The following is a 72089-nucleotide window of genomic DNA, read 5'->3' on the forward strand; positions in this document are numbered from 1 at the left end:
AGCCTGAATTAAGAAGGATTCAAATTTAGAGAAATAATAACCTTCATATTTGAATATTTAATAATTATATGAGTATCTATGGATTGCATTTTACTTCAGTTTCAGTAGGTTTCTGTTTTCTTTGACTTTGTCTTAACCAATTTAGGGCTTTAAGCTCTTCATTTTCTTGTAACAACTCATTGATACGATTTTATGAGCGAGTCACATCGACTAAGAATTGTTGAGGCCAATACAAGTTGAGCAAAGCAGGGTCAAAGACTGAATGTATATGAGGAGTCTTCTCTGTGTTGCTATTACCATTGAGCTCAAGTTTTTCAGAAAAACCATAACATTATTTGGCTTGAGGTTTAGTCTTTTTCGGCGAAGGCTTGGGTGGAGTTTCTAATTTGATGAAGACCTCCTTTATAGGGGTGTTCCTTCGCCTATTTTGCTGAGAAGTGGAAATATTTTTTTCCATTCGTTTAGCCTTCACTTTAAATTGTAAATCACCCCCTGACTAAATGACCGGTTCTTATTTTGTAGGTTTGGACTGAGGGCTACAAGGCGAGGGTTTTCACTCCTATTTTTTGATAAATTCAGGTTTTAATTCCTCATGGTGGAATTCAACATTTTTTTCCATACCTTGAGTAACACAGATTGATATAATTTCAGGGTTTACCACTTCATTACTATTAGATTCATCTTCTCGAGCTGCATGGGATGATTCTTAAAGATCATCCTAAATATGAGAATAAAAAAAAAGTAGCTTGGATAACGAAGTATTAGGCAAAACCTTAACCGTAGAATCTGATTGTTCAGAAAGTTGGGGTTTCTAGAACCCATTCCGAAGGAGAAATGAATTCCATTCATCACTGCACTTAACTAGGTAATGATTAACCAACATACAAATGAAATCGTGGTGAAATAAGGACTTATTGGGGTTCTTTTGTTGGGCTTGGTAAGCTTTGGCCATTTTGGCCAAGCTTTTATATAGAAAATATGGAAGATTCAATTCATGCCCAAAAAACACCATAAGGATATGTATATGATAGATGAAAACTAATCCATAACACCCCTCGCACATAATATAATTATGCAAAAAAAAGCAACATGTACTTCCACTACCTTTTACATCATATGTGTAGTCCTTGTTAACCAGAAATTTCTTATAGGGTATGTCATGGACCACATAGTTTTTTTACCATTGTTCTCCCTTTGTGGGAAGATCATTTTCCTTAGTGATGAAAATGACATCGATAGGAATTTCCAGGTCACCAACTCTCTCTTTCTTACCATCAAATGAGGAAACAAATGCTCAGACAACTCCCTCATTATAACCTTGAAATAGTTGGAGAAATTTCCACCACCCATCCTATTGGAATAATGAAAAATAATCATCATATGTCTCAATAAGATCAGTTCCAACGGGTTTGGTCTTGATTACCAGAGGCGTGGTTGAATTCCTAGTAAGAATTCGACAAGGGTTCAACTCAAAAGGGTGTAAAGAAACAATTAAAGTTTTGGAACCCTAAGAGCTCACAAAGTAGCATGAGGGGGTCAAGCAGTGAAATGAAACACATCATAAGTAAAACAAAACCCTAAAGTGTGAACTTGTGGACTGACGGAACCAATCATACTAAGAAATAACAATGCTAGCTTGAGCAGTACTATGGCCCAAAAAATGGAGTTAAGATAAAAGTGAGTGAAAATAACAGGTGGAAAAAAACCATAGTTGAGAGTTTAGACATGTTCCACCAAGTCATAAAACAATGTTAATATTTTACCCGAAATAAACCTCACTAGATCCACTTACACTCGTCGCATATCGCTTCATTACAAGATAGATCGAGAAATTTTAGTACCACTCGATGCACAGAGTGATAGGTTACAATGGGAATCAAATCATAGTTATAATTTGTCACATTAATCAAAATATTTGATAATAATCAATGGTATGACAAGGTTCATAACATATAAAGATATAAACCTTTTTCCAAAGCAATACAGGCCCATATTAATATATAATGCATAATCAATAAAACCTATGGAATTCCAACACCATCGTATATAAGAATAACACCATTAACATATTCGTGATAAACCAATGTTGTGAAAAGGTCGAAATCTAGTAAAATTCATAAAACCTATTGAAATGCAAACTACACAAACCATAATAAAGACTTTTGTATCAACATATTAGCTAGGTTCTTTAGACTTGTAACTACATAGGGTGGTTTAAGAAACCATGTTACATTATTGCTACAAAATCAAGATAAATAACCAAAATAAATATATTAAAGACAATTATCATATTCTGGTTAGAGAAATGTGATAATAAAAAACATAAGGTCGTATTAAGATCCATATTAGAATCCATACTTCAAACTATAATTAATACTAATTATGAAAATCCAAAGCAAAAATCCAAATGAAAAGAGAGGGGCCCCTATCATTTTGAAAATGAGAGGGGAGTTGGTTGGGTAGCCAACAATCATGTATTCAAGTAACTAGGTAGAGCGAAACTTGGATGTAGATGAATAGATCATCTGCACTATAATTTATAAGGAGGTGAATCTAAGTAGCTTCCATACCATGGGAGATAAGGAGATGTTTAAAGTCTTCCATGCCAAAATCTAGGTCAAGAAGAAAAACGACAATGATCTATTTGATTCTAGTTCATATGCCATCCTCATAGCAGAATATTTGGTGAAGAAACTTGGATTGGAAGTTCATGATCATCTTCCGTATATCCATTAGGATGGGTAAATAAAGATGCAATGCTTAAGGTCTCTAAAATGTGTAAGATACATTAGATACATTTTTTTATAAGTGAAAATTATATTGATGAAGTGGAGGTAGACGTAGTACCATTTGATGTGTCTAGTCTATTGTTTAAAAGCCCCTACATGTATTTGAGGGATGGAATCTTCATGAGGAGATAAAAAAAACACCACCCGATCAAGGATGGGAAGTCCATCATAATCAATGCACATAAAGGTAAATATAAGATCTCTTTGGTAAGTTCTAACCAAGCCAAGAAATTGATCAACTCTAGTTGGAAGTTTATATTACTTATTGTTAGAGTGAATCAACAAGGAGAAGAATTGGTAAAAATAAAGGAATCCATGGAGGGATGCAATAAACAAAACAAAAAAACAATTGGTTGAGATTTTTCAAGCATATAAATAAGTGTTCTATATGCCTAAGGAGTTGTGACCTAAGAGGGAAGTGGAGCAACACATATAGTGGTTTATTTCCTCCCTATTTCCAAATATTTGGCTATATAGAAAGTCCATGTTGGAAGCAAATGAACTAAAGAAAAATTTGCAACTATTATTTGAGTAGGGAGTTATTTGACCAAGAACCTCATATTATGGGTCACCTATCATCACAATACCCAATAAGGATGGGGCTTGAAGAATGTGTATTGACTACAAAGATTTGAATATGGTCATCCTCAAGAATTGATATACACTGCCTAGGATCAATGACTTACTAGATTAGTGGCAACATGCCAAATACTTCACCAAGTTAGATCTCAAATTGAGATACCACTAGGTATGAGTTACATAAGAAAACAAGTAGAATATCACCTTCAAGGCAAGGAAAGGTCTCTATGAATAGTTGGTGACTTTTGGTTTATGTGTGCATCGACTACATTTATGTGTTTGATGAATGAGATGCATCCCTTTTTAACATCATTTGTAATTGTGTACTTAGATGATATATTGGTTTATATCTCTACTTGGGAAGAGTATATATGGAATCTCATGTAGGAATTAAGAGACACTAAAAAATAATCAATTGTTGGAAAATATTAAATTATGAATTTCCCAGCAATCATTGATGTATCTTAGGGTATGTTATTGGTGGAGGAGAACTCTAAATAAACAATACCAAGATGGAGGCCATCATCAAGTGGCAAACTCCTACAAATTCCATTGAAGTTAGGAGAATTTTTGGGTTAGCGCAATGCATACAGAGGTTTATAGCATCCTTTTAGCTATAGTTGCACCACTCCATGCCACAACAATCAATGGTAAGAGTTTCCGATGGGAAGGAATCAACATAAATATTTTGATGAGATAAAATAAAATATTAGTCAAGCACTGGTTGTTACATTTCCCAATTTGTAAATTCCTTTTGAAGTGGAGATAGATGCAAGTGGTTACATAGTAGGTGTGGTCTTAATGTGGGGAGGTAATTCAATAGGTTATCATTTTGAAATGTTTCATGGTGGAGTCTTGATCTATCCTACATTTAAAAATGAAATTTATGACTTGGTTCAAGATGTTAAAAAGTGGAAGTAGTATCTAATAGGTAAGGAGACCATCAGTCACATTGATCACTACCCACTACAATGTTTTCAAGCCTAGCATAAGGTTTAACAAACTAGAAACTATAAGTGGATGGGGTTTTTACAACAATTTAATCCGATGATAAGATATAAGAAGGGAAACACTAATATATTGTTAGACTTCTTTTCAAGGCCAACCACATCCAAGCTCACAATTTTAGGAACTCTTTGAAGATGAATCTTTTTCCCATGATGCATACAAAGAGGTATACATCGAATATGGGGACTTTAAAGAGGTGTTTAAGTAGTTGTAGGGCCAAGTGTGTGTAGAAGAATGTGATGATAAGGTTGACTATCAACTCTACGATGGGTTTCTCTACAAGCTAGACAAACTTTGTGTTCCTAAAGGTGAAATATTGTATTTTATCATATACACTTCCAATTTTAAAGTTGTATGGAATTTTGGTTCAACTCCTTAAGGAGGTGGAGGAATGGAAGGTAAATCATTAGGAGACCTCAGCCAAAATATGAATTTCCCAAAACCTAGCTTATATAAGAAAAGAAGATCTGAAGGAACAAGGGCAGGAGATGTTAGGAAGATAGTTTCCAACTTATAAAGGTATGTGTATTGGCCTACGATACAAGAAGATGTAGCTTAATTTATTAGAGAAAGCATACTTTGTTGTACCAATGAGCTTGATAATAGAAATAACGGTTTATACCATCCCTTAGCTATATCTACTAAACCTTATGAGAACATCTTTGTGGATTTTGTGGGTGGTTTGCCAAGAACCATGATGGACATGACCATATTTTTTTGGTAGTCAACAAGTTTAATAATATGTGCATTATTATTCCTTGTAAAAAAGACCATCAAGGGAAAATCCACAACAAACATGTTATTTAAAAAGGTCTTGGTGCACTTTGAGATGCCAAGCAACCTTTTCTCCGATAGATATATCATATTTCCTGGCACCTTTTGGAATACACTTTGGGAGAAGATGAACACCAAGTTGAATACACCAACTACTTTCTATCCACAAACAAATGGGTAGATAGAAATAATGAGCAAGACTTTAGCCCTTATTTTGAAGAGTTACAATTAGAGGCATCTAAGGGACTGGGATGAAATTTTTGGCTTCTATTCAAAACTTTGATAATAGAGAAATTCATACTTCTACCAATAAGTCCCCTTTTGGAACATGCTTTGGTATTTGTCACCTTCAACCTTAGATGTTGTATATGGACAACAAGGTGTGAGGGAAGACACTACAATAGAAACATTGAAGGATGAAAAGTTTGTTGATGAGATCACACAAATCCCTTTATGAGTGCATCAAACACTGAAGAAACCACATGAGAAGTACAAGGACCGCCTTAATTTGTACAAGATTGAGAAAACATTCAAGGTGGGAGACAAAGTTTAGTTGTAAGACAAAAAAGCTACAGGGTCTTGTTAAGAAAATAAATCTTACATGGTATGGTCCTTTTGAAGTGTTGGAGAAGGTGGGTGATAATCCCTATAGATTCAATCTACCCCCATATATGCAGATTTACTTAGTAGTGAATGTGGAGAATTCAAAACTCTATGATCCTTCCATGTTGGATTAGGAAATTGTTGAGCAAGTCTAACCTACCATGGAGGACTTAGTACTAGAAGCTTAAGCAATGTTAACATAAGATACAAGTTTACAAAAGAATTTAAGAATAATCAGATGGGAGTAGTATGAACTTTGGTGAGTTGGGATGAAAGGACAATTTCTAAGCAAGGCCAAATGATACTATAGGGAGAAGGTAAAGGAAAAGTTTCCTCACCTCCTTTACTAAAATATTTTGGGGACCAAAGACCTCTTTAAATGGGGAGGTGTGGTCTAGAATGGTCTTCACATAATTTGTCATCCTTCTTGGTATTTTATGGCTGGAATAATTGAAGTCGTTGACTTGCAGGGCCCATTTGAGGGGCAGGTTTGACTTTCAAGATTTGGGGACCAAAACCTCCTAAAGCCCATGTAAGGCTTCAAATGACTTTGTTGGGGTACAAAACTTTGCGATCATGCCTCATAACCTCTCAATGGTTTTCTATACTTTGAGAGCTTTCCCATGGTGCAAAAATCACCTCAATTGGAGTTTGTATGTGGAATTTATGCCTCATGTAAGTTGACCTATCTTTTTGACCACCATGGTATCAAGTGGATGCCATGTCAACTTCCATTACTCACACATGTGGAGCTAGCCACATGTGAACTTTTAGACTATTCTAGAAGGTCCAAGACCCCAACATTAATGGGGGGTTAAGGCATGCAAAAACTCTAGCCCTAACTCTAGATGATTATCATGCTATCTTAAATAATGGATTGCTAGGAAAATGAAGGGTTCCATTCTTATTATATTGAGTATTATTGCATGAGAGACAAGATCACTAAGAAAAACATATTAGAGAGATAGAAAAAAGAGGATACCTTATAGAAATCATATTTACTATAATATCACATAGAGAGATAGAAGAAAGAGAATACCTTGTAGAAATCATATTTACCATAATATCCATAGCATCTTGATAGTGAATACAATTTCTTTATACTTTCATTTTGTAATTAAAAAAAGCTAATAAATTGAAAAAAATAATCAAACATAAACTTTACCTTCTAATCAAATTTTAAATTAAAATTTTCAAAATAAATTTTATATTCATTATATAAATAGTGCGTTATTACTTATCTATTTTATTACATTTCTGATTTTTATTTATTTAAATAATTTATAAATTAGAACCAGAAATATAAAATTTGTAATTTACAATAAAACTTTATATAATAAAAAATTATAAACCATTACATAATTGGTTATAACAAACTATTCAAATAAAATATCATGTTAAAATAAAGATAAAATGAAATTCTTCACCCTAAACGGTATGCAGAAGTGAACCATGGTCCAAAATCACTTTACCTAAATCAAACATTTAGGTATAATTGTGCAACCAAAACACCCACGAATTCTATCATCCATGTGTATGAACACACATGAAGTTCGTTATTCTTGAATTCGATGAAGTTAAAAGGACAAAATAATACCTTTTTGAGAATGGACGCAATGAAAGTAATTCATAGAGAATATAAGATTATATATGATTAAAAATTATAACTATTTATATAAATTATATGGTTAGTAAATATAGATAGATATTAAAATATTTATATTATAATTTTTTATTGTTTAAAAGAAAAATGAATTAAATTAAATCATAATTTTATTTTAAATTATTTTTATATATATTTCAAAAAAATATGTAATAAGATGTTTGATTATGAAAATTTATGGAAATTTTTAACCAAATAGATTTTATTACAATACTATGGTTTATTAATATCAAATCTCTAAAAAACCATATTCCATGTTCATATGACATTTTTTTTATAATCCATTTAATTAAATTGACATAAAATACATAACTACTTTTGCGATAAATCTCAAACTTTGATTTGTGACTACTATTAAGAATATTCTATCATATTATGTGGAGGTTAAATCTTACTATCCACCTAATAACTAGCATTTGCACCAAAATGATGCAAAGACACGTCGACAGAAGTGTAGATGAATGTAGAGTGATGCAGAGGTAGCACTATAGGAAACAAGTATGTGGACGTGGAAGGCACGAGGAATCAGGAGGCTAAATGATTGGTAAAGTAGAGCTTTCCAAGTGGGTAAAAGTGCATTATAGAATCTGCAATATATGATATTTCTATCATCGAACTCATAACTAAACTAGAATCAATCTTCGAGGAGACATCACTGTGATATTCTACCATCTTCTCTGAACAACATCCTAAAGATTATGATGATAATTTGTTTGGATGGGGGAGAAAAAAAAACAATTGAGAGACACACATTTCATGGGGTGCTCAAAAGCCTAAATAAATTTAAATGGTGTCCTTTGCTGCAATTTAAGGAATCCATGAGTATTTTTATCATGTTGTGATTTTGGATGGGCAACAAGTGGATTACATGCTCCCATTCTTGTTTCAAAGTTTAGAAAATGAAGCTTGGAGGACTAGACAGGTTGAAAAGGACAACAATTTGTTTTCAAACAAAACATGGAAATTTTGAAAACTTGATGCCTATTGGAATTTGGGAGCATGTGGAATAAATATTTCCTCAAGGATGAAGTTGTAGATTATGTAATTCCTTTTACATGTATCAAGGATTTCATATTTGCTTTTCCAATAGTTTTTGTTTCATAAGTTTTTTGAACTATAATGTACATAAATGTAGCAGTGAACGTAGTTCTCTTCACTTTGGAACCATTTGGAAGAGGAGATCAATTCCACTATAACGCAAAGGGATACACAAATTAGCAAAGTTGAGCATTATGAAATTGCTTTTGATTATGACCTGTGTGCTGCCAGTGTGTTACCAAAATGTCTTGATGGAGGTAATGTGTGTTTTCAAAATAAAAAGGCATAGTTCCAAAAACACTCGACCTTCTACTTCAGCTCTAAAACAAAATTTGCAATAGAAACTCTGTGAACAACATTATGTAATATGAAGTGGCAAAAATGAATTATTATTATAGAGTTGGAAAATATTTCATGGATTGGAAAAAATACTCATAGTTCAAGTTGTTTACTTGGGTTTGGATCTCCTTCTTTAGTTCATAAGTGATGAATGAGAGGAAAGCTTCAATAAATGACTTGAGCATCCATTTTTTTGTGGTTTCTTGCTTGAGGAAAAGTTGTGGACTTGTGAAATTATTTATGCATTCAACCAAGCCATGGAGAACATCAATGAGGCAATGGTGAAGATGAGCTTGAATGAAAACAACCAAAAGAAGAACATGATTCAAATTTCCAATACAAAGCAACCCCCCACATATTCTATGTGAATCTTGTTAAGAGATACTTCAAAAAGTGATGAAGTGGAGATTTTGGGTCTATACGATGACATAGAGGTGGTTGTGCCAGTAGCTGAAATATTGAAGAACAATGGACTGGCATTAGAAAAGAGAATCTTGACTTCTACTGTTGACATGAAAGATGATGCAAATAGATGGCTATTGGAGACATTATTGTCTATCTTTGAAGGTAATGATTGGAAGGAATTGGTATACCTGCAGGATATGTGGAAACACTGGTCACAACGATCAAATTTGTCAAAAAAACAAAGAGAACATCAAATGTATAACTTACAATAAACGAAAATGTTGTGGAATTTGCAAAGAAGTTGGTCACAACAGTAGGACATGTCCCCAGAATAACCTAACCAAAAGTTACAATGGTCAGTAAAAGGAACAAAATCCTAGGAGTCCGACCTCAAACACATGTGAGAGTAATGTAAATGTTCTTACACATCACACGATCAATGACAAAATTTGTTTCTATCCATCTCAAAATACCCTTCATGCATTATTTCATTGCTAACTTGAAATTCATCCGCAGAGAGCGAGAACAATGGCTACGAGCCAACAAATATCTAAAACACAGAAATATTTCTTCATTGATCTAGAAAGCTAGTTCAAGCATAACATCAATGTAAATTTTATAGTAAGCACCACGTCATCTGCGTTGAACAAGGGTCATTGCATTTTTTTTGGATTGTCCTCACATGGTTATCTCCTTTTGGTTCCGAGAATTTGAGTGAAAACAATGCAGAAAATGAAGAGGTAGTTGATTTGTGGTATCATCTTATGTGCTCTAAGCCTCAAAATTTGTAGGGAGGCTAGGACACATGTATTCCAAAATACCCAGAAGTCGTTTTGGGAAATTACACCAAGAGAAGGTTTTATTAAAATAATTAATTATTTTTAATGGATTCCTAAGTCTAAACTTAGGAAATTAAAATAATTAAAAGGTATTAATTAAACTAGTGGTGAAACTTCTAGAAGAAGACGAGGATCAAGCCAAAATGATCTGATCCATTGATTAGAATCTAATAAGGGTTGTTGATTGATCATCGAGAGGATTATAAGAAGAGGGTTGATGGACATTTGGAAGACACATCGGTTGAGAGATCAAAGATCAATTTTCTCAAGAGAGCAGCTCAGTAGTTGTCGAAGAAGTGATAGAGGTGATTTCTTGCAGTGAGGGGCATGGATAGTTTTCAGAGGAATACTTCCTAATCCGAGGATACATTGCAGAGGAGGCAGAAAGAGATCCAGAAGAGGCAACACAAATCCATGTTGGGTAGTGTAGAGCCACGCTGAGGTAGCACAAAACCTGAGAGGAGATTCAAAATTTGCTGGAGAGTTGAGTTCTAGAGCCAGAAGCTGGGGTGTGAGACCGGAAGGGTAGAAAGTCGAAATTCTAGAGGAAAATCAATCAGCCAAAGGAGTGACACAATCCGCAGAACCTATATTGTAGATCAGTGTAGTGATTGCGTAGAAACTGCGCAGAGGAAGCTAGGGGCTAGCCACTCAGTGGTTGGATCAGTATTGGATCGCCAGTGATAGTGTGAGGTATATCTCACTCATCTCTCTATCATTGAAATTCTCTGTATTGGATAGCCAGTAAGCCATCCAAACATTGTATTCTGAAACTATTTCATAATAATACAAACCCTCAGCTGCTGCACCAGTTTTCCCGCGTTGGGTTTTTCCTGGTACATTGGTCCAAAAACAACGGTGTCACTTGTGTGTGTTATTTATTTCTTGCTCAGATTCTTGTTTCCGCATATTATTTAATGTTGTGAAGGCTACAATTGTATTTACTTCGATATTTACAGTAGAACACAGTAAATAACTTGCATGGATTAACAAGTAGGAGAAGTAATATCAGTTTGATGTAGTAGTGATTCGGGGATTCTCAAATTTTCACATGGTATCAGAGTGCAGGTGAAGCAAGAGAGTAGACTGGAAGAGCCCAACGCTGAAGAGAAGGAGGGAGATCGAAGTGTTGCATAGGAAGTAAATCAAATCCCCAGAGGGATTGCATAGTCACACAGTGTCCTCTCAAGAAGAAGGAAAAGGATGAGAAACATGATCCGCAGGCTGCAACCGCAAAGATCGAGGAGGAGGAGTTTGCCATGATTGCCCAGATACCTCCAGGGGAGAGGTGGGGTGATCTAGTACTGTAGTTTGAAAGAACTCCATATGGGCGGGATCCTTGAGGAGTGCACCTCTTGGATCAATACCTTGCTACGGTTGCCCATATCAAAAGTAGCAGGATGGACCAGGTCAGTTGGTGCAGAGGAGTGTTAGAGTGATAGTTGTAGAGGCTAGGAGAGCCAAAATTTGAACAATGCAGAGCTAGTGTTGGCAGTAGTGTAGTTGGCACAAAGTAGAGTCAGAAGCAATGCAGTGGCTTCAGTGACAACGCATAGACTAGTAGTAGTCAGAACTCCAATAGAAGATGCATCACACTGAACACCTTTGGTTCAGTATTTTGGATGCTTTTCCGTTGTTGTTGCAGCAACAACAACAATTGGAGAGGGTTGCAGTGCAAATGCAGTGTTGGTAGTGGCAGGGCCAGCAACAACACATATTTAGCATTTGCGTAGTAGTTGGTGGGCAATGATGTCAGACATCAGTAGTGGAGAGGGAGATGTTACAGAGAAGGGTGATGCTTCAGCAGGTTGCATTACTAGAGCACATTCCTCGCTATGAGGGATTGTTTATTTCTGGTAGCATCGGATGTGCTCTAAACCTAAAAATATGCAGGGAGGCTAGGACACATCTATTCCAAAACACCCAAAAATCGCTTTGGGAAATTCCACCCGGAGAAGGTTTTATTAAAATAATTAATTATTTTTAATGGATGCCTAAGTCTAAACTTAGGAAAGTAAAATAATTAAAGGGTATTAATTAAACTAGGCGTGAAACTTCTAGAAGAAGATGAGGATCAAGCCAAAATGATCTGAGACATTGATTAGAATATAATTTGGGCCATTGATTAATCAACGAGAGGATTATAAGAAGAGTCTTGATGGGAATTTGAAATACACATCGGGTGAGAGATCAGAGATCGATTTTCTCAAGAGAGCAACTCAATAGTTGTGGGAGAAGTGATCGAGGTGATTTCTTGCTGTGAGGGGCTGGGATAGTTTCCGAAGGAATATTTCCTGATCCAGGGATACATTGTAGAGGAGGCAGAGAGAGATCCAGAAGAGGCAGTGCAGATCCACGCTGGGTGGCATAGAGCCACGCTGAGGCAGCGCTGAGCCTGAGAGGAGATTCAAAATTTGCTAGAGAGTCGAGTTCTAGAGCCAGAAGCCGGGGTGTGAGACCAGAAGGGCAGAAAGTGGAAGTTCCAGAGTCAAATCGATCAACTAAAGGAGTGACTTAGTCCCCATAAGTTGTGACGCAGAGAAGTGCAGTGATTGTGCAGAGGCAGCTAGGGGCTAGCCATTCAATGGTTGGATCAGTATTGGATCACCAATGATAGTGTGAGGTATATCTCACTCATCTCTCTGTCAGTGAGATTCTATGTATTGGATAGACAGTAAGGCATCCAAAGACTGTATTCAGAAACTATTTCATAATAATTAAAACCCTCGGCTGCTATACCGATTTTCCCACATTGGGTTTTTCTAGGGACATTGGTCCAAAAACAACGGTGTCACTTGTGTGTGTTATTTCTTTCTTGCTCAGATTCTTATTTCCGCATATTATTTAAATTTGTGAAAGTTGCAGTTGTATTTACTTCAATATTTACAGTAGAACATAGTAAATAACTTGCATGGATTAACAAGTAGAAGTAATATCAGTTTGCTGCAATAGTGATTCAGGGATTCTCGAATTTTCAGAGAGGCTCCGTTTGTGGGTCTAGATGTTGAACCCCCAAGGGCAGAGGAGGAAAATTTGGGGAATTTCAATGAATTGAGGAATTCAGGCATTACTGGAGAATGGAATCATGTTTCAAAAGCTAAGGAAAATGTGGAATTGAAGCATGAGAGTTTTGGGAACAAAGGTTGGGTGGATGAGAGTTTTGGGGACGAAGGTTTTAGGGGCAATGGTCGCTGGAAGCGTTAGGTGGTAGCATTGGGATAGTCCAATACTCAGTGGTTTATTGCGATGGCTACTACTTTGTTGGGAATTATGTTTTTTGGGTAGCGGTGGTAGCACAAATGCTAGAACAACAAGTATCTAAGGCTACAACTCTGTGTGAAGGATGAGAAAATAAGCGTTCTCTTGTACCAAGTAAGCAGATTGAAGGAAGTAGCTTATGGTCAGCGAAAAGTGACAGTAGTAAGGAATGGCTTTGTAGAACAACTCTATCAGTCATTATTAGGGATGCAATTTTCTTTCCACAAAATTACCAGGCAAATTTATATTTGGAAGTTGCAGACTTTGATTTTAGCATGGTTGAGCATTCACCTATTTCTACATGTAGGATTTTTTTTAATCAAGTTAATACTTAATTTAGGTTGAGGACACAACCTCTAAAGGTGCAGCGACATCCCCTTGGAAGTAGTTGGTGTTGAATGGATTGGTGGTTGCTCCTGCCACAACAATGGCCATGTTGATGATCATTCCATCCATACCCATGTCTTCATTTGGTGCCACTAGGGGAGGAGTCTGGGGTTTGTAAAATGGCCAGGCACACTGTCCAAGGCACTAACTCGCATAATTCCCAACTCACACATATGGAATTGGAAGATTATCCTCCTTACCCTGCATCATTCAATTTCTTGTGCTTGATACTACATTGGGATTGAGATTGGCATGGAATCTGCAAGAGCTGATGCAGAAACCCTCCATGGTGACATCCTCAAAGGTGAGCACCAAGTACATAACATTGGCATTTACAGGTGTTTTCCTCGAAGGTAGAGCCCCCGACTTGAGGGAAGCTTCAACTGGAGTAGCAATGTTAGTCCTTTTGAGTGACTTGTCGAGGGAGTATTGTTGTTCACCTTCTGCATTCCAAGCATTGCAACATTGGATGTCTTATTAGGCCTTTGCATTGCTAATTAGTGTTGTCGGTAATCGATGCCTAAGGTAGGTATTGGGAAACAACTAAAGAATCCTTGGTTGGGATAAGCTAAAGGGAATTGTTGTACCAACTTGTGATGAACTAAGGTATTGTTCTTTATCTTCATTTATGTAGTGTATTAAGTATACTATTATTTTTCTAAATTTATATGTTGCATATTTGAAAATAAAACTTTGGTTTCTCATTCTTATGAATAGTTTGATGGTTGCTTTAATGAAATGATTTGTTGGGACTACACTGAAATTTTATGTGTTTTAACATGTCCAGGTGAATTTAAGAAACAAATTTAGGACTACTCTAAATTTGTTGCTATAGAAATAATTATGAGATATATGTGTTGGTTAAGATTGTGCCCTAAGCGTCGTGATATTAATCTCTCCTTCAAATACGTTTTTGTTATCTATATCCTTGAGCATGCCTAGTGAAAAGGGTGAACATAATTGAAGTATTTTCTATTGTAACAAATATTTTAGATTCAACCTTAAGTCCAAAAGTCATATGAAATAGATCTAGAGAACCTCAAGTAAATGAGGTGAAAATGCAAAAGTGTTTTAAAGTGCAGATTTCCAAAATTTCCACGAGGACTAGGTATCATCCTTGGTATTGTGGTTTTTTTTCCAAACACCTATATGCATGGGGTCAATACCAAGTATGGACCCCTTTGAACAATTGATAATTGGTATCAACCCTATTGAGGGGTGCACCATAGCCATCAAGCCAACAGTAAAGACCCATGATATCAAGGGATGATATTAAGTATCATCCATGATATTGTGGTCATTACTAAAACCCCAAGATGGGAAGTCTTGATATTGGGTATTGATCCCCACAAGTTTGATAGCTAGGATTTACCCAATACAATGTATTTACCCTTGGGGTGGTAAAAGCTTGAAAGGATCTTCACCAAACCCCTTGCACAAGCTGTACATACCTTTAATACTGAGGTCAAAATCTAGTATCAACCATAAGGGGGACATACCTTGTGGTACAAAGTATCAACCTCACCATAGGGTTGATGCTTGGTTATAGATATGCGACAAACACGAAAAGGACCTGTTTAATTAGATATAATATTGGTTCAAGCAAATCATTGAGCTTGTAACAAAAAAGAGGATAAATTCTCTCATCTCTGTGAAGAGTAATAATGTATATTGAAAATATAATCTACTTGACATTACAAGTGACCACTATCCAGACCCAAAATTTGGCTCTATTACTTCATGAATAATAAGTATAAATGCTAAAATTCTACCATTTATGGTATGGATCCCACTTGACAAGGTTTGTACTCATAAATTCATAGGTATGCCCTAAGATGTTTCTACCTAGACTGCCTTCAACTATTTATTGTTTATCTCTTCTTCATATTAAGAGAATTGCATGGTATAAATAGGAATCATTTAAACGACTAACTCCCAAACATACAAACACCAAACCTGAAAATAATATTACCACTGTCATATGTCTATATAATGCCAACACAAGCATAATTGAATAATTACCACACATGTTAAACCGGAGGCTATAGGTCTATATAACAAGAATAAAGTACCATTCAAAAGAGACATACAACCACAACTTTAGTTGTTTCTAATACAATCAGAGTCTGCAAGATATGAATAGATGACTAAAACAAGACCTCCCATGCATTGGTTATCAATGTGGCTGAAGAATACCTCCTCTGGAAACAAGAATTTTCCAAATACAGAGCTCTCCAAAAAGTTTGATGTAGAGTAGGATTTGTCTCTGTCAAAAGGGTACAAGGGAATCTTCAACACCATAGTGTGGAGTGAGAAGAATCCATGTCATTTGACCAATGATCTGCCCACACTATTCGAGTTTCCTCATCAAGAACTCTCCTCTCACATCCCACTCCTCTTAAATCACTACCAATTTCATGCTACAAGATGTCTACATACTAGATACCCAAACAATACAGTGTACTAGAAACCAAAATACTTGCTATTAAAAGAAAGTCGAAAAGCAAGAAGCAAGCATATACTTGCAATCATGAAAGTAAACAATCGTTTCCTATTGCAACAAGATTTACTAATTATCCACAAATAATGTAGGTGTGATCAACATTAAAATGATGGATAGAGTTCCTGAACCAGACAATTTCCACAGAACGATCTTTACCATGAACTATTAATGTGACATTCTATATTTGTACATGGGTTTACAAATAGTGCCTTGTTCATGAGAACATTGTGATTTTTAACTGTTACTTGGCTCAATGTATAACGCTCATAAATGGAAGCTCATAATGATTGCATCTTCAGATGCTGAATCAGTAGCTGCTGGGGCTACCAAGAGATGCTTTCAGCAGACTGAATCTGCTACTGCGTCATCTTTCCTTTCCATACAAATCAAGTAATGACAACAATATTGCTCTCAGTGTAGAATATGCATTCCTTCACCTATTCCTCCACATCATGCAACTCAAATTTTGTGGTAGGAACATAGAATTCCTCCTCTGAATGCCCCAACAAGGACTCTAGTGTTGTGCAAACTTTCACAGATTCAGGGTCTGATCAGTCTCGTGAAAGGAATGCATAAACCTTGTTATTTACCTCTATCAAGTTGCATCCTGGTGGCTTTTCCACCCCCTTTCCTTTCATCTTTGCTCTAACCTTTTCTCCCTCATCCCATCTTCCAGATGCAGTGTAGATATTCGACAATAGTACATAGATTCCAACTTTATCAAGTTACAAATAAAAAAGTACTCTGCTACATGTTTTCCTAGCTCAATATCACAGTGAACTCTGCAGGCCCCCAACAAGGCTCCCCACACAGTAGCACCAGGGCCTAATGGAATTTTTGCCATGAACTCATGTGCCTCATTGAGATGACCAACACGACCAAGGAGGTCCACCATGCATGCATAATGCTCCATTCTGGGTGTAATTTTGTAATCTTGAATCATAGGCATGAAAAAATGTCGCCCCTTATCCAACAAGCTTGCATGACTACAAGAAGATAAAATACAAACAAAGGTGATATGGTTTTCATGTCTGTTTCCTTCATTTGGGCAAAAAGTGCAAGTGCTTCCTCTCCGTGGCCATGCATTCTGTATCCAACAATCATTGCACTCCATGAGATGACATTCCTTTTAGGCATTTGGTCAAACTGGTGGTGTGAAATCTGCAAATTACCACATTTAGAATCAATGTCTATAAGGGAAGTTCCCATGGCCACGTTTGATTCAAATCCAATTTTTATTATGTAACCATGAATGCACTTACCTTATTTCAAAGTTGCCAGATGAGAACATGCAGGAACCACACACACCATGGTGACCGAATTCGGTTTCACATTTGCTAGCTGCATTTGCCGAAACAGAGCCAAAGCCTCAGTTGGATGTCCATCCTGGACATACCCAACAATCGTGGCACTCCCTGAGACCACGTTTCTGTTAGGAATTTCATCAAATATTTTCCATGCAACTTCTGCTCTCGCAAACTCAACATACATAGCAACCAGAGAATTCCCCACAGAAACATCAGACTCGAGCCCGCATTTAAGCACATCTACATGGGTACACATACCTTGTTTCAAAAATCATAAATCTGCACATGATTGAAGCACACTGGACATGGTAACTAAAGTAGGTATCAAACCCACTAGTCACATCTGACTAAGGAGAGCCAAAGCCTCGCGATCATGTCCATTTTGGGCATATCCATGTTGTACGAATAATGAAATAATGAAGAAAAACAAAGAAACTCAACAGAATAACCAAGACAAGAAACTGAATTGGATTGGAATTTGTTATTCAACAATGATTCTCCGCACATTACATTTCATGGGCATTTGTTAGTTTTATATCATCGACCATCGTTACATAACTAATATTTCGGTATAAAACTGCAACTGTCTAGTTACATTTTACACAAAGTTACTAATTCGTTGTCAAACTAACAAACTCCACCTTGACAACAATTTTCCTAATTTCTTGCCCATGCCCATTCATCATCTTTTCTGCAAGCCAAGAGAAGCTAAACACCACTGCAGCTTCTCTATTGTAATTGGCTTTGTGAACATGTCTGCACAATTCTCATGCGTATGGACCTTTTGAAGAGCTACTTTTCTGCCAGCGATCACTTGTCTCAGAAAATGATACCTTACATCAATGTGCTTGGTTCTGCTGTGATAAGCAGGATTTGTAGCCAAGTGAATAGCTCTTTGACTGTCACAAAGTACATTCACTTTCTCTTGCGTCCTTCCAATCTCATCGAGCAGACCCTTTAACCAGATTGCTTCTTTACTGGCATCTGAAGCAGCTATATATTCAGCTTCGGTAGTGGACAACGCAACTGTTTCTTGAAGCTTTGACATCCAACTAATTGCTCCACCTGCAAGAGTAAAGACATAACCTGTAGTAGATCTTCTTTTCTCCAAATCACCTGCATAGTCAGCATCTACATATCCACAGACTGATCCTTCACTACCATTAAAGACGATGCAATGGTCACTTGTGCCTCGTAGATATCGAAGCACCCATTTCACTGCTTGCCAATGTTCTTTCCCTGGATTTGCCATGAACCTGCTGACAACTCCAACTGCATGTGAAATGTCAGGTCTTGTAGATACCATCGCATACATTAAGTTGCCTACAGCATTTGCATATGGTACATGAGACATATACTGCTTTTCTTCATCAGCTCTAGGACTCAAAACCGAAGAAATCTTAAAATGGGAAGCTAGAGGAACATTAACAGGTTTCACATTATTCATAGAGAACTTTTCAAGTACCTTCTCCACATACTTCTGCTGTGATAACCAAAGCTTACCATTTTTCCTATCTCTGTGTATCTCCATGTCCAAGATATGTTTTGCTGCTCCAAGATCCTTCATATCAAACGTCCTAGAGAGTTGAGCCTTTAACCTGTTGATCTCTTCCATGCTTTTGCTTGCAATAAGCATATCGTCAACATACCAAGCTAGATAATGAATATGCCATTGAAACTTTTGAAGTACACACAATGATCATACTCACTTCTTATAAAGTTCTGGCTCACCATGAAGGAATCAAACTTCTTGTACCATTGTCTGGGAGACTGCCTCAGACCATACAATGATTTCCTGAGCTTGCAAACTAATCTTCTGCTGCGACCTTGTACAAAACCTTCTGGTTGTTCCATATATATCTCTTCGTTCAAATCACCATGTAGAAAAGCTGTTTTAACATCTAACTGTTCTAACTCAAGATTAAGCAACGCAGTTAGTGCCAACACAGTACGTATAGAAACAAGTTTTACAACTGGAGAAAAAATCTCATGAAAGTCTATACCTTCAAACTGAGAATACCCTTTTGCTACCAGTCGTGCCTTATACCTTTCAATACTACCATCAACTTTCCGTTTCAGCTTGAAGACCCATTTACATCCAACAACACTTCTCCCTTCAGGAAGCTCTACAAGATCCCAGGTATTGTTCTTGGCTAAGGAGTCCATTTCTTCTTCCATAGCCATTTTCCATTTCTCACTATCTGTATCATCTACTGCTTCCTGATAACAAGAAGGTTCCCCATCTTCAGTAATTAAAGCAAAAGATGAAGCAGAATCTTCATACCTTTTGGGAGTTTTCCTTTCCCTTGTAGACCTTCTCAGAGCGACTGGTTGCTGAACTGGTTCAGAAACTTGCACTGGTTCAGAAGCTTCAACGGCTTCCTTTGTGTCTTCAACACCTTTTTCTCCAGAAGTCTCTCCTTCCTTTTGACTGTCACCGAAAGGTCTAGCCTCCAACTGAACTCGTTGATTCGGCGATACCTGTTCCTGTTCAATTCTTTCAACATTTGATTTTAACAGAGAGGATTCATCAAATGTTACATCTCTACTAATGACTATCTTCCGCAATGTAGGATCCCACAACCTATATCCTTTCACTGCATAGTCATACCCAACAAAGACATAACATTTCGACTTTGGATCTAATTTTGAATGCTGATTTTTCGGAATGAGAGAATAAGCATCACAGCCAAATATCCTCAAATGTGAATAATCACAAGACTGACCTGTCCAAACTTCTTCAGGAATTTTACAATCAATTGCTACTGAAGGTGATTTGTTAACTAAATAACAAGCAGTAGATACTGCTTCTGCCCACAACTCCTTTTGCAAGTTAGCATTGCTGATCATGCTTCTGGCTCTTTCCATAAGAGTCTGATTCATACGCTCAGCAACACCATTTTGCTGAGGAGTATAAACAACAGTTTTGTGTCTAACAATTCCCTCATCCTTACAGTATTGTTCAAATTCAACAGAAGTGAACTCACCACCATTGTCAGTTCTTAGACATTTAATAGATTTGCCTGTTCTTTTCTCTACCATTACTTTAAATTGTTTAAAGACATTTAATACATCAGCTTTCCTTTTTAGCATATAGACCCAAACTTTACGAGAGTAATCATCAATCAACGTTAAAAAATACAATGCACCTCCATATGACACAACAGGGGAAGGCCCCCACAGATCAGAATGAATGTAGTCTAAAACATCTTTACTATTATGATTTCCAACTTTAAATCTCTGTTTACACTGTTTTCCATACACACAATGTTTACAGAAATCTAAATTCAAGGATTTCAGACCGGGAAGAGATTTACGTTTCATCAGTATATGAAGACCTTTCTCGCTCATATGACCCAATCGCTGATGCCACAGACGAGTACCTGCTTCTTCCTTTTCTGACGCAACCGTTGCTTCACTGACCTGAGTACTTCCTTTTAGCCTGTAAAGATTTCCGACCTTTTCTGCCTTCATAACCACAAGGGCTCCTTTAAAGACTTTAAAGACGCCATCCTGACCTGTAAACTTATAACCATCCGAATCCAACACTCCCAAAGAGATTAAATTTTTCTTCAAATCAGGTACATGTCTAACACTAGTTAATGTCCTAACTGTGTTATCATACATCTTAATCCTGATATCTCCCATCCCAACAGTCTGACATGACACATTGTTACCCATAAACACAGAACTACCGTTTACATTTTTATACGAAGTAAACTAATTTCTATGTGGGGACATGTGATGCTAAGCACCAGAGTCTAACAGCCAGCTATCAAAACTCTGAGAGACATTACATTCAGGTGAAGTTTCATCTATCATACATAATTCTTCAGCAGATAAAACTTCGTCTATCATACCTGAATCGACCTGATTCGCTTCGTTCTTCGGGTTTTCGGATTCCTTTCGTTTCCAACAGTCCTTCTTCAAGTGTCCAACTTTACCGCAGTTCCAACATTTTTCCTTACACTTCTTTCCCTTCGATTTTGATCTGGAAGACCCCCTTGGTTTTTCTCCTCTTTCCTTTGAGCGTCCTCTAGCGACCATGGCTTATGATGCAGTTGTTTCAGTGCTGGATTTCCTTCATACTTCTTCAGACAGGAGAGCTCCCACGACTGATTCAAACTTCAAAGAATCAGCAGAGCTGAAGCTGATTGAAGTTACGAAGTGATCCCACGATTCAGGCAGAGAACACAACAAGGTTATGGCTTTATCTTCTTCCTGTATTTTGACTTCCATATCTGTTAATTGACATATTAGTGTATTAAAAACATTCAAATGTTCTGCAACGTTTGAACCTTCTTTCATTCGAAGACTGTATAACTATCTTTTCAGATAAATTCTGTTGGTTAATGATTTTGTCATATAGAGATTTTCAAGTTTTTCCCACAATCCTGACGCCGTAGTCTCTTCAACAATATTGAAGAGAACTTCATCCGCTAGGCATAACCGGATGGTACTGAGAGCTCGGGCATCCAAGTCCTCCCAGTCTGAAGTAGTCATGGTTGCAGGTTTCTTAGTTGCCCCATCCAATGCCTTGTGCAACCCTTGTTGCACAAGCAGATCCCTAACCTTCAGTTTCCAAAGAGCAAAATTGCTCTTTCCGGTGAATTTCTCCACCTCGAATTTTGCATTCGACATCTTGGCCATTTTCTAAGACTCTCAATCTTCAGTCTAGGGTTTAAAAAAAAATATTTCCAATGCCACCAAAGGAGCCAACAAAGGATTTCCAAGTTTTAACTCTCCCTACTTCAATTTAAAAAAATAAAAATTTGCTGAATATTTTTCAGGGAAAAACCTTTGTTTTTTTTCAATTCAAAGAAAAACCCTTTTAAAAAAAAATTCTTTTCTCCTTTCCTTTTAGAAAAAAACTGTCTTCTTCTCCTCACTATCTCACATTCACCACTGTATTCAAAAAAAATTCTGAAACATTTTTTTTTTTTAAAATACCCGGATCCAGCACGCAGATCCTGCTGGCAGCAACTGGGAGCGAACAACGACTGCAGACCACCCTTCCTCCACGCAGGCATTCTGGACTTCACGCAGCATGCAGGAAGACACCCTTCCTCCACACAGGCGGTTTGGCAACGGAGGTAGTTCGACTGTTCACGCAGCACGTAGGCAGACCACCCACGCTCAGGCAGATCCAGCACGCAGATTCTGGCCTCTCGCAAGTAGATTCCAGTAGGATCTCACGCAGGTTTCAGATCTTCTTCTCACACAGACTTCAGATCTTCCCTCTCACGCAGGTTTCCCGGCCTTTTTTTTTTAAACTTCACGCAGACTTCAGAGCCACTTGCTCCAACGCAGATTCTGAACAGCTCACGCAAACTTCAGATCTTCCCTTGCTCCAACGCAGATTCTGAACGGTGCACACAGACTTCAGATCTTCCCTCTCACGCAGGCTGAAAGGACACGTTCTGGTCTTCACATGCAGGGGTTTGACTGAACAGTTCACGCAACGCACAGAGGTTCACGCATGGACAGCTCCTCAACTGCTCCAACCGTTCGACAGCCACCACGCCTTTTCTTCAAGGCACAGACGCTTTTCTTCAACGCCCAGGCTCACCGCACCAACTGCTCGGCCCTCGGAGCTCTGATACCACTTGTTGTACGAATAATGAAATAATGAAGAAAAACAAAGAAACTCAACAGAATAACCAAGACAAGAAACTGAATTGGATTGGAATTTGTTATTCAACAATGATTCTCCGCACATTACATTTCATGGGCATTTGTTAGTTTTATATCATCGACCGTCGTTACATAACTAATATTTCGGTATAAAACTGTAAAAAACTTTCTAGTTACATTTTACCCAAAGTTACTAATTCGTTGTCAAACTAACAATCCAACCATCATTGCATTCCATGAAACCACTTCTCTTTTAGAAATTTTGTTAAACATTTGGGATGCAATATCTATACTCCCACATTTAGCATACATGTCCAACAAATAATTCCCCACAAAACCATTCAATTCCAAACCACACTTAACCAGGTATCCATGGATTGATATACCTTGTTGCAGAGAGGTCGATTGCGAACATGCATGGATCACGGATATTGTGGTTATTGCATCTGGTTCCACATCTTCTAATTGCATTCGATTAAAAAGGCAGATTGCCTCATTGGCATAACCATACTGGACAAATCCAACAACTATTGTATTCCATGTGAACACATTTCTTTCAGACATTTTGTCAAATAAGTCTCGTGCAACTTCTATACTGTCGTATTTTGCATACATATCTATAAGTGCATTAACCATGAAAACATCAGATTTAGATTCAAGCCCAGTTTTGACCACATCATCATGGATCTCTTTTCCCTCTCACAGAAATGAAAGGATGCGCATGCCCTAAGCACAAAGGAAAAAGTAAGATTATCCATTTTCATACCTCTCTACTGCATTTCATAATGCAGTGCAATGGCTTCTTTAGGGAATCCTTTTTAGCATAACCTCTGATGATGGCATTCCTTAACAAAATATCAAGATTGCATATTTGTCAAAGACTAGGTGTGATCCATGCAAGTACTAGAGTGGAGCGATCCATGATTGATATTCTTCAATGCTTAGAAGTTAACCCAAATCGAGGGAGTGCAAGGTTCCTTCCCTATTAGATTTTAACGGGGGTGACACTATTGAGATTCGTGACACCTATTGGGTATGATGAATTTCAATAGTGTCACCAAAAACGACTTTATAATATAATACCTATCAACATAATTATTGATAGTTTAAAATTATAAAAATTTTATTTCAAAATAGACACGCCTATGGGTATAACTAGCATATTCAATGGAGGTTAAATCTCTACCATCCACCTAATAATTATTTATATATATTAAAGGAGAATATTCTCAAAAAGATTAATGGCCAAAACTATCTACCTTCACTTTGGTATTTGTCTAAAATAACAAATCGATGTTGGACAACCTCAAAGGGAAAAACGTTTAGTGCTTTTCGTGATGTGTTCTATGCAAAGAGACAAAGGATAATATGGATCATATCCTAATAAATTGTTTGTAAAACATGGCTAGAATATGCTATAAAGGGGAATGAGGAAATATATTAACTTCAAGTTTTAACAAATGATCTTAAAGAAATTGGCAAAAAAGAGCATACGAGCTTTATAATCTAAAGGTAAAATCATTTTAGTAATGTCCATGAGTGACCATAATAGGTCAACAAGGTTACTAAGTTCCAAATATATTAATGAATAATGAGAAATAATATCAAAGCAATAGAAGCTCATCCATGGGATGAAAAGATCCAAAAAAATAGTTAAAGAAATAATGAGAAATAATATCGAAGCAATATAGGCTCATCCATGGGATGAAGAGGGCCAAAAAAATTTAAAAAAATAGTTAAAGAAAAATAACGCATGTTCATGCTTTGGTAAATCAAATATGAAAATCCAAAAAGACATAACTATAGGAATTTTCTTGTTAATTAGAATATTGGATTCCTTGATATCCAATACTCTCATTAACAAGAAAATTCCTATAGTAAGGTATTACCACCATGGCAAGTGCTAAAGGTGTTATAGCTCACATCAACAATGACATGGTAGAATTGAGTTTGGCATCTCAAGCCCTTGCCAAGGTAACAATGATGAGTGATGACAAAATTTAGGATGAATTAAGAGGCTTGTTGTTGAGAAATCTATAGGGAGATAATTAGGATGACTTCTCTTTCTATGATAACTGCTTGTGATGTCTTTTTACCTTTTTCAAACTTATTAGCTTCTTCTCTTATTATTATGTTTGTTCTTATCATCAAACAACTACCAAAACAAGAACAATAGTACACAAGAACACATGATATAGGTTGCAAGCCAAGGCCAAAACCTCTCCACTTGAGAGGAAAACCCGTAAATCTCTTCTCTTCTTATAGATTTTTCAATTGAATAATTCCAAGACCTCTAAACCAATACTAACACCCTTCCAAGACTAAGTCCAACCATCTTGATGATGTGCTTTTTGTTGAAGAATGTAACTAGGTTCGGTCTTGATAAATTGGATTTGATTCATAATGAAATGTATTTATCAAAAGAAAGAAAAATAGTTTTTTTATTATTATTATGACTTATTAAAGCATGGGATTCATGCTTGGGTCATCATGTTTTAGGTCAAAGTCCCCATTGAGTACTTCTAGGTTTTGTATTGAGTCATTAGAGTCATTTTCCACTAAAAAAGACCCTTCTTGGGCTTTTAAATCATGCAAAAAGACTTATTATTGAGTAAAATAATCTATTTTTCACCTCCACACCAAGTCGGCCTCAAACAGGGTAATTCGACCTCACCAGAAGCCTATATATTGGAGTAGTTCAATTCGTTTGAAGGACACACTCTCACTCACAAGTTTGATATCCAAGAGAAGGAGCAGAAAAGTGTGAAGTTGCAGAAGTAGGAGAAGAATTGTTGGAAGGTCGAATTTCTGGAACATCTCTCTCACACGTGTGAATTTTATAGGTTACTTATGGAATATCGAAGTTTCTGTTGGGTTGAAGATTCTGTCGGGCTAACTGTTGGGTCGAATATTTTGCTAGGCTAATTGTTGGGTCGAAGATTTTGCTAGGCTACTACTGGGTCGAAGTTCTGCTAGATTGAAATTTTTTTGTTGCTGCAAGTTGTTGCTGCTAGGTCGAAGTTATTGTTGAAAGGGTTATCATCCACAGAAGGAAGAAAGGGCTGACTTGGTGTGGAGGAATTCTGTGTCTAGGTCAAGAGTCTTGGATTATCTCGTGAAACTATTAAGGAAGAGTTTTTGACTGGGTTTTCCCCTATATAGTGTTTTTTCCTTGGATGTCCTCCTACATCTGGTGTTTGTGATATTTGTGTTATTGTTTTGGTAATTACTTGATGAACTAAAGATAAAAGAAGAACATAAGAAAACATAATATTATCACAAGTAATTATCAACATAAAGAAAATGTTTCTTCCTTTCTGATTTTCTAACACGGTATCAGAGCTAAGGTGAAGGAGAAAGAAAAAGGCAGCTTGAAGATTTATTAAAAGGAAGATGAGGAGTTTTAAGAAGGGTCATCAAGAGGATAATATAAGAAGTCAAGCCTACCATTTTCAAGGATAATGTCTAACTCAATGAAAGGAGAAAACAAACTAGAAGGAGCATCTAACTATAGGGCATGGAAGAAGAGGATAAACCTCATCCTCAAAAAGAATAAAGTCTTGGATCTAGTCAAAGGAAAAGTAAAGAATCCTACAAATGAGTCAAGTGATTCAGAAAAGGCAAAGTTCAGAGAAACAAAGATATTGTCCATGACACTAATGGTGGATGGAATAAAAGATAACCTCATCCCTTATATATCCAACATAGATTATGCTCAAGAGATGTATGAGGCATTATCCAAATTATTCACAATCAAGAATCTTGGTTAAATTGCAAGTCTTAAGAATGAACTAAGATCTATAAAGATGACAAAGGAAGACAATGTGACATCCTTCTTTGTGAGAATAGCTAGAATCATATATGAACTCTAGGTAATCGATGAGATAGTACCTAAAAAAGAACTTGTAATCACTGCACTTCTAGGATTACCAACATCTTGGAGTGCCTTTTCATCAGGTCTCAACAGTTGGAAGGAAAATCCTACATTCAAACAATTATGGAATGCATGTAGTCAAGAAGAAGTTATAATTTCTCTAGTAAGAAACGAATAGAATGAAGAGGAGAAAGTTTCAAATGCCTATTCATCTCATCACAAGAACAAAGGAAACTTCAAGAAGTCTAAAGGGCCTAGAAGGAAGTTAGACCTATCCAAAATCGAATGCTACAATTGTCACAAGTTGGGTGAATATAGAAGCGATTGTCGTGAGAATCCAAGAAATAAGAAAAGAAAGGGAATATGCAAATGTTGTTGATGAAGGTCAACCAAAGAAGAACAATAAGGAAGAATATGAAGTCAAAAACTTATTTGCTAGCGACTCTTAGGGACTTTATCCTTCTACTCTAAAAGTTTTGAATTATTTTTCTTTATACTTTGATTTCTTGTACTTTTAGTTTTAAAATGCTTTGGAAAAACATTATTGAATTGTTTTGTTAAAGTTATAGGTATCCCTTGAGATTTGATTAAGAGGGAGTGCTCACCACTTTTCCAAAGATAAGTATCTTACTCCTTGTATTATCTTTTATATTTGGTTTTCCTTTTCCTATCCAGATGCATTTATATTAGATGCTAGTAACATTTCTTTTTTTATTTTCCTTGTTTAGGAAAATCTTGCTGATAAGCTCAAGGGCTATGGAGAAGACCTCACAAGACAAAGCATAAAAATTCTATGGAATTTATGTCCTATAAGGTTTGTCTAGAAAACAACTCAGAGTTATGTTTTAGATCATAAGTTGTGTTCTCTTCAAGATAAAGGTACATTCACTCATTCTAAATGAATCTGATTTACATTACTAACAAGTGTTTTGTCTAGGACCTTTGAATCATAGAGATTCTTGTTTGGGAAATTAATCATTAGATTGAATATACCCTCATTAACATCATCATGTTTCTGGAACCCTAATAGGTTCTCGGTAAAACCCTAACCTAAGTGTATGCTATTGTGAAATCCCTAGTCTACTTAGGGTTACCAATGAAATCTAGAAAATACTATTCTTTTGAAGTTTGGGGTTTTGATGATAATGTCATGTTTGGTGTCTTAGTATTGTTATGGAAACCCTAGGGCATTTAGGGTTGGATGGTAATGTGTTCTTATACCTTGAGGTTTTCGTAAATTAGGGTTTATGAGCAAAACCCTTATGTATCAAGAGCAAGCTCCTAGGAATGAAACCCTGGGTGTATGATTTGTCTGTATAATCAAAACCCTAGCCTAATCAAGATCATTATATGTCTAACTTTAAATGTATTGATATTTTTGTCTTGAGTTTTTCTATATGTGTTATGACATTCTTGTGCATGATTATATTAGATATGTGTTTGTGCTAACCTAATTGTTGATAAGTTCTAGGGTTTGTAACTAAGTCCTAGTAGAAGTTTGATATTCAAGGATATGGTGATATTGTTTCTATTATGGTGATAAAACCTACAGTTTACAAAAAACCCTAGTATAAGTTGGTCATTTAGTTGAAACCTTAGATTGTGTTGTGATTGATTTTGTTTTTTGACATCTAAGGCTTAGTATCTCAAAGATGGAAACTAGGGTTTGCATTAAATCTTAGTAGTCTAACATATGAAATCTAAAGTTGATAGATGCATTGTAAGTGTACTTGTTTCTAGGGTTTGAAATATTTTATAGTATATTATGTCATATATCTAGAAGAAATATTGAAACCCTAGATATAATGAAGATTGTTATCTTAATTGAGTTTCTCAAAGTTTTAATGATGAAGGCTAGGATTTATGACAAAACCCTAGCAAGAAGTTGAATTATAAAAGTATGTGTCTCTTGTTATTTGTGAACCTAACTAAGTTTGGGTATTTGATGTCTAAAGTCCAATGCTTCCATTATTATATGATTCTAATATAGTTAAGTTCATGCTTCTATATATGTATTTGGTTGTACTTACTATCTAAGTTGTGCAGGTACATAATCTTCAAGACGTTGAAGATATTTGGTGAATAAGAATGATAAAGGAATTTATATGAATGATGATGATCAAGATGTATCAGATAAGAAGAATGGAAGCCATGAAAGATTCTATGATGTTACAAAAAAGAAGTTGATCTCCTTAAGTTAATAGGGAGCATGGATAAAGGAAAGAGTATAACTCCCAAAGTTGAGTGGCATATTGTAGTCATGATGGATACCTTGAAGAAGAAAATTGGAGAATGCAAATTGAGGTGCTGATGAAAGAAGGAAAGGAGGATTTGGTTGATGCATGTGAAGTAGGAAAGGAAGTTGAATGATTGAGGAAACCTTCTGTCAAGATTTGTTTGGGAAGCCTCTAAGTCCTACTGTGATAAATTCTAAAGCAACATCAAGATGTATGAAGACCCTGAAGGTTTGTTTTCACTCATGAGTATTTGAAAGATTGTTACTAATTGGGGTTGTGACTGTTACAGTAAATCTTTTGAATTTTTTGAAAAAGCATGCTTGAGGTTAGAGAGATTTGGTGTGTTGATGCATTGTGTGTGTAAAATTCCTGGGAGGACATTTGGCCGACATATGTGTTGATGTCTAGTTCCCAAAGTAGTAGGGAGGGTGGCGTCAGTCATAGAGCTCTAACCTTGCATTACACACCTAGTTCCTTGGGTTGATGGTTAGTAAGTAAGACTAATGGTACTTAGAGAGGCTAAAACGTTTAGTCCATCTTATTCCCACCTGAATAGATTGCCCTGGTCAGAAATCTAATTTATGGCACCATAAGTACCTAAACTCTTCATGGTTCATGTGTTTTGAGATCTTTCGTGTACTTGTATATGTAAGTATGAATACCTCCCTAGTTAAGAGGGAGTGTTGAAGAATGTAACTAGGTTCAGTCTTCATAAATTGCATTTGAGTCATAATGAAATGTATTTATCAAAAGAAAGAAAAATAAATTTATTATTATTATGACTTATTAAAGCATGGGTTTCATGCTTGGGTCATCATGTTTTAGGTCAATGTCCCTATTGAGGGATTCTAGGTTTTGTCTTGAGTCATTAGATTCATTGTCCATTAAAAGAGACCCTTCTTAGGCTTTTGAATCATGTAAAGAGATTTATTATTGAGTAAAATCAGTTATTTTTCGCCTCCACACCAAGCTGGACTCAAGGAAATCAAGTTGGACCCAAACATGGTAATTCAACCTCAATAGAAGCCTATATATTGGAGCAGTTCGATTCATTTTAAGGACACAATCTCACTCACAAGTTCGATATCCAAGAGAAGGAGAAAAAAACGTGCGAAGTTGTAAAATAAGGAGAAGAATTGGTGGAAGGTTGAATTTCTGGAACATATCTCTCAAACATGTGAATTTTTTGGGTTACTTCTAGAAGATCGAAGTTTCTATTGGGTCGAAGATTTTGCTAGGCTAACTGCTCGGTGGAAGATTTTGTTGGGCTAATACTAGGTCAAAGTTATTCTAGATTGAAGTTTTGTTGCTGCTAGGTTGAAGTTATTGTTGAAAGGGTTATCATCCACAGAAGGAAGAAAGGGTTAACTTGGTGTGGAGGAAGTTTGTGTCTAGGTCAAGAGTCTTGGATTATCTAGTGAAACTATTAAAGAAATGTTGTTGACTAGGTTTTCCCCTAGATAGGGGTTTTTCCCAGGTTGTCCACCTACATCTGGTGTATGTGATCTTTGTGTTATTGTTTTGGTAATTTCTTGATGAACTAAAGATAAAAGAACATAAGAAAAATAAGATTATCACAAGTAATTATCAACATAAAGAAAATATTTCTACCTTTCTCATTTTCTAACACTTTCCTTGTCCAAGACAAACCCAATGAAATCTCTTCTAGGAACACATCTTTGACCCCCAACAACAGAATTTCGACCTTTATTGCAAGTCTGAAATTTTCAGCCCTCCTAGCAGCAACTGCTTCCACACGTGTGAGCTTATTTCGGCCTTCTCAGGCTTCTTCAGAACTTCACTTGACTTTATTTCTCTTCTAGGGATTGAGGATGAACTAATGAGCCCTTTTTCGATCTTCTTTCTGCACTTCTTCCAAGCTCAATCCTGCAGCAACAAAACCCTAACCCAATAGTAGAAACCCTAGCTTCCTTCCTTCACACATGTGAGGAGAGAGAGAGAAAATAACCCAAACACTTGATCTTTGTACTCCTTCCTTCACTAGCCTCTTTCTTCTTCTTCTTCACTCACTTGATGAGAGAATGAATTGTATCTCTAGGAAGTCAAGTTCCCTCCTATATATAGGCTTCCAGGGTGGACGAAGTTCCTCAAATTAGGCCGACTTCTTTTCTAGCCGGCCAACTTGGTCTTTGAGGGTTTCTTGACACTTTCAAATACAAAAATAATTATTTTTACAAGTTACAATGTGCTCGAAGGGGTCTTCAATATATGATAATGATTCTTTTGACATATTGACCTAGGACAAAACCTAGAAGCACCCTAGAAGCCCATACTCCAAAAATAACAATAATATTTTTTCTTTCATTTTACAATATACAAGAATCAAAAGCACATTTCATATTTATGAAGACCGAACCTAGTTACACATTTTTCAACACTCCCTCTTAACTAGGGAGATATTCATAAATGGTACATGGACATTCTTGATCTGAAGAGATCTCATAAGAAGATTAGGATTGGTAACCCGTCTGTTTAGCATCATAACAACTAACATTATCACATAGAAAGGCCTTGACTAACAACTCTATCTCTCCACAAGATCAGAGCACAATGCTGACGAAACCAAGGATTTATAGACAACATCCTCATTGTCTCTAAAGGCACATACCCCACAAGGGTGTTCATAGAGTATGTCCTTCTTGGACTATTCTTATCTTGGATAGATAGTCCTCAAAGAATATCGATCCTCGATTACTATTATCTTGGATGCCCTACCTCATCCTCAAAGCGTATCGAATACTAGATGTTTACCCAATCCTCCATTTTGTCTTCCCACGTCAAGATAATAATGATGTGCCTATCTCTCCATATCAACTAGGTAGGATATATTAACCAAACCAAGCTTGTCTCTCAAATACACAAGATTCTTATTAGGAAGATATTTTCTCAATATGTCATCTACTTGCTCATCGGTGGAGATATATTGTAGCTGCAACACACCATCATGTACTAGCTTCCGAATGTAGTGATACTTTTTGTTTATATGATTTTTCTTTCCCTGAAATACTGGGTATTCATACAATCTTATACAACTAGTGTTATCACAATGTATCATTGTAGGGTCCATTGGTCCCTCAAACAAGTCAGATAGCAATTTCCTCAACAAAACAACTTCTCTACTTACTTCACAGGCTGCAATATATTCAACCTCAACACTACTCAAAGCAACCAAATCTTGTTTTTTTTCTCATCCATGAGACCATGGGGGATCCAAAACTAAAACACCCTCCTATAGTGCTCCTTCCATCCTGCTCACTACCTCCCCAGTTGGAATCTATATATCCAATCAAGTGGAAATCATTCCTCCTTTCATATTTTAGGTAGTAGTGGATTGTACCTTGCATATATCTCAGAATGTTCTTGGTTGCTATCCAATGATCATGCTTCGGCTCAACTTGGAATTGAATGAGAACATTTACTGCAAAACATATGTTTGGTTGAGTATTGACCAAGTACATTAGTGAGCTAATCAATTGTCTATACCTGGTCGGATCCACTGGGCTCGATTCAGAACTCCTTAGCCTTCTCAAGTTTGTGATCATCGGGGTTGTCATTGGTTTGCAATCCATCATGTCAAACCTCTTCAACATCTTGATCAAATACTTCCCTTGACCTAGATAGGTCTCATCAGGTCCCTGCCTGAATTCTAGTCCCAAATAGTAGTGCATTAGCCCAAGATCCTTCATATCGAATTCTGCTGCTAGATGCTTCTTGCATTCTTGGATTCAATCTTCCACACTTTTCAAGAGAAGATCACCCACATGCAAAAGAATAATCACAGGCTCACTTTTTACAACGTTGATGTAAATATTTAGATCATCAGAACTCTTTTTGAAGCCCAATATTTGTAGGTATGCATCCATTCAAGCACACCATGCCCTTGGTGCTTGCTTAAGACCATATAATGCTTTTTTCATCCTGCAAACATAAGCCTCTCTATTTTTTACTTCAAATCCCAAGGGTTCCTCTATATAGACTTATTTGTCAATTGTGACATTCAAGAATGTAGTCTTGAAATCCATTTGATGTATATTCCATCCCATCGATCCTGCTAGAGAGACCAATGACGGTATAGTTGTATAACTTGTTGTTGGAGAAAATGTCTCTTCATAATCAATGCCTTCTTGTTGAGAGAAGCCCCTAGCCACAAATATTGCCTTATACTTGTCAATACTTCCATCTGCCGCATGTTTAATCTTGTAAAGCCACTTGGAAGTTACCACAGACTTGTCTTTAGGCCTAGGTACGATCTCCCATACCCCATTCTTCATTATCGATTGATATTATTCATTCATGGCATCTTTCCATTCTTGATGATTGACAACTTATTCAAAAGTGGATGGTTCTGCTTCTATTAAATTTGTCATATATGTTGCATACCCTAAATATCTTTTGGGCTTCTTACTTTCTCTAAATGTGCCTTTAGCTGCTCCATGACCCTCTGCATCTAATAGAGTATATTTCAACCAGTTAGGTCTCTTTCTAGTCTCAGGGATTACCATAGGTTGTATAGGTTCACTGGGACCTTCATCTTCATGATTTGATTCTTCTTCCTCCCTAGTAACTTCCTCTTCAAATGTTGGAAGTTCTTCATCATCAGAGTCCATAGGGAGATCCTTTGATTTCTTGAATGTAATACTTTCGTCAAATATCACATCTCGACTGACTTCTATTTGGTGTCCTTCTTTTATGTAGATCCTATAGGCCTTAGAAGAATTACTGTAGCCAAAAAATGTTCCCTTCATGCCTGATGGATCCAACTTCTTTCTCTTGTCCTTTGGTATATGAATATTGACTAGACAACCATAGATTTAGAGACGATCCACGCTTGGTTTCTTCCTAGTGAATGCTTCTTCAGGAGTCATGTTATCTAGTGACCTGTGGGGACTTCAATTTTGTATGTAACAGATGTCTTCATAGCTTCACCCCACAAAAAATTGACAAATCTTGATCCTGTAGCATAGCTTTTACACTTTCTTCAATGGACTGATTATTTCATTCTAACCCTCCATTTTGCTCGGGAGTATATGGGAGTATCAGATCCCTCTTAATCTCAGCCTCCTTACAGAAGGCTATAATTTCCTTGGATGTGTATTCTCCTCCATTATCAGACCTTAATATCTTGATTCTCCTTTCTGTAAGGTTCTCTACTTCAACTTTGAATTCTTGAAATTTGATAAACACTTCATCCTTGGATTTCATTAAATAAACCCAAGTTTTCCTTGAATGGTCATCTATGAATGAAACATAATATAGATGACGTACAAGTGACTTTGGAGTCATAGGACCACAAACATTTGAATGAATAAGATCCAAGATTTATTTTAACCTTGAATCGCTGCTTCCAAATGGTCTCTTGGTTTTCTTACCCAATGCACATCCCTTGAATCCTCCTTCATGATCTTCTTTTAGTTCGGGGATGCCATTCACTATTGAATTTAGGGTTGGTAAGACTTTGTGGTGAATATGACTAAATCTTCTATGCCAAAGCTCACATGGGATAACTTCAATATGTACCAAATCTTGAGCGAGGGGAGTTAACAATCTATAAAGTCTTCCATCACGGATCCCAATAATTATTGCATCTTCTAAGCTTGAGTTGTTACCCCATACTACCATATTTCCACCAATGAAAGCAACCCTATCACCCTTGTCTTGTAGACATTAAATGGAAAGTAAATTCTTGTGAAAACCTGGAACAAATAAGATATTGTTGAGATGAATGTTTCCTCCATTCTCCAACTCAAGTGAAGTTGATCCAATTTCTCTCACAAGGTAGCTTTTATTTTCACCAAGCTCTACAGAGTAAGAGGATTTTCATTTTTGATAGTCTTTAAATTCTTGTTCTGACCAGTCATATGTCTTGATGCTCCACTATTGATCACCCAAATATTATCATCTGCAAATGTGCCAGTGAGTGCTAAGAATAGTCCTTCATTCTTTGTAGATGTCTTCGTCACTTCCTTATTAGAAGAAAATAGGGATCCCATACTTCTTTGATGCCCTTCTTGAGTTGACTTGCCACCTTCGTACACTTCTTTAGGAACTTATTAAGTGTAGTAGAGATCTTCATTATGCCATTAGCCCCTTAGCTCTGATACCATGTTGATAAATTCTTGTGATGTCTTTTACCTTTTTCTTACTTATTAGCTTCTTCTCTTATTATTATGTTCGTTCTTATCGTCAAAAAAATACCAAAACAAGAAGAAAAATAGTGCACAAAAACGCAAAATATAGGCTGCAAGTCAGGGCCAAAACCTCTCCACTTGAGAGGAAAATTTGTAAATATCCTCTTCTTATAGATTCTTCAATTGACGAATTCCAAGACCTCTAGACCAAAACTAACACCCTTCCAAGACCAATTCTAGCCTTCTTGTTGATGTTATTTCCTTTTTCAAGACAAACCTATTCAAATCTCTTCCAGTAACACAACTTCAACCCCCATATGTTGAAGAATCTAGGGAAATAAGGTGTAGAGTGATTCTTTGTGACAAGATAACAATTTGTGAAGTCTTTTTACTTTTTCAAGTTAGCTTAATCTTATTCTTTGCTTATTAATGCATGTGTGTGTGCTTCATCAAATTGCTATCAAAACATAAAACAAGAACACATGATGTTAGCCCTCTGCGAGGACCAAAACCTCTCTTCTCCTGAGAAGAAAACCCTTCGGTAAGTTTTCTGTTATTGAAGCTTCTTTCTTGATCAATGTCAAACCCTAGACCCTTGACTAGAAGATCCTCCAAGAACAAGTCAAGTCCTTATTTTCTCTACACTATGTTTCCCCAACACTTTGTTCACCTCCTTTCGACACTTCGTTCTTCCTTAGTGTGATAGCACTGCAGCCCTAATTCTTGCACATGAGAGAGATACCCTAGAGAATTAGGGTCATTTTTCCTTCGATAGATAGAGAGTCTTATTCAATTTACTTGAGAGGCTTTGTAGGCCTAATTTCTAACCCAAACAATGATGAACATGTGATTGTGACCTTACTGCTGATATAACCACAAACTATCCTATATTTTCTCCCACATGTGACTATTTTAACCCTAGAAAACAATCCTTAAATCTTCAGTGGTGACTTCTCCTTCTTCGCTATCCTTGGAGACATTTCTTTCATCCTTTAGCTACCCTTTTCTTGTCTCCTTACTTCACATATTTCAGAGATATGAATTCGTTGTCTTTAGAGGAGTGGACAACCTCTATATATAGAGGACTGTCCCTCCTTTAGGCCGACTTGTAGGCCGACTTGTATTCCTTTGCTACAATAGGTGATTTTAATGGTGTCATTGCTTCTTTTGATGGAGTCTTTGCTATGGGATGACTTGACTTTTATTTGAGGTTACTTCTTTTACTCTTATACATAATGTAACATAGCCTTAAGGTCTTTAACATAATTCTTTTGACCTTTTGATTTACCTATAGCACTTTAACATGTGCTAGACCTACTTCAATGAGCAAGAAACTCATTGACATATATTATAAAAATAATATTTCTTTTCTTGAATAAGTACAAATATCAAAAGTACATTTATGAAGACTGAACCTAGTTACATTTCCTTCAACACCATCAATAGAATTTCGGCCTCTATTGCAGGTTTGAAATTTTCAGCCCTCCTAGAAGTAGTTTCTTCCACACGGGTGAGCTTATTCTGGCCTTCCAAGACTTCTTCAGAACTTCGCTTAACTTTCTTTATCTTCTAGGGCTTAAGGATAACCTAATGAACCATCCTTTGATCTTCTTTCTACACTTCTTCCAAGTTTGATCTTGCAGCAACAAAACCATAACCTAACAGAAGAAACCCTAGCTTCCTTCATTCGCACGTGTGAGGATAGAGAGAGAAAATAGCCCAAACAATTGATATTCATCCTCCATTCTTCCTTTGCTAGCCTCTTTCTTCTTCTTATTCGCTCACTTGATGAGAGAATGAATTGTGTCTCTAGGAGGTTGAGTTCCCTCCTATATATAAGCTTCCAAGGTGGATGAAGTTCCTCAAATTAGGTTGACTTCTTTGTTAGCAAGTTGACTTGGTCTTGGACGGCCTCTTTACACTTTAAAATACAAAAATAATTCTTTTTACAAGTTATAATGTGCCCAAACGGGTCTCGAATATATGACAATGACTCTTTTGACTTCTTAACCTAGGACAAACCCTAGAAGCACTCAATAGGTGCTTGACCTCTAAAATAAAAGACCTTGAGCATGAAACCCATGCTCGAACAAAATAATAATAATAATTTTTCTTTCATTTTACAATATACAAGAATTAAAAGTACATTTCATATTTATGAAGACCGAACCTAGTTACACATTTTTCAACACTTGTCAATTTGGAAAATTTTGGGTTTAAGTATGGGTGCCTTAAGATTTTTTAAACTAAAATAAATACGTAATATCAATCAACATGATTTAAAATGATGATATCAACCCCATAGATTGACAAAGGAAAAATAAAATAATAATTTCATTGCTCATATCTAAGTACGACCTTCTAATTAAGTATTAGTTAACTATAGTTAGGCCTTTCCCATTCTCTTAATGACAATATTTTATTTAAAAAAATAATAATTAGAATTACATGATAATATTTGTGTATATTTTGTGTCAATTGAGTTTAGCTTGGATGGTTGTGAGGAATGATTCTTATCCTCCACACCTAGGTTCAATTCCCACAAGTGACATGATGAGTTTTGTTGTTATGGGTTTGAGCCTTTTTGTTGAGTCTAAGCAGCCCTTATTCTAGATTTTGAGAGGGGAAACAATACCCACACTTGATAAAATCTCATTGGAAGCAGAATTAAACTTTGCATCTAGTGTGTACTCACACTCAATATTCTAAGTGCACTATAATTCTACAATCAATGAGTATTTGGACTCAATACTTACAATAAATCTATAGGGAGGTACATGAAAAAAAATGTGATAAAAAAATAAACACTTTTTCCTCCAAAAGACACAACTTGCATCTCTTTCATATAATTTCTATTCTATATTTTCATGTTTTTTATATTAATACATGTGAACAAGAATTCAAGGCGTTCTTGTTGGGAATCATGATTGTAGTTAGACCAAAATGCGCAAGTATTTGTCAATGATCACATTGCTAGAGATAAGAATCCATGGGATGTGGTCATTCCATGTCGCGAAACACACGTGGAGCATTGGTTTATCCAATGTCCAACAATCTTCCCCCCAATGCGAGGTGAGTGTGAATCGAACTTGTGACCTATGCTTTGATACCACTCGTTGGGAATCACAATTGTTTTCAGACCAAAAAGCACAGGTGTTAGTCAACAATCGCATCACCAGAGATAAGGATTCATGAGAGGCAGTTAGTCCATGTCACAAAACACACAGGGAATGCTGATTTATCCAATTTTCAACAATTTTATAGTTTTATATTATATAAACTCCATTTTTATGTGTGAACAATAAGTTAAACTCTTTATTATTAATGTACAGTAACATGCATTATTTATTAGTGTTTTAAACCCTAATCTCTTAACTCTACATTAGGGCCAAATTATCTGGAAATAATAAAAAACATCTCTAGAAATATAGTATGATGTGGCACATGCACTTCTTATTTTATTATTTTCTATAGGATGCCCATTTTAGGCCTTAGTTTTCTCTTGATATATAATGAGAGCTAGTACACCATATCAATATCATGGAAAGAATACCATCACCTTCAGACCAAGATACTTGCAACCCGGTGAAAATGGAATGATTAAGCAAAGGAGAGGGATGAGCATGATTCTAGGAGTGCATCACATATGGGAGGATACACAATTGTAATGCCCCATATTATCAAATTAATAATAATAATAATAATAATAATAAAGTGAAGTTTACAATAAATAAATAATGAAAACAATTTTATAAATAAAATAAAATAAAAGGGTAAGAATAAATTTATAGAAAAAAAACAAATTAACAAAAAATATAAAAAAGATGAGTAAATTATGGAAAAAGCTAAGTTAAGAAAAACTTAAGACAAAAAATAAAAATTGCATGATGACACATGGATTATGTGTATGAATAATTTCCTTCCATTTTTTAAACAAGTTGTTCTATTTAATGAATCTGGAGGAAGTGAGACATAATTTTCCTATGATCATTCTAGAAGAGGAGAGATTCATTGGCAAAGATAGTTGATTGAGGGTTTGGGGGTGACCAACTGTAGAAAGACATGGTGAAGCTGAATCTATGGTTGCGTGGAGAGTTGTGCCCAAAATGTTAGTTGTGGTTAGCGGGATCACAACTCAATCAATGTTCACCAACTGTAACTAAGTTGGATTTGTCAACTCACAAGTATATGTGAAGCTACAGAACAACTAGGAGAGATCATCCCACCCATTTCATAATATCCATCTTCTCCAATTTAGTTTTCAAGTTCATGGAGGTATATTATTCATGAGTGTCTTAATGTGCAATTCTTGGATTATTTTGCCATAACTTGAATTGAATCAATAACATGTGGAGGGTACTCTTTTATGTTTGGACACCTTTTCAAAAGTGGTTGGTGTGATTGTTAGTGAAGAGAAAAAACCAAGTATTATTTTTTTTCTTAGGATGTGTTGAGAAATGTAACTATGCGCAATGTTCATAATTGTTATTGTATTTGTATCATAATATATTTATTGTAAAAATGGAAAGGAGAAAAATAAAATTATTTTTGAAGCATGGGTTTCATGCTCCTTTTATTTTTCAACTAGGTCAAGCATGTTCTTCATTCTTATAGAGTTCATTGAGTCATTTGAGTCTTTGTCATATGTATAAGACCCTTACGGAATTTTTTTTCTTTAAACATGGTTGGTTATCTTATATTCATTCGAAAAAAAGAGAGAGGCTAAAATCTTAGATACAATAATTCTTTCCAGATGAGGAGGGAGACTAGAGCTTGTGATCTATATTTTCCTCCTTTTACATAAGACAGATTGAGACCTATTTTACCTATGACATTTACTTTGTAGACTCTAACATATTGCTGCAACAAAAATATGCATTTACTGTTCATAGTTCACTAAGATGAGAAACAAAACAACAGAAGACAAGGCAATCATTTTTCTTGAAGACATATTCTTATGGAGCCTTTTAAGTGGTTGAGCCTCCCTAATCCTTCTACTCTTGATTGATTGATTTCTTTCCCTTCTGTAGGTGAAATTTGCTTCGATCATTGTAGCTAGATTTCTCTGCAAGTTTCTTTTCAACCATATTTTGCAGAGAGTATAAGGCTTGTTTGACATGGGAGCAATGCTAGGAAATCTTGTCGAGTGTTTCTCTGAGGGAGGCATATTGGTGGAATAAAAATATCATTTCTAAAGAGAAATGATTCTTCCATTGTTTTTGCAGAGCTTTAACTTGGTCTAGCTCTGCTTTGAGGGAGATACAAGGGGGCATTCATTTTTCGAGGCCATTGGGAAGAGGGGCGATAGGGTCGAGGGAAGCATTGGGGACTTTGAAAAATCTGAGGGTGCTTGAGGGCGCTTGGTGGAACGCTCATTGAGACCACCACACACACTGATCCACACATGACGGAGAAGCACACACTGATAATGAGACTCATGATGATGAAACTATGGCAGAGAGTGCCATAGGGTAGGGGGAATCAAGAAGAGAGGAGGGGGAGAAGTGCAGAGGGTGGCTGCACAATGAAAGAGAGAGTGGTTATTGGGAGAATGCCATGAGGAGAATTTAAAGATGGAAAAGAAAAGAACATAGTCACGGGATCATTGTAGAGAAAAATGGAAATAATTGCAATACATTCAGTTTGCAGAGAGAGATATTTTGAATAGATATGCTTATCCACTTGGGAATAGGAGCTTTGAACTATGGTTATATGCTAAGGATTGTTGAAGTGAGGTTTGTCGACTTTTTGGGGAGGTCCTTTCTTGGGAATTATTATATCTAGAGTCCTTTCTTGCATGTGATCAGGTAAGGAATCAAGTTATATGCTCGAGGATAATATCTTCATTAATCTTGGCTTCTCCTTGGGGTCTACAAAATGCCTTGTTTTCCAATTCTTCTACGTTGCCATTATTTTATGTGAGAACGTGATAATAGGATTCCTTTCCCAAATTCCTCCTCTGATGTTGAATTCAAGAGACTATTTTCCCGAGATCAACATTTTTGGGAATCAAATTTTTTACCATTTGTTGTATGAGGATGGATGAATCTCCAATCACTATTGTATTTTTGAAATTTTACCACAAATGATTAGAGAACCCATAAGGATACCATAAATCTCAACCCTGTTGTTTGTTTCAGAAATCAATACCCCCTCATATGTCATTATTTCTATACCCTTGTGATTGAGGATGAGTCCTCCTGCACCAACTCGATCAAGATTGGATTTTGATGCCCCAGCGAAGAAGAGGCAGGGTCACCTCTGAGATTTTAGCCAATCCTTGAATTCCTGATCTTTCAAATGCTTCTTCCAATTGACTATGTTGAGACGATTTCTCAGGGGGAGGCAGACTATGTGGGGTGATCTACCCATGACTAAGTTGAACCATTGTCTATCTTCATTTTGCAAGAACTTAGAGTCTCTTTTACTGTTTCTTTTTGAGAGAATGGTTTTCGTGGAGAGACTCCAGGTTTTGGTCAAGACTTTCCTGCTTTCTATATTTTTGTTTTGGAATATATATTTATTCGTTGTTAACCACAGTTGCCAACATAAAAATGTAGGAAAACTAGTCTAAAAGCATTTAAGCATATTTTTGTTTTTGAAGGAATAAGGGTAGCTGGATTTCAAATTGACAAAGAATTTAGGTGTGCTAAGAGTGGAATGTACCTGGGTCTGAAGAGGGATTACCAAGGCTTGCCAATTTTTTTTGTAAATTCACATGAAATGAATAGATGTTGAATATATTCCTTAGATCTAGAGAAAAAAGGACATATTGATGGGCCATGGATGCCTTGTTTTCTAATATTGTCAGTTGTAAGGATCTTCCCCTTGAGCATTGTCCAAATAAAGACTTTTATTTTGGGAACGCTTTTAGTTTTCCAAACAATTTTCTAGAGGGGCCATATGGACTGCTGCTCATGCTCTTCTTGGAGTTTTCCATATCAAGTTTTGACTGGGTAGTCTCTTCCAGTTGGGTTCCATTTGAAACTGTCTTGCTTTTTGAAATAGATAGGGGTTTCTCCCTTAAGATGATGGAGAAGGAGGTTCTTTTGATGAAGGAGATCAAGTGGAACTACAGGAAATTTCCATCCACCCCATGTGTTGTCTTGTTGATTCCATGCTAATATTTGATCCAATTTTATAATGCGTTTACTTTGAATCCATATCTTGAGGTGTTGAATGTCTTGAAAGGAAGAGAGATTAGGATTGCCCATTATGCTATCGTTCTGATGTTTATATCATGTCCTCCCCTAGGGATTCTGGAAGTGTTGGCTTGAATGAGAGGCGAGGATTTTTTTGCATAGCTTCCAGATTTGTGGACATAGCCTATTAGGAATCTGGGTGGTAAGAAGCTAATGTTGAGAAGCGATGATGTATTTATGTTCTAATAATTTCTTCCACCGTGATGTTTCTCATGTTATTAGCCTCCATATGAGTTTCACTCTGAAAGTTAAATTCATAAAACCTGGTTGTCAAATAGATATTCGTCCTTTGTCATAAGTCATTGTTACTTGATTCCAGCTTACTAGATTGGACTTTTTTGTCTTTGTTTTACCTCCCTACTAGAGGAATTTCCTTATGATTAACTCAATTTACTTTTGGATCCCAACCATGGCTTGCATAATTGTGTATTCGTATGAGGGGAGGGAAAAGAGAATTGACTTAGTTGAGATGATCCTTCCTGCAAAATTAAGCCATTGCATTCCCTAGTGCTAGATTTTCCTTTTCATTTTGTCTATGGCTTTTGTCCACACCTCTTCTTTCACAGGGAATTTTGAAATTGGCATGCCTAGATACTTGAAGTGTGTCCAATTTGAAAGGGGTGCCAAAATTTTGAGAGATGCGCTAAAAGGTTCTTATAGGGGTATTCCAACCGAATATACTTATGTTTAAGTTGTTAAGAAATCCTCCCAAGGCTTCCAAAACTTGATCCAATATGGATTTAAATATTCTGGAAATAGTACAAGAAGCTCCTCTAATGAGTAATGTATCATCGGTGAATTGGTAATGGTTCATGCTTTTGATTCCTCTGTTGTACTGAATTCTGGTGATGAGCCCACTTTGCCCATCATGCTCTAGTTTTATATTGATAGATTCAACCATTACTATGTAAAGGAAAGGAGAGATGGGGTAGCCTTGCGTCAGACCCCTTAAGCTTTGGAAAAATTTCCTTGGTCTTCCATTGATTAAAGGAGCAATCTGGGGCTTATGAAAATTGGCTTTTATGAGGTCAATGAAGTCCCTTACAAAGCCTAATAGTGTAGGACAACAAAAAGGAATGAGTGTATAACCTTGTCAAAGGCATTAGTGATATTTAACTTCAGAATAAGTCCTTGCTCTTTTCTGGAAAGGCTAGAGGGGATGGGTTCTTAAACTAAGAGAATATTATCGACTATTTTCCGATTGCGAAAAAAGTCACCTTGGTTTTTAGAAATCAGGTGGGGAGGAAAATTTTGAGATGGTTAGACAAAATCTTGGTTATGATTTTGTAGGAGGGATTGAACAGGGATATTGGTCTGAAAGGATTAAAGGAGGCTGACCTTGATTCTTTTGGGATTAGAGCAAGGTAGGTCAAATTTGTATAGCCTCCAATTCTATTCTTACGTTGGACCCATAAGATAATTTTGAGAAGGTCTTTATTGATAACCTCCCAGAATGAGCGATAGAAGATGATGGAAAAGCCATTTAGCCCCAGCACTTTGTTTGGGTAAAGATTACATATTGCATTTTGCAACTCAACTTCCTCTACTGGTTTTGATAGAGCTACATTTGCCTCATCAGAAACCAAATTTGGATATCTCTTAAAACATCTTCATAATTGTTGGGATTTTCTTCTGCTGATAGTAATCTTTTAAAGTGTTGATATGCCTCCTCTTTGATTTCATCCCGCCCTTCAATGTGTACATTCCCTTCTCCCTTTATCACCTCTATGTGATTCTTAATTCTTCGCACTTTAGTTTGGTTATGGAAGAAGACAATTTTCTTATCGTCTGCTTGTATCCAAAAACTCCTTGATTTGATCCTCCAACTTTCTTCTTTTTTCCTATTTGTTTGATAAATCTTCCAATAGAGTTCCTTTCCTTTGGATTAAAATTCTTTGGTGCCTTCTCCATTTTCCAAATTTTCTTGAACTAGATCCAACTCTCTTTGGAGCTTGATTTTCCTTTGATTTGGCTCTTTGTAGTGGATTCTAACCCATTATTTGAGAGCGCTTATGACCATCTTGAGCTTGATTTCCCATATATACCCTGGCGATCCATTAATTCTCAATTTCCATGTTAAATGCACCAATTTCCTAGCTTCTTCAATGGAGGACTAATGGGGATTGTAGCGGAAGGGAAGAGGTCCCAAATTTGTGGATTCTTCAAAGGTTAGTGATATAGGATTGTGGTCTGAAGCCATTGATGAGAGGGTCCTAAAAGATACTGGATCAGATCCTGAAATAAGGTTGGCGTGAATTAGAAAGTGGTCTAGTCTTTCCTTTATATTTCCAGGGACTATTCTTCTGTTACTCCAAGTAAATTTACTATTCGTTGGGATAACATCCACTAAGTTTCGTTCCTCTTATGTTTTCAAGTTTGTCTCTGCTTGAATCTTGCAGGAAAGCACCTCCTTGTTTTTCCCTAGTGTTCATAACCAAGTTGAAGTCCCCTCAAACTATTATACTTCGATTCTCTTCTACTTCTAACCAGTCTACTATGGACTGCCAACATATTTCCTTGTCTTTGTAGTGAGATGGGGCATAGACATTGAATATAGTGATTTTTATTTTTTACTTTTATTTTGACCCAATGATGATCCTTGTGAACTTTGATTAGATGCCACATAGTGCAGATTCCTCCCGATGCTCCTCTTGTGCTTATTACTAATCCTTCAAAAAAACATTCTTTGGATTACTGACACCATTTCTTCCTCAATTAACTTGGTCTCCTAAAGTAATAGGATATCAAGACTTTCTGACTTAATGAGATATTTTATTGCATTTAATTTGGATAAGTTCGCGAGAAATCTGGGATTATAGGAGACCAGATTCATTATTTACTTTGAGATGAGGCGAAAGATCCTTACCTCTCCTCATCTGAGCTTGCATATCCTTGATTCCTACTCCTTTATCTATGTAAGTATCCATTGGTTTCCAAGTTCCCATTGCCATATTCTTTTGTGCTACTTCGTCTTGAATCTCCTTTTTTTTTTCTTCCATAGTTTTTGGGATTCTCTGGGGGGCTAGTGATTATTTGGATTTATTTATCATTAGAATCCTTGCAAAGGAAGGGGCTTGGGGGCTCAACAAGGGGTAGGGAGAGGCTGGGAGAGGGAGGAGAAGATTGGGAGGAGGGATATCTAGGGGGGATGAGGGGGAAGGGGAAGAGTTGAGTTGCCCTAGAACATCCAACAACTCACGATATTCACCAACGGGAGGAGGGCCAGAATCAGGGGAGGCTAAGGAAGAGAAAAGATTGATATGAGAGGAAGGAGGAGCTCTAGAGAGTTGGGAGAAAGAAGGGATAGAATGGGGAGATTCTGAAGAAGAAGGTCTAGGGTGAGAGGATGATACAAGTTTAGATCATTTGTTCCTTGTTTTTTTATGTCTAGTTGTTTCCCATTGTGTTTATTGAGTTTCTACTGGCTCCTCTGCTGCTCCTTTTGAACATTTGTCTGCAAAATGACCATATTCATGACATACCTTGCATTTAAACATGAGTTTTTTGTAGTTCAGTTGTTGAATGTGAGTCTATTTATCTACCTTTATCTTCACTACCTCTGGTAGTCCCCTTCCTAGATCTACTTCCATGCATATTCGAGCACAAGCATGCAGGTTTTCTCTTGGCTCACTTATGTCTATATATTTCTCGAATGCATTTTCGATTGCTATGGCCGAATCATCTCCCCAACAATGAAGAGGGAGCCGGGGAAGATGAAACCATACCGGGGCAACATTGGGGACATCAAGCTTAGGATCGAAGTTTGGCGTCCATCTGTTTAGGTATAGGCCTCTTGTATCCAAAAAATAAGGACTGAATCTGAAGATCAAATCACGGTCTTCCTTGGATTGAAAATAGAAGGTAAAATATCCCCTGCCATTGAAGCGAATCGAGATTGACCTTGGGTTTTGGCAACCCAGTTTCTTTCCATCCACTTCTAAACTTTTTTTAGGGATGACCAAAGACCTGTAAACTATCCAACCAGACCACACTCTGCGAGAGAAAGAGGCTTTGCGAGGGATAACCAAAGCTAGATCAATTTCTTGGATTGCATCAATCTTATTAACAAACTTGGAGATGGAGGGCCGATCTCAAGGAGGCCCGAGAGAGGAGATGAGGGTGGATAATGCTAGGGCAGCCACATCAGGAGGGTTTGCAAGAGAGGAGGGACGACCACCCTCCAGAGTAGACTCCGGAGGGGCCATCGGGGGAGAGCGAGCAGCAAAGGCTAGGGCATAGCGAACACAAAAGTGGGCACAATGCAGCGAATGGGAAAATTTGTGTCAAGAAAAAAATATTATTTTTGAGTTCAAAGTGTCATTTTTGGACTCCCAACACCAAGTCGACCCTGCTAGTGAAGTCAGGCTAGAATAGGCCCATTCAACCTTTGAAGAAGGTATAAAAAGGAAGACCATTCAACCTATTTGGCATTTAATCTCAACCAAGTTCGATCTACACCAAAAATAGAAGAAATGTTGGAAATACTGAGAGGGGGGGTGAATCAATATTTCTTTTCAATTATTATTTTTATCAGTTAAAAACATTTATATTTGGAACACAGAAATAGATAACAGGAATAGATGCTTTTATTAATGTGATCTTTGCAATAAATCAAGTACAATATATATATATATATATATATATATATATATATATATATATATATATATATATATATATATGGTTTCAATCAGTTGCCAAGCACCAACTTGGACTCTTTGTGAGGCTCCAACCTCCAGAGCACCAACTCCCAGGACACCAATCCTTTCAGTTCTGAGGCACCAACCTCAAGGGCTCCAACCCTCTGTTGTAAACTGTCTGGATCTGTTTGGTTGTAATTCTCTGCTCCCAACCTTGCTGGACCTATGACTTACTTCTGTCCTCCTATTCCTTCCACTTCTGCCAGAACTTCGGCTTCCTTTTTTTCTTACAGTTCGCCAGCCACAACCACTTTTTTTTCTCTGTTATATAAGCCTGATATGCTGACCTTTGGCTTCCTCCTTGCTCGCTTGAGCTTCGGCTTCCTCAATGCTCGCTCGACCTTCGGCTTCCTCAACGCTTTCTCGACCTTTTGGCTTCCCTCCTCCGGTTGCTTTAGCTTCCTCTATTCTCGCTCATCCATCTACACTCACTTGATTCTTCAGCTTCCCGGTCCATGGCTTCCTCTATCAACAGAGAGGTCCCACATTGACTTTTCGCTTTTTAATCAGCGCCTCGTTCTGCACCGTCGATTTCTTCTGTATTAGATCTGACGATCACCACTCAGTCCGATCAACACAATCCATTGGAAGCTTGCTGCACTGTAGATCTCTTCTCTCCAGATCTAACGGTCCCGACTTAACCCGATCAACCCAAAAACCGTCCGTTGATCCTTCGCCGTCGATCAACACTGCATTTGATCCAATGCTCGACAACGATATCGGGTGAGCTACATGCACGAGGATTACCCGCCCGATAAAGTGGTTTCCTCTCTCCTCCAACATGTGATGTGTCAATTTCTTAATGGAATCGGGTGACTCCCTCCTATTACCACTTACCGCTCATTCTCAACCCGATAAACAATTTCCGCTTATAAACCCGCCTTTCTCTTTGACTAACGCCCGAGCTATTTAGTGCCTGATGACTGTAGATCTTCTATCATCAACGGTTGTGACGACTCCTACGATTTCCTCATCTGTTAATACTTAAATTAATCTCCGTTGTTCATTTCTTTGACTTTATGCTGTGTGACTTAATCCTGGCCGCTCATTACAAACAATCTCGTCTGTTGATCTCCAAGATCCAATGGTTCCTGTGCGTTCAATCTTCATTTGTCTCCTCACTTTGACTTTGATTCATTTCTTCAGTGTTTTTCCTGTGGTTTCGGGTTTTCTTCAGGGTTTCAGCCTTTCACTTTTCCGCTGCTCAACTCTCTCTGAGCCTGCCTTCTGTGAATTCATACATCGCTGATTCTCTCTGAGCTTCACTCTGATTCTTCAACCAGATTCAAAGACCCATTATGATTCCTTTGTCTCTTCTTCTCCTCTCTGTGTTTTGCTAAATTCTGCCTGCACACAACAGCTAATGACCTCTTTGCTTCCAATGACCTCTTCCTCTTACGCTTTGGCTTCATGATGGCTTCCGATAACTTGTTTCTGATGAACTCTTCCGATATGCTTCTCTTGATAGCTCCTGTGACTTCCGATATTCTCTGCTCTGATATTCTGCAATACTCCTCTGATGTGTTCCTCTTCTGATGGCTTCCCTGATGGCTTTGCTCCTTGGCTTCTTGCTCCTGTTTCTTCATGGATCCGCTCTGCTTGGCTTCACATCATTGTTTACTCATCCAAAATATTGCCATATTGACATCAATGACAATCTAGGTCAACAATCTCCCCCTTTGTCATTGATGGCAATATTCTTCTTCTCTCCCCCTTTGACATCAGTGGCAAAGGAGTGCACAAGGACTCCCCCTGTCGAATTGCTCCCCCTGTCCTGCAACATCTTTATGAATCAACTTAATTGATGCTAAAGAGATAATCCCCATCTTTTGACGAAGATGTTCAAATGCTTCTCGAGGAAGAGGTTTTGTGAAAATACCAGCTATTTTCTCCTTAGTATTGATATATTCCAAGATGATGTTTTGTTCAGCTACTTGTTCACGAAGGAAATGATACTTGATTGGTATATAATTGGTCTTTGAGTGCATCACTGGATTTTTGCTGTGGCTGATCGCACTTGTGTTATCACAATAGATGGTAATTGGTTGATTTGTACCTGTGTTGACATCTTTTAGAGCTTCTTTCATCCATAGTATTTGAGTACAAAAATATGCGGTAGCTATATACTCGGCTTCAGTTGTAGATAGTGATATGGATGTCTATTTTTTGCTGAGCCAAGATACTAAACAGTCTCCCAGGAAGAATGCATTTCCACTAGTAATTTTCTGATCATCGACACTTCTGGCCCAATCAACATTAGTGTATGTAGTCAAAGTAAGAGTTGAGCTCTTAGGGTACCAGAGACCGAAATCAGGAGTTCCTTTCAGGTATCTGAGAATTCTTTTTACAGCCAACAAATGGGATTGTTTAGGAGCTGATTGAAATCTTCCCACCATTCCTACTGCTTGCATAATGTCGGGTCTCATAGCAGTTAAGTACAGAAGGGATCCAATTATTGACCTGTAATGAGTTGCATCTACCAGAGGGGAGTCATCATTTTTGCTCAATTTGCAACTTGTGGTCATAGGTGTGCTCATGGGTGCACAGTCTTCCATTCCATATCTTTTAAGCATGTCTTTAAGATATTTGGCTTGAGATATAAACATGTCTGTCGTGGTTTGAGATACTTGTAGTCCAAGGAAGTGAGATAACTCTCCTATCATTGACATCTCGAACTCTTTTGACATATTTTGAGAAAACTCATGGCTCATCTCATCATTATTACTAGCAAAAATCAGATCATCAACATAAACAAGTGTGACTAGTAACTTATTCTCATTCGTCTTTATGTAGAGATTATTTCCTACCACCCCCTTCTTGAAGCCTTGTTGTTGTAGATAGTGATCCAATCTTGCGTACCAAGCTCTAGGAGCTTGTTTCAACCCATATAATGCCTTTTTCAACTTACAAACAAAGTCTTTTCCTTCTATTAGATTAAACCCTTCTGGTTGCTCCATGTAGACTTCTTCCTTGAGTTCTCCATTCAGAAATGTTGATTACTTCCATTTGATAGATTTTGAATCCTTTTGAGCAAGAAAATGCCAAGAACACCCTGATAGCTTCCACATGAGCTACTGGTGCAAATGTTTCTTCAAAGTCAATTCCTTCAATTTGTGAATAGCCTTTACAAACAAGCCTTGCCTTGTTTCTGATGATTTTTCCATCTTCATTCATTTTGTTTTTGAATACCCATTTGGTTCCTATTATGTTTTTGTCCTTTGGACGAGGTACTAGCTCCCATGTCTCATTCTTCTCAATTTGAGACATTTCTTCTTCCATGGATTTTACCCAATGAGGATCCTTACTTGCTTGACTAAATGTTTCTGGTTCTATCATGGATAGAAGAGCAACATCATTCTTCTTTGGTGTACTAGTCATCCTTCTTCAGGTTTGCATCCCTTCATCCATATTGCCAATAATCTGCTCTTCTGGGTGATATTTTTGGAGAAGTTTCATCTTTTAAGGGGTTTGAGATGGTTCTTTTTCCTTGGTTTTTTATTGGTCTTTTTCTTCTTTTTCAGATTCTTCTTCTTCAATGAGAGGATCAACTTCATGTTCTTCAATTTATTTTCCTAGAAGGTCTTCATCAATTTTTACATCAATGCTTTCCACTATTTTCCGTAGTCAGTTATTGTAGCACTTGTAGGCTTTGCTTCTTATAGAATATCCAAGAAAGATCCCTTCGTCAACCCGTGAATCAAATTTTCCTGGTGAGCCATCATTGATTTTTATGAAGCACTTGCTTCCAAAAATCTTGAAGTATTTTACTGAAGCAAGTCTTCCTTTCCATAATTCATAAGGAGTCTTTTCATTATTTGGTCTTAATTGAGTTCGATTCAAGGTATAGACAGTTGTCCCGATTGCTTCTCTCCAGAATTTTGGCTGCAAGTCAGCTGCTATTAACATTGTTCTTGCCATTTCTTGAACTGTTCAATTTCTTCTTTCAACTACCCCATTTTTCTTGGGTGTTCTGGCAACAGAGAGTTCTCTTTTAATTCCATGTATTTTACAGAATTCATTAAATTCTTTTGATGTGAATTCTCCCCCTCTATCTGTTCTGAGGCACTTAATCTTTGAGTCCTTTTCATTTTCTACAAGAGCTTTAAGATTCTTAAAACACTCAAATGCTTCGGATTTATATTTTATAAAATATATCCACATCATTCTAGTATAGTCATCAACAAATAAAGCAAAGTACCTTTCTCCTTGGAGTGCCGGAGTTCTAGTTGGTCCACATAAATCAGCATGGATGATCTCCAAAGGCTTTGATGTAGAAAACTCCTTGGTCTTGTGGCTGGTTCTGGTTTTCTTTCCATGTTGACATGGACCACATATTCCTTGATTTGGTTTGAATAACTTTGGAATGTCTCGTACTGCTTTAATCTTGTTGATATTGATCAAGTTATCGAAGCTTGTATGTCCAAGTCGCTTGTGCCACAACCAACTTTCATCTGTTTGACTTAAGTAGCATTTATCTTCTTGAATCTTGTTCAGAATGTAGATGTTGTCTTGATTTGTCCTTGCCCTTTAGGTCCATATGGTTTTTTTATTTGATCCTTTAGTTTTGGTGTGTCATTCTTACGAGCCATGTAATGTCTAGCTTGATGACCAAAATTTTTACAATGGAAACAATGCCCAAAAAAGATAGTTTGTACCTATTGTAATAGCCATGATTTGAATCAACATTCTTCCTTAGAGTTACTTCCACTTCATTCTTTGGATTTGAGATGGGCCTTTGATGAAATACTATTTTGTATCTATTGTAATATCCATGATTCGAATCAACATTGTTCCTTGGAGTTACTCTCTCTTCATTCTTTGGATCTGGGATGAGCCTTTGATGAAATAATCTTTCTTCTTTTGGGTTGCTGGAAAGTACGTTGGCATAGTTTTTCACATTATTCTTAGTACTTGATGATTCTCCTTTAAAACCTATTCCAGATTTGTCATGTTGAGGTTTTTGATTATTTAGGATAGTGTCAAGTATTTGAGAGCTTTTCCAACCCTTTTTGACTGGTTCCAATTCCTTCCTCAGAGATACTATTTCGGCTTCACATTCTTCGCAAGCTTCTTCTTTTTCTTTTAGCTTATTTTTCAATAGATCTTCCCTTCTTTTTGTTTCCTTGATTTATTCCTTGAGAGAAATGATTTTATTCCATAATTTCTTATTTTCTTCAATGGCACTTATTAGCAATTCATCTACATGTCCATCTAGCCCTGAGTCATCATCATTTGTGAATGCCCTGAATAATACTTCTTGGCTTCCAACATGGTCATTTTCTTCATCTGATTCTTCATTACCTCCTTTGCGGTGAGGGAACTCATTAGTTGATTTCTTTTTGATGACTACAAATTCATCTTCATTAGACTCATCTTTCTTAGAGAGGAAATTCTTCTTATTGAACCCTTTCTTTTTGTATACCATCCTTTTAGAATTTTCTTCATCATCACTATCATGCTTATGAGGACATTTTGCAGCATAATGACCTATTTTTCCACATTTGAAACAAATAAGAGGGTATTTACCTTTTAGCTTAGATCCTTTCTTCAGCCTTCGTACAAATTGCGCCAATTCGGATTCAACATCGGAGTCATCACTACTGACATTCCTTTCTTTCCCCTTTTTTGATTTTGAGGCCTTGAATGCTGCATCTTTGGAACTTGGGCAACCTTTTCTCATCTCATAGGCAATGAGGATTCCATGGAGTTCATCCATCTTGAGAGTATCTAGATCCTTCATTTCTTCTATGGCACTTACTTTGGAGTCAAATCTGTCTGGGAGAGATCTTAAGACCTTTTGAACAATGGTGCTTTCTTCAATGTTTTCTTCCAATCCTTTAAGAGAGTTGACCACTTCAGCTACTCGGAGAAAGTATGATGCAATATCTTCTTCATCATCCATTTTCAGACTTTCAAATTGCCTTCTATGAGTTTGAAGCTTTGCCTTCTTGACTTTGGAGTCCCCGTCGTATAAGCCAATTAGCTTATCCCATACTTCTTTGGCAGAGTTACAATTCATGACTTTTGTAAATTTAGAATCAGTGATTCCACTAGTGATGGAGTTTAAGGCTTTTGCATTTGCAACGTAGACTTTCCTCTTGTCTTGATCTGTTGGAAGAGTGGAAGGAGCTATGTACTCATTTAAGACCGAATGCCAAACTTCAGGTCCAAGGGACATTAAGTAGTAGGACATTCTCTTTTTCCAGAAACCAAAATTTGTGCCATCGAACAGAGGAGGTCTTCCTGACACTTCTTGATTTCTCATCATGACTAAGAATCCTTCTTCAAGCTATTAGGCTGATATGAAGAAGCCCACTCTGATACCAATTGTTGGAAATACTAAGAGGGGGGTGAATCAGTATTTCTTTTCAATTATTATTTTTATCAGTTAAATTTTTTTATATTTGGAACACAAAAATAGATAACAAGAATAGATGCTTTTATTAATGTGATCTTTTCAATAAATCAAGTACAATATATATATATATATGGTTTCAATCAGTTGCCAAGCACCAACTTGGAATCTTTGTGAGGCTCCAACCTCCAAAGCACCAACTCTGTCTTGTCAAGGCACCAACCTCAAGGGCTCCAACCCCCTGTTGTAAACTGTCTGGATCTGTTTAGTTGTAACTCTCTGCTCCCAACCCTACTGGACCTATGACTTACTTTTGTCCTCCTGTTCCTTCCACTTCTGACAGAACTTCGGCTTCCTTTTTTTCTTACAGTTCGCTAGCCACAACCACTTTTTTTTCTCTGTTATATAAGCCTTATATGCTGACCTTTGGCTTCCTCCTTCCTCGCTTTAGCTTCAGCTTCCTCAATGCTCGCTCGACCTTTTGGCTTCCCTCCTCTGGTCGCTTTAGCTTCCTTTACACTTACTCGTCAATCTACGCTCGCTTGATTCTTTAGCTTCCCGGTCCATGGCTTCCTCTATCAACATAGAGGTCCCACATTGAATTTTCGCTTTTTAATCAGTGCCTCGTTCCGCACCATCGATTTCTTCTGTATTAGATCCGACGATCACCACTCGGTCCGATCAACACAATCCATCGGAAGCTTGCTACGCCGTAGATCACTTCTCTCCAAATCTAATGGTCCCGACTTAACCCAGTCAACCCAAAAACCGTCCATTGATCCTTCGCCGTCAATCAACACCGCATTTGATCCAGCGCTCGACAACAATATCAGGTGAGCTACATGCATGAGGATTACTTGCTTGATAAAGCGGTTTCCTCTCTCCTCCGACGTGCGACGTGTCAATTGCTTAATGGAATCAGGTGACTCCCTCCTATTACCACTTACCACTTATTCTCAACCCGATAAACCATTTCCGCTTATAAACCTGCCTTTCTCTTTGACTAACGCTCGAGCTATTTAGCGCCCGATGACTGTAGATCTTCTACCATCGATGGCTGTGACGGCTCCTCTGATTTCCTCATCTGCTAATACTTAAATTAATCTTCATCGTTCATTTCTTTGACTTTACGTTGCACGACTTAATCCTGGCCGCTCATTACAAAAAATCTCGTCTGTTGATCTCCAAGATCTAACGGTTCCTGTGCATTCAATCTCCATCTGTCTTCTCAATTTGACTTTGATTCATTTCTTTAGTGTTTTTCCTGTGGTTTCGGGTTTTGTTTAGGGTTTTTTCCTTTCACTTTTCCGCTACTCAACTCTCTCTGAGCCTGCCTTCTGCAAATTCATACATCGCTGATTCTCTCTGAGCTTCACTCCGATTCTTCAACTAGATTCAAGGACCCATTATGATTCCTCTGTCTCTTCTTCTCCTCTCTATGTTTCGCCAAATTCTGCCTGCACACAACAACTAATGACCTCTTTTCTTCCAATGACCTCTTCCTCTTACGCTTTGGCTTCATGATGGCTTCCGATAACCTGTTTCCGATGAACTCTTCCGATATGCTTCTCTTGATAGCTCCTATGACTTCTGATATTCTCTGCTCTGATATTCTGCAATACTCCTCTGATGTGTTCCTCTTCTGATGGCTTCCCTGATGGCTTTTCTCCTTGGCTTCTTCCTCCTGTTTCTTCATGGATCCGCTCCGCCATATTGACATCAATGACAATCTAGGTCAACAAGAAAAAGACAAGTGAAGTCAAGGCGAAAGGAAGAGAATCCAAGAAAAGAAGAAAAGACAATTTTTTGACCTAATTCAGCTCACACATGCGAGTTTTTCTAAGTTTTCTACTACTGCTACAGTCTAAAGTTGCAGGGATGAATTCATAGGTCGAGATCTTGAAAGTTGTCAAAAGAGGATAGTTTGACCATCGTTGACTTGGATAGACTTTCTCTTTTGGAGAAGATACTTTAGAGGGCTGACTTGGTGCTTGGTTGAAGTTCTTGGTCTTTTTTTTGGGTCTTGGTTGTCTCACTTTGACTTGGTTCTATATAGAGAAGAGTTTGATTGGGTTTTCCCCTAAGAGAGGGGTTTTTCCCTGATTGAGAACCTATATCTCATGTCTCATGTTCTTTTGATATTCATACATTTTGAATTGGTAATTGCTTGATGAAAGAATAAATAATAACAAATAGTTAAATGCCAACATATAATCACAAGTAATTATCAAGAAAAGAGGAATCAAAACCCTAATTTCTATTTACATTGATTTATCAAAATGGTATCAGAGTTAAGGTTAAGGAAGGACGCTTTGAAGATCACCTCGTTGGCCATCTCTTTGAAGAATCCTTTGAAGCATTTATCTACAATGGCTAGCTATATGAAGCAAGGCATCAAGACTATTGGAAACCTCTTGATATCTACCAAATATTGTGTGATCAAGTTCATCTCAAGACTATCTAAGGGTATCATGGATAAAGGATTATTTTCCGCTCTCACAGGTACTTTTGATGATGAATACATATGGATAATTGACAGTGGAGCCTCAAGACACATGACAGGAGAATGTATTCAACTATAAACTATATCAAAAGGAAACGCCTCTCATTCAATGGAGCTTGGAGATAAAAAGAGTTATTAAGTCAAGGGCGTTAGGTGATCTACATATTTGAAACTAGAAGATGGTGGAAATATTTATCTCAACAACATACTCTTCATTCCACATTTGAAGAAAAAATTATTTTCCATTTCTTGTCTAGAAGATAAAGGAGATAGAATTGTTTTCATAGATGGCAAGGTTCTTGTTTGGGGAAAGGATCCAGAAAAATCTAAGGTAATTGGGATTTGTGAGGGTAGGTTTTATAGGCTACTAACACCTCTTTCTCAAGCTCTTATACATTTGTATATTAGCCACTATGAACTTTGGCGTAGAATGTATGACCACCTTCACTATAAAATATTTCCCTCTTTAAGTAAGATGTTAAAAGGCATCCCCAATTTGGAATAAGACCATGGAGAAGTATGTAAGGGATGTGCTTTAGGAAAAAATGTGAAAACTCCATTTACAGGAAGTGATACTAGGTTTAAATATGTATTAGGCCTCATTCATTCTGATGTATATGGTTCGACTGTAGAAAAATCTCTTGGAGGTCATCAATATTATGTAACATTCATTGATGATCATTCAAGAAAAACATGGATTTATCTCCTCAAATATAAGGATGAAGTTTTTGAGAAATTCCAAGAATTCAAGGCAAAAGTGGAGATCTTGACAGAAAGAAAAATAAAGACTCTAAGATCTGATAATGGTGGGGAATACACTTCCAAGGAACTTATAGTTTTTTGCAAGGAAGTATGTATTAAGAGGGAGCTCATAGTTCCCTATAATCCTCAACAAAATGGAGTGGTTGAAAGAAAGAATAAAACAATTGAAGAGTGCGTTAGAGCCATGCTCCATGATCAAGATCTTCCTAAATTCTTATGGGGAGAAGCAACAATGACAACAGTCTACATCCAAAATAGAAGCCCTCATAGAATTCTTGAAAACATGACTCTGGAAGAAGCTTTTTCAGGAAGGAAGCCTAATGTAGATCATCTTCAAATATTTGGATGTCCCATTAACATGCAAATTCCAAAATACAAGATAAAGAATTTGGACTTCACTAGCATGAAAGGAATCTTTTTTATATAGCTTGTCATCTAAGGCCTAAAAAATCTATATTAAGTAAGACCATCGTATTGAAGCCAACATAGATGTCATTTTCAATGAAAACATTTTATACAAAAGGTCCAAAGACATTACCTTTGACTTTGATGAAAAAGAAGTACCCCTCTTTGAACAAGAAAAATATCATGACACCAATGAAGTACCTACAATCAACTAAGAAGACGAAAGACCAAGTGAACCTATTCAACAAACTGTCATTCCAGAAAATCGAAAAAGGATAGAATGGTTAAGAGCAACTTTACAAGAAGTTGAAGGTCATGGAGAGACAAAAGGGACCTTTAGAGAAAGTAAAAGACCTAAAATATATTTTGGGTATGAAACATATGATGAGGAAGCTTATTGAAGAAAAACCCTCCACCTATGAACAAGTCGTTGAACATATAAAATGGAAGAAATCTATGCAACAAGCATACCAATCTTCATGAAAAATGGAGCTTGGGAAATTGTTCCTAGGCCTAGTGACAAATCAATTGTCATTTTCAAATGGATTTATAAAATAAAACATGCAGTAGATAGGAGCATTGATAAATACTAGCTAGAGGTTTCTTTCAAAAGGAAGGAATTGACTATGAGGAAACCTTTTCTCCTACAACCAGGTACACTACTATTAGATCTTTGTTTTCTTTAGTTGCCACTATGGGATGGAATATCCATCAAATGGATGTCAAAACAACATTCTTGAATGGAACTATAGATGAAGTATATATATAGAAACCTCAAGGATTTGAAAAAGTCACATTTGCAGATTGAAAAAGGCATTATATGGTTTGAAATAAGTTCCTAGATCTTGGTATGTAAGAATGGATGCCTATTTACTAAGAATTTGATTTGTCAAGAGCTCTATTGATCCAAATCTCTACATCAAGGTTGTCAAGAATGAACCTATCATTATACTATTATATGTGGATGACTTACTTATTACAGGTGTAGAACATCGTATTCAAGAGTGTAAGAAGATGTTGGCAACAAAATTCGAAATGAAGGACCTTGGGCTTATGCATTATTATTTGGGCTTGGAAGTTTGGCAAAAACCAGGCAAAATATATCTTGGTCAAGGTAAATATGTGATCAAGATCTTGCAAAAGTTTGGCATGATGGATAGTAAGCTCATGACAACTCCCATGATCACAAATTTGAAGTTGAAGAATTCATATTCTAGTCTAGCGAATCCCACAAGCTGCATTAGTTGGTTGGCTCCCTAATGTACTTGGTGAATTCTAGAAATGACATATGTTATGCAGTAAATTTCCTTAGTCAGTTTCAATTGGAGCCATTTCATGATCATTTGATAGCTTCCAAACATATCTTGAGATACCTACGTGGAACAATTCATCACTGCCTAAAATATCAAGTCAAGGGAATTATGTAATCAAGATTTATAGATTCTGATTGTGGTGGAAGTGAGACAGATGGAAGAAGCACTATCGATGGTTGTTTTAGTTTGGGATCTGTTATGATCTCATGGATGATTTGAAAACAAGACTCTGTTGCTTTGAGTAGTGTTGAAGTTTTTGAAGGAAATGTAACTAGGATCGGTCTTCATAAATGCACTTTTGATATTTGTATTTACTTGAGAAAATAAATATTATTTTTATAATATATGTCAATGAGTTTCTTGCTCAATGAAATAGGTCAAGCACATGTTAAAGTGCTATAGGTGAGTCAAATGGTCAAAATAAAATGTTAAAGACCTTAAGGGCATGTTACTCCATGTATATGCTAGTATAAGAGTTAAAGAATAACCCTCCAAGAAAAGTCAAGTCTCCTCCAAGCATGTGACACCACCAAAGAATCCATCCAAAGAAAAGATAGCAAGTCGGCCTGCAAACAGTCTTCAAGTCGGCCTTCTAGTCAGCCTAAAAGGAGGGACAATCCTCTATATATAGAGGTTGCCCACTCTACTATAATGACAAGCAATCACCTATGAAATTAGCGAAGATAGGAAGTTGAGAAAAGGGCAATAAGAGGACAATTAAAGGGTCTCCAAGGCAGCGAAGAAAGGATGAAGAAAACCGAAGTGTTAAAGGGCTAGTTATAGCCACACATGTGAGGAAAGGAGAGTTGCCTCTACGGTTATGACAGCAGCGACTTACAGTCAATCATATCTCATTGTTTAGGGTTAAAACTAGGCCTACAAGTTCTCTCGCTCAAGCATGGAATAAGGTTATATAAGTGAAGGGAGAAGAAGAAGTTTAACATAGTTCTTGCTGTTGATCAGTGGTTGTCATTGATGTCAACCCAAGAAGCACCAGGGACTACCCCAATCTTGCATGGGAATTTTGACTTGAAAACTTACTCTATTCTAATTCAAGGATATTCTAGATTGATTCTACTCATCGAGATGTTTCCATTGATATATGGTATGCCAAGTAATTCTTCACAGTTTGAGAGATATTCATGTTTGATGTTAGTAACCCCAGTTAGTGGGCTAAAACCCAATGGGGTTGTGGCATGGCCCTCATAATTGGTTGTGGTCATTGAATATTCAATAATTAATAATAATAAAAAATTCTCCTAAAATCCCTCCAACTTTCACTTGTTGAGGACCCTCTCAACTCAAGACATTCATATAAATAATGACCCTCATATACTCCTCTAGTAGGGATTTTGTGGCTTCAAATAGGTCATCGTAGAATTTCTGCTATAACTTCATCTTGGTTCGCTATATTTTCAGAGATATGATCTGAGGAAGTTAGGGTTTTTGCAAGCTCCCGAATTCCATGTCAAACAGGTGACGTTGGGAAAATCGTCATAACTTTTTCTTTGAGCAATGGATTCAAATTTCATAAATAGGCACAGAAATAGGACAGACTGTAGTTGGTTGGGTATCATTTTCAGGGCCGAAGGTTGCAACAGTGACACGTGGCACTCTGTACAAGTTCGCTCTACTGAACCAAGCTATAATAAGGTCATCGCGGGAGATTGGGTATAACTCTTTCTTGAAGAATCCAATCTTGATCAGACCTATGGGGTTGGAAATAGGACTCAGAGGGCTACCATAGGATCCAATTTCAGACCTCGGAGATCCGAAATTATATAGATACAACAGATTCAATATCGATCTCCTAGAAGGCAAGAAAAAACATGCATTCAAGGATCACTGCAGTAAGGACCACACATCAACAGTCAAGGGTAAGTCTCCTACAACAAGGTATGTATGATTAGTGTTTAAGTTTGAATTTTGAGTATCATCTCTCACATATGTCTTTCCAGGACAACGTAAGTATATACAATGTCTCGATTATATCTCTATGTCTCTATATGTCACCATTAGTTTTTTGGATGTCCTATTTTTGATACTACACATTTTATGCTACATATTCTTGATGCTACACCAAGTCTGCTAAATCTATATGATGTTGTATGTTCATGTTACATGTCTTTTCATAGTTGATAGAATGGTCTATTTTGTTGTACTTACAACTTGTTCCATCACAAGTCTAGGGTCTTTCATCCGTTTTTATTGTATATATCTTTAGGTCATTTTTGGATATAGTCTTGCATAGAGTCGAGGCCTATATCAAGAGTGGGAGTCTTTGTCTACTGTTGCAACAAGTCAACAACAAAAGTGACAAGCACACTTTAGGTACGCATTGTAATTTTAATTTGTATTTATTCATTATTATGCACTTACATGTGTTTTGCAGGTAGAGGTAAGTTGAAGGGTATTTTGTTTTGGTTTGGCATTGGTTTCGCCGGGCAAATTTTGCATGCAGGTAGAAGAATATTTAAGTACCACTTCAAGCAAGAATTTAAGAGTATAAGCATCAAATCATAGGAAACATTGCAGTGGAACATCCTTTGAAGACATGATAGCCATTCGTATATTGTGAAGCAGTGTCAAGGCCAAGTGTCATTATTGTAAAGTTGTAAAAGAGTCATCATTGTAAAGTTGTAAAAGAGTCATTTGTAAAAGTGTCATCATTGAATAGTCATTATTGTAAAAGAGTCAGTTTGCCTAGAGTCAAAAAAGCATTATTGGGAGGTATAGGAGTCTTTGTTGGGATGATTTCATGGTTGGGTTGCAGGCCATAGTGTGATTGGGTGTTCGGTAAAAATCATTGTAAATCATATTGTATCGTGGATCATTTTCCTTGGTACAGAAATCCACACTCTTGTCTCATTTTAGTCATTATAGGGTGGTAGGGAGGTGCTAGGTTGGTGCATGAAGTCGCCTACAGGTTGGAGCCTATGAACACTTTAGGGTGGTATGTTGGTCTAAGATTTTGGGGCATCCATTCAGTTGACTACTGAAGAAACCAGGGCATTGGGGCGTCCTTCGAGTGGGAGCTAGAAAAGAATGCTTTTGTAGAATTCTAGGAAGTTGTTGGTTTCATTTTAGTTGGGGCTGAAGATTAAAGAATTTATTAGAAAAGCGTTCGGTCGTTTTTGACCCGGAGGGGGTTTTCCACCTAAAATTCTTGCGTCTGTTGTGTTCTTTTATTTATTGTTATTACTGCATAAACATTATTAATAATTGAAGATTAACTAATGCTATGGAAATATTTAAAAGTGCTAATTGCTAAGGAATACTGATTCACCCCCCCTCTCAGTATTTCCAACAATTGGTATTAGAGCTTGGTTCCTTCAATAGCAGTCTAACAACTAGAAGGAGATCATGGAGTATACTAAGAATAGAGTTCCTTTGTTCAATGGAAATAACTATGCACTTTGGAGTGGAAGAATGCAAGTTCATTTGTTGGCACAAGGATACGAAGTATGGGAAATCGTTGACAAAGGCTTCACATCAACCCAGGATGAACAAGGTAAGAAAAATATGGTATATGATGCAAAGGCTAAAGATCTTATTATCAGTGGGCTTATCGAATCTGTTTATCTTAAGGTATTGAGTTGCAAAATTGTTAAAGAGGTATGGGACAAGCTTGAAAATATATATGCAGGTGACTCAAAGGTGAAAGAAGCAAAGCTTCAAATTTTCAGGGCAAAATTTGAGCAACTCAAAATGAGGGAAGATGAAGATATTGTTGCATACTTTCAGCATGTTGATGAAACAAAAAATACATTAGAAGGTTTGGGAGAACCTGTTGAAACAAAAATTGTTGTCTGAAATATCCTCAGAACCTTGCCAGCAAGATTTAACCCTAAGGTATTTGTCTTGGAAGATAGATTGAATCTGATCAATCTCAGCATAGATGAATTGCATGGAATTATTATGACATATGAAATGAGGATTGAAGAATAGGATGGCACATCTCACTTAGAAACAACATTTTCCGCATCCAAGAAGAATAGTAAGGACAAGCAGACTCCAAAAGAAAAAACTTGCAATTGTAAGGATGAGGAAAAGGAAGAAGATGAAGAAGAATTCTCAGATAAAGAGTTTGCCTACTTCACGTGGAAAATGAGAACATGTACGGGAAAATTCAAAGGTAAAATTCCATTAATATGTTTTGATTGTGGTGAGGTTGGAAATTTTGCAGCCAAATTTCCTCACAAAAATGAGGTTGTTACGAAAGGAAATAAAAGTCCTAGGAAGTTCAACAAGCAAGGCAAGAAGAAATGGTTTAAGAAAAGTTTCTTCTCCAAAGAAGATAGCTCCTCATCCGAAGAAGACAGTGATAATGAAGAAGAATTCAATGAAAGAGTATTTTTTATGTACAAGCACAATAAGCAAGAGGCACTTAACGAAAAAGGAGATGAAGAAGAAGAAATGATTGAGGTTGAATTTCAAAACGAAGTAATCAGGGTTATCAAAGAGCTCAAGGCCGAGAAGAAGCATGTCAACACTCTTGAAGATGAATTAAAGACAAAAAGGGAACAGGTCCTAAATCTTAAAATCAAGGTTGAAGAATACAAACGAATTGAAGAATCGCTCAGGAAATAATTAAAGGAAAGCAACAAGGAAAGAGAAGCATTGGAAGTTGAAATCGTTTCTTTACGAAAGGAAGTAAAAAATGGAAAAACTCTTCAAAACTATGCCAACAGCTCAAAGACTTTGGATGAACTCATCAACAACCAGCGATCATGCAGTGACAAGACTAATCTTGGTTACAAAGAAAAATTTGAAAAGGAGTCAAGTCCTTCTATGACAACTAAAGAAGATGGATATGAAAAATCTACCAAGCAGGTAGATCTCTCAGCTAGATGAAGAGATCAAGATTCGTAGGAAGAACCTTGGAAGACAATTCCTCGAAGAATATTTCCTCCTAGGTATAAACCTATCTTTTATAGCCATTGTTATTCATGTGGAAAGTTTGGACATAGAGCTGCAGAATGTCACATGTATGTTTGGAATGAATATAATTCCAAGAGATCCTTCAGAAATGGATATTCCAGAACTTGACATAATATAAACAAATTTGATCATTTGAGAGATGATGTTGAATGTTGCAAATGTAACAATTTTGGACGTATGGCTAGGGATTGTGAAGTTCCAGATAGGTACAACTATTATCGGCAAAACCCTAGAAGAAAATTTACAAGATCACGAGATAGACACCAAACAAAATCTTCTATGAAGAACATCGAATGTTACAAATGTCATAACTATGGACACATAGCTCATATCTGCAGGTACAAGATGGAATCAACCATGAATGAAAAGCTTGACCACGAGAATAAGAAGGTTTGGAAAGGAAAACAGGTACACAATGAACAAGTACAAGATAAGCAAGAAAAACAAGGAAACAAGGTAACAACAATTATGCTTTCACGATTCGTATTAGACTGTGAGGAATCAACAATTTCTTCAAATAATGACTCAAGTCAAGATGGCCCATTAGGTGACACACTATTTTGAACAATCTGGCTTGTTGACTCCTTAATGTTTGTAGAGGAGGAGTCTATGCAATAGTATATGGCACAAGTCTACGATTGACAGAAAGGTAGTTTGAACAAGATGGAAGTTTCATTATAGGTTAAGGGGAGCAAAACAATTGAAGGATTATAGGTGATCCGTTAATGAAAAAGGGATTATAGACTTTGTGTGAATTTTCTTATGTTACTTAGTGCAACGGATCGAAAAGATTGCAAATAACATAAACACATAAACAATTTGAAAACACATTCAAACACATCAACAAAGCCAAATTTAATAAAGGAGTTCACCAGACTTTCTGGTTACGTCTCCTGGTCCTTTCGCTTCTAGTGCTGACCTCTTTATTTTGTCTTCAAAATGTTGTTACAGGTATGAGCTCGAAAACAGAGTCTCAAATACGAAAATGGACCTCACAACTACGTTTAGCTCAAAATTTCGAGTCAAATGAGTATAAACTCGACCATATTTGGCCACTGTGACCTCCAGACCCCCTGGAATGGTCCAAAACCGCCTATGTCCATGCAAAACCATCCTCTGTCTGGCAAAAACCACATCGGCCTGTGAAAAACCACCTCGGACTGCATGTTGGTGGTAGGTTGGGTTTGGCACCCGCAATGGTTTATTAAAAAATTGGTGGCTTGTTTAACCAAGTCCCACCCTTTAGCATGCTGGTTAGCAGAGTTATGCGAAGTCGTTTGTATATAAGGTTTTGGAAGGTCAAGGGTTCGAAACCCCCGCTGACCATTCCACCGTTATACATTGGATATGTGATATGATTTGTGTTAACTCTGTTGTTTCGTTGGTTGATATGGTTGGTTTGGTATTAATATACCAAATGTTGTTTGAATCTGTTTTGAATGTGGGATATATGTGATACTTAAAATTAAAGGACCGACGGTCGTGGGGTTGATCTCGACCATTCGGCCTTTTTCCGGCAACCTTATTCGATACAACATAAATACAAGTCCATCACAATCCTAAACAAGCCCCAAAGTAGCCTGTCCAGTGTGGTCCTCCGGCGAAAACGTTGCCACTCTAGGAGGTTAGGGGTTTGATCCTCCCTAACCCCACAATTTTTGGATTTCATGCCAACATTGGGCAAATCCGGGCTACCACATGTCAGCACCGAATTGGCCTGTGTGAACTAATCACAAATTGCCACGTCACCTTCTTTACTGACATCATCCAAGACCCATGGCTCATTCCTGGGTTGACACGTGTCCTGCTGACATAGGCATTGACTGTTGACCTGGTTGACCTTTGACTTTTGACTTTTGACTTTTTTTCCCTAGTTTTCCACAAACTTTTATTAGCTCTAACTTCTCCATCCAGACTCAGATTTGTGCACTGTTCGCATCGTTGGAATCATATCGACGAGCACTTCGACTTGATCCCATTTTCATATGCATTTGAAGACTTTGATCTGGAGGCAAAACTGAATCCATTTTGGATCACTCCTCCCTACTGGAAGCTTTTGGACCACCAAAAGTCGGTTTTAGCTGTCGAGTAAGTGAGGATAAATTTCCTTCACTTTTCCAATCTCTATCCATCATGTTTTACTTGGATTTGTACCTTTGAGTCCAACTCGAAGATACCCAACATTTCCCCGTCGCGAAGTCTTTATCCTCCTGTCAAGAACTGTGTCTTCCTGTAGCTCATTGAGATACTCTGGCAAAAGATATTCAATGGAAGGTAGCTGGCCTTGCTCTTCGGGATCTTCAATCAATGAAGGCTCATACAATCGCAAGTTTTCAATATTTACAACATAATAGATTTGCATGTAATCTGGTAGATCTAGCCGGAAAGCATTTTCACCAATTTTGTCAAGTATTTTGAAAGGACCATATCTAATTCATTTCAACTTTTTACCTTCCCCTTGTAGTATTTCTTTGCTAATGTACAACCAGACTTGATCACCAACTTGAAAACTATGCTCAACTCGATGCTTGTCATGTCGCACCTTATACTTTGCTTGGCTTCTTTCCAACTGTTCCTGTACTTCTTGGTGAATTTCCTGGATTTGTTCAATGAACTTGGTTGCTTTGTCCACATCACTGTGTCCATCAACTGCTATGTCTTTACCAAAGACAAAATCCAAGGGAAACTTTGGTATAAAACCAAAACAAGTCTCAAAAGGAGATCTCTGAGTAGAAGAATGTTTTGCATGGTTGTAAGCATGTTGTACATAACACAAATGCTCATCCCAAAGTTTGGGATGCTTGCTGCAATATCCTCGAAGCAATTGTATCATTGTCTTGTTGACCACTTCTATTTGACCATCTATTTGCGGATGAAATGTTGTGCTCTTCTTTAACTTTGTGTCCATTAACTCCCATAGACTTGACCAAAATTTCCCGACAAATCGAGAATCTCAATCGGATACAATAGAAGTGGGTAACCCAAAATGAACCCATACATTTTGTTCAGCTGTGACCTGTTTATTACATGATGTCAAAATACACTTCTTACTGAACCTATCCACAACTACATACAAATAATCATGACCCTTTCTAGAATTTGAAAATCCCCCAACAAAATCCATGGATACACTTTCCCAAGGACGAGAAGGAATTGGAAGTGGAGTATATGTTATGCTCTTGACCTGCGAGAAGATACCAGAATACTAAATATGTGAAGAAATATACCTAGAACACAGAAAAATGAGAAATAACAGCATGTATTATATTATTCAGAAAGGAAAGTAATGTTCACTTGCCTCTTCGAGGGGGCAACCTCCAATAGAGCTAGGCTCGATTACAAAATAAGACACGATGCTCCTCAAGGGGAGTATCTATCCTTTATATAGGATTCATACATGCAATACCATGGGTCAGTACCATGGTTCTTATTAATACCATCTATCTAATACCATGGCCCATTTGCAAATAACGGCGGTACCTTCTTTAAATGCGGGTCAACCACTTACAATTATTAATATGGGCTTTATTGACTCTTTAACTAACTATAACTATGACTCGACCCTATTACATGAATAAGGGGGTTAGGGTTGGACCCTAACAATATACAAGCCTAATTTTCTATTACTTGGCTTGCTTGTAGCACACATAGTACATCCTTTAATATATCTAGAAACTGTCTCATTCATCCGTGGCCAATAGTAGAATCTTTGTAATTGTGCAACTATTTTACTTACACCAAAATGCCCTGATATGAGAGAAATATGTGCTTCTTGAATTATATTAACTCTTTTAGTTTGTGGAATGTATAACTTTCCCAAATGATATAAGAGTTTGTCATTTATGCAATAATCAAATTCTTCTACCTGCTTGCCATGACTAAAAGTTGCATATACATCCTTAAAATTTGTGTCTTGAGCATATTGTTCGATATGAATTACTGAATTATGCTTAAGTATTGTGGATGCATTTATAATTGGTCTTGATAACATGTCTGCAACCTTATTATGTATGCCCTTCTTATATTTGATAACAAGATGAAATTGTTGTAGAAAACCCATCCACCTGTAATGTCATGATTGTTGCAATTTAGTTTGTGAGTGTAAGTATTGTAGTGGTTGATGATCTATATGTATGATTGTTTCTTTACCCATTATGTAATGTTTCCACTTTTTAACACTCTGAACTAATGCATATAATTCTTTATCATATGTAGGATAGTTAACTACTGCTGATGTGAATGTCTCATAATGAAAGCATATAGGCTTTCTGTGCTGCATCAACACTGCCCCCATGGCATATTCACTTGCATCTATCTCGATCTCAAATGGATGCTGAAGATCTGGCAGTGCTAGTACTGGCGTTGTACTGATCCTTTCTTTCAATGTGTTGAAGGCTTTCTGTTGTTTGCCTCCCCACTGAAACACCTGTTTCACACTTGTCAAAGCATGTAAAGGAGTTGCAATCAAAGAAAAGTTAGCAATAAACTTTCTCCAATATTGCGCTACCCCTAAGAAACTTCTAACTTCTGTAGCAGTATTGGGCTTAGGCCAATTTACAATGACTTTGACCTTAGAGGGATCTATCTTCAATTCACCAGCCCCTACAATTCAACCCAAATAATTCAAAGATGTTATGCCAAATTCACATTTTGACAGTTTTACATAGAGATTTTCTCTTTTCAAAACATCTAAAATCTACTTTACATGCTTTACATGTTCATCCCATGTTCTACTGAAAACAAGAATATCATCTAAATAGACTATTACAAAATCATCAATGAATGGTCTAAATACATCATTCATGACTCACATGAATGTAGCTAGAGCATTAGTTAAGAAAAAAGGCATAACCATCCATTCATAGAGTCCTTGCTTCGTTTTGAAAGAAATGTTCCATACATCCTGTTCTGCAACTCTGATTTGATGGTAGCCGCTTCACAAGTCCAATTTAGAGAAGTAAACTGCATCTTTTAACTGATCTAACAAATCATCAATACGAGGAAGAGGATAACGATTCTTTATTGTGATTTTATTTAATGCTCTAAAATCAATGCACATTCTCCACGAACCGTCTTTCTTTCGCACTAACACAATAGGTGATCCGCACGGTGATGTGCTTGGTCGAATAAACCCTTGATCAAGCAATTCCTGTACCTGCTTCTTTATCTCTGCATTCTCTAGAGCTGATAACTTGTACATTCCAATGTTAGGTAGTGGAGCATCTTGCTGTAAATAAATCTCATGTTCTATCTCTCGCTTGGGTGGAAGCCCTTTAGGCTCTTGAAACATAATATCATAATCGGAAACAACTTTAACTAGATCTGCTTTCTGTTTAGGATTACAACCTTGGAATGCATCGGATTTATCAATATCCTTTGCTTTTACAATCATAAGTAAAAATTGTTTACTTGAATTTACAATTCTTTTCATCTGTCTTGAATTTATGAGAGAGAAATTATCTTTGAGTTTATGAGCCCTTACAATATATTCAGTTCCATCCTTAGTGAGTTGATACTTATTTTCAGTTCGATAGAAGATAGCATTTCTATCGTACAAGTATGGACTTCCTAATACAATTTCACATATGTCCAATGGGACTATGTCTAACTCAACCTCATCTACAAACTTTGACCTAATAGAAAAACGAAGTTTACATTGTTTCGTAACTTGTAGCTTAGTTTTATCACACACCCAACCTAATGGATATGGCTTTCTATGAGGTTTTGTTTTTAGACCCAACTTCTTTACAATTGCTTCAGAAATCAAATTAACTTGTGACCCACTATCAGATAAAGTATCAATTTTAGTATGCTTGGAAATGACTCTAATATGAAACAACTCATTTCTTTTCCTCTCATCATTATAATTATCAACAGAATGTGAAGAAATACTTGTAGATGCTTTAGAATCTTTACCTTTTATACCTGTAGCTGTAACTGTTGTCTCGTCACCTGAATCTGATCCCAAGTCCTTTTGAATAGCAGCAACATTCTTTCGCTCTTTACTCCCAAACTTCTTAGGCTTCAATTCCGGATGCAATGACCAGCAGTGTGCTTCATCGTGACCTTCCTTCTTACAATGAGTGCATGAAGGTTTATCTTTCTTCACAATGTTTGTTTTATTCTCCTTCCATTTAAGTTTCTTCTTGCCTTTATTCTTGCTTTCAATAGGTTTGGATGATTTCCCAACATCTTGGGTTACATTTTTACCTCTAGCTTCTAGATGAGTTGCTTGAACCGATATATAATCTAAGAAAGTTGGATTAAACGTAAGTATGGTTGATCCAGGTGGCTCCAAAGACACATAGGACAAAGAGGGCTTATGAACACTCGAAAATCAAGGTGTTTAGAATGATGTTGACTCAGGACCAGAGCGTAGATCTCATCGTCATAATCGCGGAGGTACGAACGGTTCGTCAATCCGAGCTCGTATGAGGGAGAACGAGCCAGTCAAAGTTCTGGTCAAAGTTGGGCTGTGGGCCAGGGTTAAGTGTCTTACAATTTGGCCAACCCTGAGGCATGAAACCTAGCTCCTGAAATCGGTCGAAATTGTGGCCTTGCTAATTTGCCCAATATCCCTTATGTTCTAAAGATTTGAAAATCTGCCTTTTTATTAAATACAAATTAATAAAAAAAAATATATTGGTGGCGGGCCACCACCCCCGCCACCCTCAAAATCCACATTATATAACAAAAAAATCAATTTTTTGGGCCGACGGGCCATCACCCCCACCGAACCTCCCACAACCTTAATACCCAATGTATATTTTTTACATGGTCGAAGCCCTCCAACCGTCACCGCCAACATATATAAATAAAAACTATTAACGGGGTGGGCACGGACCACCTCCGGTGGACCCATCCCACACCCCTAAACCCTTACCACATATGCCATATATATATACATTTAGATCGGGAGCCGGCGGGGGTCGAACCCGCCCAGCCCACATGGCCGACCCCCAAGCGGGCGGCCCCATTAAAACATATAACGCCAAAACTCATATGATGTACCAACGGTACAACCACCATGAACCACCCAAAAACATGTTCCAAAACTTTAATGCGCCCAACAAATTTTGCGCCATTTAAAAAAATGGTTAACCAAAACAGTGTTATTTTGGAGTGGGCAGGGTTTGAACCCGACCCACCTCCACACAATCCGCCAACCATACCAACGACCCACAAGGGTCCTCATTGATACCTCTGCCCGAAAAATTTACATAAACCCAGTTTTCTTCAGTGCACCCAAGCAGATGGAGGAACCAGGAGCGGGCATAAATTTCGAGACAGAGGAGGCAGAATCTTGGCATGCAATTCGAGGCAGTGTTTTGCAGGAGGGGTGAAATTTCACTTTGTCAGATTTTGACAAATTTTATATGGTTTCAACACTTATCGACACCATGAACGCAATGGCGCTGTCTGTTTCTCCATCAAAGTTATGCATTTTCGGCCATTTTTCAGTATGGAGGTGGAACCATGATCACTGCAGAAACAGGGAGTGAAACCATGATCCTTGAAATTTCCCTGAGGAGGTAATTTTTCTCCATGTCGGAATAGTCAAGTTTACAGTCGCTTTTCATGGTTTTCCGCAGGGATCGCAATGGTGAGGTCAGATTCAACTTTGGAGTTGAAAATTTCCAGTCCACCTATAGAGCAGAATCTTTGAGGAATCTAGGGGGAATCTAAAAGATTCCTTGAGCCCGAGATTCTCAATTTCTCAGAATTCAAAAATTAGACAGTCGATTTTGCACTATTCGACACCACAAATCTGACGGTGCATTCAGATTTCTCATTTGCTCATTCTATTCTTCAGCTACTTTTATAAGTGGAATGCAGGTGTTAGCATTCATGTGTGAGCAACCATTTCCATGCAATTGATGCTGTGAGATCGATGGTCCGAGCAGCTTCCGTAATTTGACATCCGCTTCTTCAGATGGCCCTTGGATGTGAGTTATATGTAGTGTTCATGTACTTCTTTTTGCTATGCATTGTGCTACACAGATCCCTATTGATGCTTGATGTGGGATCTTGTTTCTTACTTGTTTTCATGATTCTTGCTTGATGTGATGCGGAATCGTCTATGTGATGTACTTGTGTCATGATTCGTCATGTATGTTTTGAGATCCCTTTGTTGTATGTTGATGGGATACTCATGTTGTTGTCATGCATATTTTTTCATTGAGATCCATTTTATGCCATGTTGGCGAGATGCTCATCATGCATGAGTTTGTGTCATACTGATGGGAGTCCTTTTTCATTGAGAGTTCTTGTAGCAGAACATCTCCTAGAGCCACTCCTGCATGAGGGAATTTTCCTTGTATGATAATGACATCACTTCTATGTACATCACCACTATTGAAAACACTTAATGTAGCGGCCTACACCATCTTGACACCGAGGCCCGGAGACGTAGTCCCTCCTGGACGAACTCCATTATCAACAACTTATGTTTTTATGTTGCTGATGATTGACATGTTCTTCTTCTTTACAACATGCACATGTATTCATTTATGTTCTTTTAA

General features: G+C 37.1%; 1 protein-coding gene and 2 pseudogenes across 2 annotated transcripts; 1 reads left to right on the top strand and 2 right to left on the bottom strand.

The window, feature by feature from the left end:
• The first annotated feature begins 9305 nt into the window (after positions 1-9305).
• LOC149154691 (uncharacterized) lies at positions 9306-13683 on the top strand (annotated as a pseudogene).
• A 2629-nt stretch (positions 13684-16312) lies between these two features.
• On the bottom strand, positions 16313-17881 carry LOC149154692 (putative pentatricopeptide repeat-containing protein At3g23330 pseudogene; annotated as a pseudogene). The gene is made up of 2 exons (XR_016263384.1): positions 17448-17881; positions 16313-17346 (listed from the first exon to the last, which is right to left on the bottom strand). The product of XR_016263384.1 is annotated as a putative pentatricopeptide repeat-containing protein At3g23330 pseudogene (transcript).
• Positions 17882-22767: 4886 nt separating this feature from the next.
• Positions 22768-23741, bottom strand: LOC149154693 (pentatricopeptide repeat-containing protein At1g11290, chloroplastic-like). The gene is made up of 3 exons (XM_089444201.1): positions 23349-23741; positions 23037-23088; positions 22768-22937 (listed from the first exon to the last, which is right to left on the bottom strand). The coding sequence occupies exons 1-3, from the start codon at positions 23739-23741 to the stop codon at positions 22768-22770; spliced, it is 615 nt and encodes a 204-aa protein (XP_089300327.1).
• Between the last annotated feature and the right edge of the window lie 48348 nt (positions 23742-72089).

This window comes from Pinus tabuliformis, chromosome 9 (assembly GCF_031772625.1).
Source record: "Pinus tabuliformis cultivar Carrire ecotype Pingquan chromosome 9, CPIR1, whole genome shotgun sequence".
In the NCBI taxonomy this organism is placed as follows: domain Eukaryota; kingdom Viridiplantae; phylum Streptophyta; class Pinopsida; order Pinales; family Pinaceae; genus Pinus; species Pinus tabuliformis.

Excerpts from the sequence above, each read along its gene's own strand:
- LOC149154693 (XM_089444201.1), bottom strand. The coding sequence starts at position 23,741 with ATGTATGCAAAATACGACAGTATAGAAGTTGCACGAGACTTATTTGAC. Across the intron at positions 23,089-23,348 it reads TTTCATGGAATGCAATGATG|AGCTCCGAGGGCCGAGCAGT; the intron begins GTTGGATTGTTA and ends AAGTGGTATCAG. Across the intron at positions 22,938-23,036 it reads CCTGGGCGTTGAAGAAAAGC|TCAAACCCCTGCATGTGAAG; the intron begins GTCTGTGCCTTG and ends TGAACTGTTCAG.